The sequence below is a fragment of the Indicator indicator genome, chromosome 12, assembly GCF_027791375.1.
Source record: "Indicator indicator isolate 239-I01 chromosome 12, UM_Iind_1.1, whole genome shotgun sequence".
Classification (NCBI taxonomy): Eukaryota; Metazoa; Chordata; class Aves; order Piciformes; family Indicatoridae; genus Indicator; species Indicator indicator.
The window spans coordinates 26,834,651-26,906,739 of NC_072021.1; positions in this window are offsets into that span (position 1 = coordinate 26,834,651).

A 72,089-nucleotide genomic window follows, 5' to 3' on the forward strand; every position below is an offset into this window, starting at 1 on the left:
TCTTTAGTACTTATGCCTTCAGATGAGGATGTGTAGCAGTTAATCAGTTTTTGACTTGAGCCCTTGGTCTCAATCATCTGTCTCATAAGATCTCACTGAAATACCATAAATGTTCCTTATACTCTAATTTCTGATCTAAAACATCTAAAGCAAAGGAAAGGAAAAAGGCAAAAGAAGTTTGTAAAACAATAAATACAGGCTGCCAGAGAGGTTGTGGAGTCTCCTTCTTTGGAGACATTGAAAATGTGCCTGGGTACATTCCTGTGTGAGCTAGTCTAGGTGATCCTGCTCTGGCAAGGGAGTAGAAGACCTTTCGAGGTCCCTTCCAACCCTTAATGTTCTATGATTCTGTAAATTAATTCCGCTATCTTCTTCTCCTAATAAAGTCTGATTTATTGAAGAAAAAAAAAAGAAAAAAATCACTAATTGATCTCTCAAGCTAATCTTTTACCAACTTGGAATGCTTCTCTCCTATACAGTGCTTACTATCAATTGGCTTTGCTTTAAATCATTCCTACCTCATCTCATAGAATTTGAGTGGTTTGCAAAACTCTTCATAAAGAATTCTACATAGGCACCATGCCACTGAATAGGGCTTGTTTCAGGCTCACTGAAATGGAAGTCAAACAGGGAAGTTTTCAAGGATAAAAACATCAACTTTGATAGAGAAGCATTTTCAAAGTATCATCAGAAAATAAATTTGCCTTCCCTGTACGCTCACATCTGTGCGACTGCATAGAGAGGGACTATTTACTGTTGTTACAGGTGAATGCAAAAGGTTTCAGGAAACATGAAAGAATTGAGTCTGGGACTCTTCAACCATTTCCCAACTCATTAGTAAATCATTATTTCAATAGCTGAAGAAAGCCGTACTTTTTTGGACACTGCAAGAAAGAGGCAGTTTTAATGCCCTTTCTACTCAAGGACTATGTTAATATATTCACTTATATAGCTATTCATAGTATTTTTAAATGGTGAGTGGTTGCCATAAAATGGTATCTCATAATGAGGGTAATCTGCTTGGTTTGCAATTGATCAGATTTATACAATTCTGTCAAAGGTGACTTTTTCTACTCTCTTGGTCACTTTGCAGGAAAGAGTTGTCCTGTCCAGGATCAGTTTGCTAACAAAATGCTCCGTGATGCAGAGTTCTGACTCCTGTGCAGACTAATTAAGGCAGTGTTATCCTATTTGTAGAAACTGAGTTCATAGTAACATATTGGTGTTTGTCCTTCTTTCATAAACCAGATGCCATGCTCATGAGATTTTAGGGGGCATGCAAACTATGTTTCTCAGATCCCCAAGGAACAGTTTAAAAAAAGAACAGGAATAAAACATGAAATCCCAGTTGTGTCTAAACAGCCTCAAAGATCACTTGAAACAGAAAATGCTTTACATGTTTCATGACCTGGAGCCCTCTCTGCAACCATCATTTACATCTCAAATCCAATGTAGAGGGACACTGGAGGACACTGTGGTATTTTTCATGATCAGTTATTTCCTTCATTTTCTGGAAGTTTTTCCTTTTAATGAAAAGAATGATGCCTAAGGTCAGATAAGTTGAAATCATACAATCTAGATCTCCTTCTGTGTCACCACATACAGAAAGCTATCTGCCAGTTTGATGTACAATCTGTAACCTGGAAGCACAAAGATATCTTTGTAAAAGTATCAAAGCATCAGTTCACTTTCTCCAGTGTATGGGTTGCTATATTCAAAAGGAAAGCTTCTTTCAGAAGGGGAAAAGAAGCAATTAGGACGTGAGCTTGTGGGCACTACATATAGACACCCCTCCCACACACATGATCCTTCATCTACCATCCTTTGAAGTCACACAGCAAACCTACATGAGAAGAAAAATGTGGAGGAAAATCTAGGTGCATCATATACAACATAACGAAAACTCACTGGAAACAGGAAAACAATTCTAGAGAAAATAAACTGCTATAGAATAGACAGAAAATGAGATAAACCCTCACCACCACAAGGCATTGTAGCAATATCTTCAATATATTTTGCATACTGGAAACCCAAAATAGTCTTCATTTTCGAATGCAGAAATTAAGTTATTTATCAAAGGCCACATAGCAGTTCAGGGTTGGAATCATGATAAGAGCTTGAGAGTTAATAACCTTTCATTTTCTCTCAGGCAAGCAGTACAGCTTTCTGTAGAGCAGTGTGACAGATTTTAAAGAACATGATGAATGCTGAATATTTTTCATGTTGCATTTTGTCGTGAATGCCACCACACTGACCCTCCTTAAATGTCTATAGTTTGGATTGCTTTGGCAGCAGAGCCTAAGTCTGCTTTAAACATCCAGCCAATGTCTGTTTGCTTCAGCACTTCCTCTGCAAAACACATTTAAGGGGGAGGGGGAAAGAGTTCACTACTTAATATTATTCCAGAAGAGTAAGCATTTAAAAACTGATAGCAGTGTTTCCTACTAGGTTGTTATTTTTACCTCCTTGGTAAATGAAACTCTGACAGACCCAATCTTAATTTCGGGGATGTGGGAGTATAAAAGTCCCTGCTATCTGCAACCCATATGAAAACGGCAAGATTTATGCATTGGGAGTATAAATAGGAGGGAAAACAATGGGAAAACCCTTATAAATAAAGTCTTCTTAAGAATATTATCCCTTAATATAAAAACTTTTCAAGAGAAAAAAAGAAAACAAATTTGTATCTGAAAATATTTTTTAAAATATAAGTCTATATTTGAATTTGTTTTGCTTACAAATGTTGAATTCAGAGGTGACTGCGGTGTTTGCATCTTTGTGGAAAAAAAAAAAGAAAAGAAAACCAAAAAATCTTGCTGGTGTACTAGAGATTTTGATTTTTCCTCAAGGTACTGGATGAGTGGTACGATGACCATGTTCTACAGTGAAAAATGTTTGAGTTCTTGCAGAAAGGTTATAAACCATTTCCACCCTCCACTCTAGTGTTTATGGAAGTTGCTGGTTACCAGGCTTGTCTTGTCTAACTGTTTGCATCTGTGTTTCATAGCCAGGTGATTCAGCCCTGAATTCAATAGGGGGCAAATGGGTGTACTTCAGCATACAGAGAGATTTTGCAAAGGCTTCACTTGCCTTTCATTATTATTTAATAGATAAGTTACTGTTTCATTTTAATGGCTGAAAGTCACACAATTTATATATAGCTCTATATATAAACTTGATAATAGTTTCTATATAGATCAATACACTGCTTGATAACAGCAGTCATGACAAATGATGCAACATCAAGAACAAAACCTGATACATAAGTCAAGTCTGCTCTGGGTAGCATTGATTTGCATATTTATTTGGTCCATGACACTGCAAAAATATGCATGTGAACTTCTCTAAAATAAATTCTGCAATGTGATCTTGCATGTTGTCACATTTATCATAAGAATATTTTGACTGGTTTTGTTTGATATAGGAAACGGGAAGAAATAAAGCAGTTGTTGATCGTCAGAGATTCTGAAAAAAGGAATCCTCTGATAAGGGGAAGAGCTGATAAACCAGCTGGATACACTGGCATGTGGAGTGTGAAGAAGCAAGACCTGACTAGCATCATATCTAATGATGCTAATACACGAGAGATGCGGATTTATAGACTATCATTTCAAATGCTGTTTTTCCTCTGTGAAAACAAATAATAACACTTTGTCTTAAAGAGAAATGCATTAGCATGAGATATGACTAGTCCACACTCCATTCAGGAAAAGGAAGACTTACCCTCAGTTCTGGAGGACCAAGGTGGGGATCCCTTAAACTGGCCATACACATGTCATAAAATCATTTAGGTTGGAAAAGACCTTAATGAACATTGAGTTCAACTGTAAACTTAACACGGCCAAGTCCACCACTAAATCATGTCCACAAGTACCATGACGACATGTAATTTAAATACTTCAGTGGTAGGGGTCTACCTCTATGCTGCATCTGGGGCTAAACTCCAGCAGTTGCTCTATCACCTGGTAATCCTTCCCCAGCAGGGAAGGGGAATCAGAAGAAGGAGAAAAGCCCCACAGGGTGAAATGAAAGCAAACTTAATGTAATAACCAAACTGGTACCAATGTCATTGAAAGATACATAAAGTGATAATTGGTTCAGCAAAGTTGCAGCAATCACAGTATATAGAAAGGCAGTCCTCAAGAGAAGAAAAGACAAGCAGGAGAGGGAGGAACAAGGTGAGGATGTGTTATTGGTTAAACTGAATCTGCTGCTTATATTCAATCCCATGCTGCTGTCATGACAACTCCAAAATGAAAGTGCTGGCTGGAGCAAAATATTATGAGGCTTGAAGTTCAGACTGCAACATGAGGGGCTTCTTGTTCTGGTTGTTGCTTTTGGGTTCTGGGTTTTGGGTGTGGGCTCTTTACCTCAGGGATGGCAGCAATAAGGGTGGGAGTTGGTTTCTGCTTCATATTGGTGTTTTTGTTTTGGTTTGGCTTGGTTTGTTTTTCATTTTTTTTTCTCCTGCATTTCACTGCACTTTTTCTGCAAATAAGCAAAGCTAAGGTAATTGTGTATTGTATTATTAGCTAAGGTAATTATGCATTATGTTAGTTTATATTAAACTCTTTTTATCTAAACTCTTTATCTCAACCCAAAGTTTTTGTGTGTTGCTTTTCCCTTGCTTCTGTGTTGGGGGGAGGTGGGCAGGTTGGCTTGTTTATGGCATTTGAAGTCATTGCTGGAGGAACCAAGTAGAAGTCTCTCCTCAGCAAACTTCCTCTTTTATACTGAGTGTGATGTTCATGGTATGGGAATACACTTGTGAGACAACTTGTCTCACTTGACTCCACTACTTCCCTGGGCAGCCTGTTCCAATGCTTGATAACTGTTTTGGTGAAGAAAGTGCTTGTGATGTCCAAAATAAACTTTCACTGATGCATCTTGAGTCCATTTGCTCTCATTACCTGTTACTTAGGAAAACAGACCAGTATACACCTCAAAACAACTTCTGTGGGAGGTCTGGGGATGGGAACTGGTGGAATGCACCCTGATGAAGCTTGCAGATCTCATTATGAGGCCACTTTTAATTATATTTGAAAGGCCATGGCAACTGGAGGGGATTTATAAGGAATGAAGGAAGGAAAACGTTACCCTTATCTGAAAGGACTAGAAGGAAGAGACAAGGTGCTACACTTCTGGTTAGCCTCACCTCTACTCCTGGAAAGGTAACTAATTCTGGAAACTATGTCTGAATATGTTAAGAACAAGAAGGTGATTGATAGTAGTCAGTATTAATTCATAAAAGTCAAATCATGCCTGTCCACCCTGGTAGCCTTCTACAGTGAAGCGACTAGCTAAGTGGATGACAGAGGCAAGAGTTAAGTTTTGTCTTTTCACACTGCCTCTAATAATATCTTCATAAATAAACTGATCTTCATAAATAATTTGTCTTGGGTTCAGTTAGGATAGGGTTGATAAAGCAATAAATTTCCATTACTACTGCAGGCTGTAAAATATTTCTTGAGGACTGTAAATTATGTTTCCCCATCTCTGGCTGCCAGCAGTGGGCAGCAGGGATGTTCATAGAACCGAATGGCTGAGATTTAAAAATCCTGAGGACCTAACAATTTCTTTCTAATAATTTATGAACATGAAAAGAGCAATAACATAGAAAAAATAACTTTAAAAAAATCTGTGACAATACATCTGCTCTTTGTACTTTGGTTTTTAAGCTTGATCATACTTGTTATATGGCCTTTTAAATTCTTTTCAGTAAGTTGTAAGTTTCTCATTGTTGTTTTTTTGAGTTAAACTTTTATTAGAAATGGCTAAATATCCCAGTAGGCTTTTCTACGCTTTGTGTTGAATGGATGGCAGAAAAAAAGGCTCCTATCTGCTAATCAGTTTAGTTGTGATAGCAATAGAGGCTCTCAATCATCATTTCATGTGTTGATCATGCTTTCTTTTTTCTTACTTTTTCTGATGAGAATTGGAGAGTTAATACTAAATGTTATCATCTGTGGGCATGAAATCCAGCACACAGAGAGCTAAATGGGTAATTTGTGATTTTTTTCAGAGCCACTATTATTGAAGCAATTATGCCAGAAATGTAAGTCAAATCAATATGAGCAACATAACAGGAGATTCAGTTTTAAAACATACAAACAAAAAGCCCATTGCTTTCTGAAGTATTAGAGAGCTGACTGGAGGAAGAAAAAAAAAATTTGTGCTGGTTTGACTAAAACAAATGATTTATAAACTCTGTAGGATGCCATATGAAGATTGATCAAGATTTTTAACTCTTTATGATTTGTGGTATGTCTGTGTGTCTGCTGAGTGATCTGATCCTCAGAAAGTCCTGCAGATAAATCACCTGTATCAGTACAGCTCCATATGCCATTTGCACAAAATTCTGTATGAGAGTGGTTAAATACTGGAACGTGTTGCTCAGATGTTCAAATTTTAGTTGGAGTAGAGTTAAACTTAACAAACCTGATGTGACTGTGGAGAAGGGGCTCCTGGCAGAGATTCTTGCCAACTTGTTTTGTGATTCTAAGTGCATAATAAAATTAATGTGGTTGCTAAAAGTGGCTAGATAGCACAGTGACTGCTTAGAGGAAAACCAGATGATGTAACAAAGAGTTCTTGGAAGCTGCTATATGTATTTCTTTACCTGGTGTGTATATTTGTTTCCTCTGAATGTAGTGGGATCACACATGAAATTATTTCCTTACTACATTTCATGGGTTTGCTGTCTGGTTCGTTGTTTTATTCCTGGAGGAATTTATCCCAAGAAGTTCTATCTTTTCATTTTCTTCTAGGGGTGCAATATTGTTTCCTTGGCAACTTTTGATTTACTGCAGCTTTTTCTCTCTCTCTGTAATACTTTCTGCTAGTCTATTTACATATACATTCTATGAACAACAGCCAGCCCTTGAATTTGAGTCCCCTACCTGAAACACTTCCACTGTCAAAGTTAGATTGTGAGACCTCTGTGGTTTTTGATAATTGTTGCTATTTCTTTTGTTCTATAAAAAAAATGGACCAGTGAAGGGGATTTTTTTGTTTGTTCATTTCCAATTTAAAGGTTGCCTGGTACAAAAACTGGAAGAAAAAATAAAACCAAGAATAAGAGACTAAGGGAGAAACTGCAACAAATGAGCATCAGAAGATGAGATTTACAGAAATCTTTTGCAGGACAAAAAAATGTACCTTCCCACTAACTGTCTGGTTTCAGAGCTCTGATGGAACTTCCCTCATCAAAGCCGATTAATCTAAACAATTTAATTGCAGTCTCCAGGTTTTTGGCTGCTGATTTATGCTTCCATTTACAGGTAAATAGCAAATCCTGTTTCCACAAGGATAGCTTGTCCTCTGGGTTGGTTTACTAGAGATTTCTCTGTTAGGACAACAGGTATTATAGTACCTCTGGATATGCCATTTGTTTGATTAATACTCAAATGCTGTGAACAAGTTCCAACCCCATTTTTGCCTGGAGAACAGTAGTGTACAGAATAGAGTAAGAAGAAAAAAGCCTCAAGAATACTATAAAATATGCATTTATGCAGAAATATTTAATAACTTCTAGCCATTCTCTTTAGGAAACTGAATATTACCAGGTTATTTGCTTTTAGTCTATGCTGATAGAGAATCTTAATTTAAAAATCCAAACCAGAACACAATCCAATCCCCCAAAGTCCTCTTTTCCCCTCATTTTATTTTACATAAACACAAATGCTTAGAATTTGTTCTTCTACAATGTTAGACTAGGAGATATAAGAAGATATATATGCTTATTAACCATTGCCATGACATAGTAAATTTCAATTGATCTCTTCAGCCATGACTATTCGTAAAAATAATTGCTTGGTTTTCTAGAAGATACTGAGCTGAGAGAGTAGTTCCAAAATAAGTTGTTTCAGCATAAATTCATATTAAATGAAATAATAACGATAAACACTGATACACAATGGTTACACATTTCTAATCAGAGAAGTTAATCAGTGCTTAGTTTCATTAATCAGAAAGGTGAATATGAGTACTTCTCAATAATATACCAATCTTGAGTTGTCATATAAAGGCCATATATAAAGGTGTTTAAGGCCAGGCTGGATGAGGCTCTGGCCAGCCTGATCTAGCTTGAGGTGTCCCTGCCCATGGCAGGGGGTTTGGAACTAGATGATCCGTGTGGTCCCTTCCAACCCTGACTGATTCTACAATTCTGATTCTATAAAGAATATCTGTTCACTTCTGGAAGGTTCTAACCCTCTTAAAGAAAAGAAAGAAGAAAGAAAATAGAAGAAACATATTTTAAAATTCTAATCCAGTTCATAATTCTTTGTTACTTATTTTTTCCCCCCATTATAGTAATTATTCCCAGAACCAAATCAGAAATTTAAGTCACGATCCAGGAAGTGGTGCTATAGGATGAACTCTTTTAGCAGAATTTAGCATGATGGTTTAAGACTATTCACACAGGTGTCTGAAAATAAAGCTGGAAAGAAAACCTTTCCTTGGCTTGACTGAGTTCATAGTTAACATGAATTGTTCACACAGCTCAAAACTCTGTTGTTATGAATTCCATATCTATATGGTAATCATTACGCAGCTTCGCTTTTTACAGACAGGAATTAACCCCTACTCATTTCAGACAAATTGAATTTGTGCTGAAAACAGCAACATAATGAATGGGAGAAATATACCAGATGTGTCAATTTAACACCTTAGAATGTGGATTTGTATTCTGTAATCATCCACTCCAGTGTGTAATTAGGAAATATTTTGTTCAAGTATTAGAATTCACGGAGCAATCTAAAGATTACTGACAAACAAGCTTTGAAAGGCTTGGAAACTCCTTTGAGATAAGCACTATACCTTCAGTCTAGTAAGTCAGTAGTAGTAGAAGACATGAAAGTTTGTACAAAATGTAGATAACCTTGAAGATAAAACCAGTGGCCATCCTTGAAGTGATGATTAGTCATGAAGTATGATTTGTATTTTATGTCTTTATTTTTTATGTCTTTTTTTTTTATGTTTAGAAGCCTTGTGATTTAAGATTGTACAGGGAATTTCATATGGTGTCATACTGTAGAAACCTGTCTCAGACATATCAAAACAGCAAAGATTTTTTTTTTTGGGGGGGGGGAGGGGAAGCATATTTTTTAAAAGCACCTTAGAGTAAAAAAAATTGCTAAAATGTATGGAACATCTAAGAGTTTTCAAAATCTGTCCACAAGTTTGCAGATGTCATCATAATGGAGGAGTGTCTGATAAGTCAGGATCATGCTGCTATACAGAGGGGTTTCATCATGCTGGAGGAAGAGTCTGACTGAAGCATCATGATGTTCACCAAAGGGACGTATCAAGTCCTAGACCTAGACAAGAAAAATCCTATGCACCCCATATACATATTGATACATATTGAGGGCCACTCAGCTGGAAAGCAGCCTTACAGAAAAGAACCTGAGGGTCCTGGTGGACACCAAGCTGAACATGAGCCAACATCATGCTCTTGTTGCAAAAGCATCAAATGGTGTCCTGTGCTACATTAGACAAAGTACTGCCAGAAGGTCAAGGGAGATGATCCACATCTCTGTAATTCAGGACTGATAAGGACACACCTGGAGCACTGCAAGAAGCAGGAAAGGCCTTGCCTTTGTGTAAGCGCTGCTTAGCAGCAGCCAAAACATCTCTGTGTTACCAACACCTTTTCCAGCACAAACCCAGAACACAACCTCATACTGAAGAAAATTAACACAATGTGGCAGATCAATTGACTTACATTCCTTTACAATGACATGATCAATAATCGAGATTTTAATCTTTTTACTCAGGTTTTGAGCCTTGTCCTATTTGAACTTTCATTTCTTTATATTTTGCCTATTTTTAAGGGAAAAACTATAGAATTTAATGTTGAAAAAGTTTCATATAGGTGAAAGTTGAGAGTGTTTTGTTTGTTGTTTGTTTGGATTTTTTTTCCCCACATTATAAGATATTTTGAGGTTTTTCTACTGCACAAATGATTATATGTTCTCAGTACAGGTCTGCAAAGTGTCTTTAGGTATGCAGAAAGTTCAAATCATTGAGGCCCAAACTGTCAGACATTTTTAAGTGTCAAACCTCTGCTTGCTTCAGTGACAAGCCAGACAGAAAATGCCTTAGCAACAGTTCAGTAAGGTCTTGTCTAAATTTTGCTCCTAGCTTCTTCAGATACTGAGATAAAGCACCTTGTATGCTCACAGGCAGACATGCTCAGACCTAAAGAGAGAAGACTGGGGGAAATCTTTATCAATGCAGAGTACCATACTTTTCACAAAGATTGAGTCATATGATTTAAAGGAAACACACTGCTGCAGACTTCATCCTTTATGGATAATTAAAAAATTTAGATACACATTTATTTTCAAGGAGTAGAGAAAAATGATAGCTTTTCTTACTACATCTTACTAACTGTACTATGGTCATGTAATGAAGTATGCAGATTCAATTTCTGTTGTCTAAACTGCATTGTATAGAGCTTCTCTTGGGAATATAACAGGGTAAATAGAATTTAGGTGTCATTTGTGTTTATCAAGAATAATGAAAAGGAAACAAGCTATGTCAGCAGTCATTTACCCTTCTTCAGCATTTATACTGTAATTCTTGTAATAATTGAGTTTCAAAGTATATAAACACAAGAAAGAATACATTGTGAATTTTCAGAGTTTTTTGACTTACGTAAAATTCTGTTTTCAGAAGTAATGGGCACAAACTTGAATATAGGAAGTTCCATCTAAACATGTGGAAGAACTTTATTTTGAGGGTGGCAGAGCAATGCAACAGGTAGCCCAGGGAGGTGGTAGAGTCTCCTTCTGTGGAGACACTCAAAGTCCACCTGGACACCATCATGTGCAACTACTCTAGGTGAGCCTGCTCTTGCAGGGAGGCTGGACTAGATATCTCCAGAGGTCCCCTCCAGCCCCTATTATCCTGTGATATGCCTGAATATGTATCTAAATGCATCCATGCAATATTTAACACTTTGCTTCATGGTGACTTAATACCACATTCTAAAGAAAAAAAAAAAAATCTTATTCTGGGTGGATGTTTGCACTGATAAATTGGAAATAAAACTGCTAAGGTACATAAAGCCAAATAAAAATAAGAGTTAAAAAAAAGAATTATGGCTAAGACTTGTAATCCCCTATCATCGCACAGGGGATACTCATAAACAGCTAAAAAACCCAAGGCTTACCTAACTATCAAAATAATGTTGACTCTACGCTGAATGAAGATACCTTCTTTGTTATAACAAAATTGGTTAATAAAATAATGACAAAGCAATATGACTATTATAATAATTTTTAAAGTTTAGTGCTATATATAATCACAATAATTATAGGCATCTTATATAATTATATAAAATTATATAAAGTATTTTCCTATTGTAAGCAAATACATTTATAAGAGATTTCTTTTACAGATAAAGAGTTTTAAAAGATGCTTTTTAAGGATAGAATTCATGTATATAATGTTGTAGACTTAACCATCTTAGATAAGAACCACTCTGATACCAGTCCAGGAAAAGAATTATTCCTACTTCTCTCTAGTTAGACTAAATTAGAAGCCTCCAAGAAAAAATGAGGAAAAAAAGATTTCAAAATCACAAAAAGCTGTACAAAACATTGATTATTTACCTTTGTAATAAGCATGTTTGATTTAATATGCAACTAGTGTACTGCCTAATAAAAACTGCAGATTGTAAGTGGAGGTTTTAGCCAAATCTCCTGACTTTTACCAATCACAGCTGCAAACCTATCATAGATTTTACAATACGAAATAGGATCAAATCCGACAATATCTAATTTATGAAGAAATACTTCTGAAACAGTAAGAAAGGGTGTTCACAAAAGTGATTTCACAGGACTGCAGAATAACTCAAAACACTTAGTATTTAAAACACCTTCCTTTCAGTTGTATGGCATTTGTATGCAGATTTCCTTTTACTTTCAGTTCCTTCTGCCTTGCAGAAACACGAAGCCATCTATATTGAACAATACGGTTCCTATTATCAGCACTCTCTGGTACTTAAAACTGTTTTTGCTGAAGTGAAATTAAGCTTAAATACCGTAAGAAGCATTAAGAACTAGATGCCAATTGGGAACTAGGATAAGAAGTGAATTGATCAGTAAACAGCTATAAAACATACAAGTTTCTCAAGCTAGACTGCATTATTGCTTTAGACCCTTTGAGCCTTATGAGTTGTGGCAGCAAACTTTGCAATTTGTAGCTCTCACTAGAACTATAGAAAGAGGTGTAGTTTCTTCTTGCCCTCATAAGATAAAAAAAAACAAAGTCAAACCAATGTGATGTCTAAGTATTAAACTCTTTCCATTTACTCTTTAAAATCCTGGGTTACAACGGTCAGAAGACTAACTTCATGAAAACATCTTGAAAGAAAACCTGAAGTGTTGGGTCATCCCATAAGATATGGGATGTGTTTCTTCTCCTATAAAACTCAGAAGTACAAAGTAGCAGGACTGACTGAATCGCTTCACTGTGTAGCTGTAGGTGTGGCTCCGTTTTGAAAGAGCATCTTGGAAAAGGTTAAGATGTGAGGACAGGAGAGAGAAAAGATCTTGCAAGGAGAAGATGTAAAAATAATTTTTAAAAGCCTTTCTTAATAATTTTATGTAATTTCTGAGTCCTAGGAGAAAAGATAGCTGAAGGTACACAAGTCCATGGGACCGACTAGAGTTTCTCAGTGTAAGAGATGTATAAACATGCTTGAATAAGAATGAATAATATATAGAATTTTCTACTTTGAGACAGAATTACTAGTAAAAATTTAAATCATCTAAGTGCTTTTCAGGCTATACAGAATACACTAAATTATAAGTCTTGAGGAAGCAAAAAGAGATCTCAAAAATCTTGTGGGAAAGGTGTATATATATATATATATATATACATATATATATATATATACACATATATAGGGTATCATTTTAGAAGCCTAAATATGTGTGACAATCCTTATATAAATATAAAGGCTACCTGTAGAGAGTAAAGAAATCAATGAGTTAAAACACCACACACAGTAACAGTGAATTCAAACACATCCTGACACCCATGGGTAACTCACCTATCGACCAGCTTGTGTTTGCAAGGCCACAGCCTGCATAAGAAATTGAATGTTTTTAAAAGTACTGTTATAAAACAATGGCCACAATATTCCTATATACAAGTCAGTTTAAAAGAAAGCCTCTGAAGTGTTATCCACTTTAATCATGCATTTCTTCAACTCACTAGTCCATGCACATCTTCACCTACCAAAGTATTCATATGGTTGAAAGCTAAGGGATCCCTGTTCTGTGCCTGTCTATATGTACTAGAGGGAAATAATTAGTGAGGTTACAGTAAAGCTCTGTAACAAGGATCTCAGGGAACCTGTGGGCCTCATTCCTTATAAGTCATGGAAAGCAAAGTGCAGGTTAGAAGCCATCCAACATCAAATGGTAGCAACTCCACACTAAGGACTTCATCACAGTAAATCTGTGGCTTTTATTGCTGAGAGGGGATAGAAAAAAAACAAATTTGCAGTAAACTCAAAGAATGTAAAACCTGGTTTCTAAGATCTGGAGCAATATCTTGAGGACTGCACAGTGTTATCTTTCTCTTTTTAATATTTAATCAGATTCCATTCTGAATATTGAAATCTTTGTAGAGGTAAATTTGTTACATTCATTGAGTTTTTTTGCAAGTACTATTTGAATGAATCAAAATTTCTTGGTCTTTGGGTGTTTAACATATCTCTAATTGCCATCAAATTATAAATCATACAAGTTTAATTCTTTCATATATTTTGTTCTCTGTGACCCTAACCTTTTGTTACACAGTACAATCAGTTTCAGCCTGTGATTTATTACCGTTTGTGGAGAGGAAGATCAATGTGTGAATTATTTACAAAACAACAAGCAAACACTCCTAAATATTTTATCCTCAGTAATACATCTCACTGGTTTTAGCATGGGTCTTTCCTTATATTTATTTTGGTAACTCAAAGAGTGTCATGAAATTAAAATAATAAAATAAATAAACTCAGAGACCATCAAGCACATTTTCTGATGATCAGTGAGGATTAACATTATTTATTATCTCAACGTATAAGTGTGTGGGGTTGGAATCTAGAGTCCTTAATGTTCTCCATCCTACTCAGATATTGAAAGACCACACACCTCAGCACATTAAGAGGATTCATTTCATATGACTTCAGTTGTCTACAATGTGAGTTATCTAAGTGACCACTGTAGATGATGGAGATATAATCAATAGAGTAAATGGGACAAAAAGTGCTATTTATCTGAACCAAAGTAAATATATTTGTGGGGCTGAGACGATTCAGTCCAGAAACTCTGGTAACCCAATTGATTAATTCTTCACAAAATGTAACAGCAGCACAGTCTATCTGCTCAGACATATCAGATGCGGGTACCCAAGTTCTAGATGGATACTGTTCCAAATGGGTACATGACCATTTTTAATCTTCAGATGAACAGCTTTCATATTGGAACTTGAGCACTTTCATTTTGGGAGCTGTGAATGTGTTTGTATGTACATATAACATCAAGGCCCAACCCATCAGTGGTTAGACAAGAAGTTGGAAGGGGGCACAGCTGGAGCAGCCAGTCCCAACTGACCAAAGGGTTACTGCATACTATATGACACCATACTGGGCATACAAATCTGGGGGAAGAAGAAGGAAGGAGGAGACATTTGGAGTGGTGACACTGGTCTTCCCAAGTAACTGGCATGTGTCATCGAGCTCTGCTCTCATGAAGATGGCTGAACACCTGCCTGCTGATGGGAGATTTGCTTTGCTTGTGTGTGTGGCTTTTGCTTTACCTATTACACTGTCTTTATCTCAGCCCACAAGTTAAATAGGTTTTGACCTTCTGATTCCTCACTCAAGGAGAGTGAGGGAGCATACATGCATATATATAACAAATATTGTATATATATATGTGTGTGTGTTTTTATATGTGTACATACACATATGTATATTTTTTTATATATTTACTTATGGTTGAAAACCAGAAAATTCATTAAAATATAATAAGGAAAAACAACCTTTTAAGGCTGAATTAGAACAATAAGAAAATTTCTTATGACAAAGGAATTAAACATTTGTAAGTGCATGCTAAACTTCAGTCTGGTTTCAGATAAATATTTTATTTCAGAAAAGACCTAAAGTGAAACCCCATATTTGAATATTTGCTTTGCTGAATAATTACATTTCTGTTCTCTGACATGTCATATAATTATAGTCATATCAGAATAAAAAATAAGTGCTAGAGACTACCTTGATTTCTATTCCCCTCTTTTAGGACGGACTTATTTTAAATATATATTTAAATGTTTAGTTGAGTAGAGAATTATTGATGATCTGAGGTACCTTCTTTTTTCCTCCTTTTGGTACTAGAGAAAACAAGCCAACAGTGATGTGACAAGTGCAGAGACCAGTCTTATTTCCTTATGAACTAAGATCGATGTTTCATCCTCTTTGACAAGACTTGATGATTTTTGAATATAGTCAAGGGTTAGAGGATCTGTTTATGTGGCTGACACCTTTGTATTTCTAAGATGTATGACTATGTGCCTGGCCAGATGACTTTTGCAAGGCAAATATGACAGAGCATGAATCAAAAAAAGAAAAAAAAAGAAGAAAAGCAACCAGATATTAATGGTGCGTCCTATCTGCTGCACAGAAATAATGATTTTTTGTTTTCTTTTGGTTTGCTTTGGTTTTTTAACCAGATGAAAGCTGCCAAAATATGAGAAAGTATCTATCAGACTTAAAAGTCTGCTGATAGAACATTTCTTTTTGTGGTTTGTTGTTTTGCTTGTTTGGGGTTTTTTTGTGTGGTTTTTTTGTTGTGGTTTCTTGTGGTTTGTTTGAATCACAGAATGTTAGGGGTAGGAAGGGATCTTAACAGCTCATTGGATGGTTGGTTTAGTTGGGGTTTTTTGGTTGAGTTTTTGGCTGTTTGTTTGGTGTGGGGTTTTTTGTTTATTTTTAAATTCTTTGTCTCTCAATGGTAAAGAAAATCAGAAAAGGAAGAATGTGAGTCTGAAGATTCTGCTATAGCTCTCTTCAACTACATCCAGCAGCTGAGGCTTAACTATGTTACTGCCTTTTGTGGTTATAGTGTCAGTCTAACTTGATAAATAAGAGAATTTCAAGCTCTGCTGTTGCATGGCCATAGAGAAAAGGTAGGAAGAGTTACTCCATAATGTGATTTTCTTCTCAGTTTTCCCTTATAACGTGGCTGGTCCTGCCTACTCCAGGTGGACCCCACCTGGAGCCCCTATTACAAGAGGGATATGGCCATGCTGGAACGTGTCCAGAGAAGGGCCACCAGGATGATCAGAGGGCTGGAGCACCTCTCCTATGAGGACAGACTGAAAGAGTTGGGGCTGTTCAGTCTGGAGAAAAGGCGGCTCCCAGGTGACCTTATTGTGGCTTTCCAGTATCTGAAGGGGGCTACAAGAAAGCTGGGGAGGGACTTTTTAGGATATCAGGTAGTGATAGGATTAGGGGGAATGGAATAAAGCTGGAAGTGGGGAGATTCAGATTGGACACGAGGAAGTTCTCCACCATGAGAGTGGTGAGAGCCTGGAATGGGTTGTCCAGGGAGGTGGTTGGGGCCCCATCCCTGGAGGTGTTTAAGGCCAGGCTGGATGAGGCTCTGGCCAGCCTGATCTAGTGTGAGGTGTCCCTGCCCATGGCAGGGGGGTTGGAACAAGATGATCCTTGTGGTCCCTTCCAACCCTGACTGATTCTATGATTTGTATTTTTTACCTAAATCCAATTATTAAGTACATACTGACAATACATTAATTGCTTATTAATTTTGACAAGAATTTAAAAAAAAATAAAACAATTGCTGCTTATTTCATGTACTGTAAGAGATGTCATCACAACCTCAACTTTACAAGTCATTCACTTACCATGATATGAAACCATTTATTTGCACTTAATTTACTCCTGATCTGCTCTTAGCTATTAGCCTCTAGACAAGTACACTTAACATACTGGCTTCTTGACAGTACAGAGAGATGTGACACCACAAATGAATATAGTGTTCACATTTCAAAGCTATAAATAACATGCATTAGAAATGTCTTTCTGATATTAAGTAAGAAACATCAATAACAGGAGGGAATAATCCCTCATGTTGTTTTTAAGACAACATCATTGTATTGTATTTATTTTTTGTGCTAATTTCTTTGGACAGCAATTCAAAATTCTCATCTCTGAATTGCATAAGTATTATTCTAAAATTATGGAAGCTTTTATAAGGGAATTGTGTGCTCTGTAGATCATGACAATAATTTTACTCCTATGTCAACCAAGTTACAAAAACCAGTGTCCTTTACAGCAGAAAAATACAAGAATTTTGTATGACTTTGTGGATAGATTTCAACATACATCCAGAACTGGCAAGATCTATGCTTTATTTATTATAACTCAGTAAAATATATTATAACTCAGTAAAATGTATTCTTTGAGGTAAAATGTAAGTAGAAATAATATTGAAACATAGCGCTGAAATGATGCTGTTATGAATCTGCTGTAAGTTTTAAGTACATGTAGTCTTGCCTCAGAGAAGCAAGGGCAAGGACTCAGATGGCATTTCTCTCCACTTCTGACCTCCTGAAGATAGAAATGAATCAGTGGTGACAAGGCCTAACAGGCTCAAATGTGAACATAGGAAGTCCCATCTAAACATCATGTGGAACTTTCCTTACTTTGAGGGGGGTAGAACACTGGACCAGGATGCACAGAGGTGTTGTGGAGTCTCCATCTCTGGAATCACTCCAAACCTACCTGAATGCTGCAACCCGCTGTAGGCAATCCTGCTCTGGCAGGGGAGTTGGACTAGATGATCTCCAGAGGTCCCTTCCAGCCCCTGTCATTCTGTGATTCTGTGACAATGTCCAGAGGCTCCAGAAATGAAAGTTTGGGAATAGCTATGAGCTTGCTAAACTTTTACAGTTTTGAGCTATCTAGGAAGTTCAATAACCAGAAAGATGTTGCAAAAGGAATACGACAAACTGAGAGGGAAGGTGAAATACAGAGCTAATTCTGAGCAGCAGTGCTTGTATGGTTGCAATTCTTGACTCCCACATGAAACCTGTAAGATTCAGCAATTGCTTTGTTGTGAAGAGGGCAATGAAGAGAACATTAATGGAAAGAAACTTGTTATAATTATAGACTTCATTATCATCCAGACATAATAAAATATAGGAAAAGAAACCCGGGAAATTTACCACATCCTCAACATGCAAGTCTTATTAGTGCCTACTGCTTGATTACTTTACATGATTTGGATGAAGTGCCTCAGGCATAGTTCACAATCGTGACAATGAAGTTGTCACAGAGGAACAATTCAAATTGCTGAGTATCAGAGTCAGACTTCATCACAGGCATTAGGATATGACTATTATTATTCCTCAAGCCTTCATGTAGCCAATACAGGCTGGAAAAAGAAACAATGCTGCTCACGAATTGAGATAGTTCAGTATTATACCCAATCTGCTCCTCAGAGCCAGTGAGATGGAAATGAATGCTTTTCCACATGTAGGAGTCATGCTGTATCACTTCAGAAGGAATAATAAAGCAACTAGGAATCATATATATATATATATATATATATATATACACACACACAGACACAGACACACACACACATATATGTATATATACATACATATTCTTACTGTTTCACAATTCCAGGATGTTACTAATCTTACTGGAATCTTAACCAGTAGGTTATTTTGTTTTAAATAACCTAGCATCAAAATATTTTTATTAAACATCTTGATAGTATTTAGAATTTTTGACATGGATGTTTACAGCAAAGCATTAGGATTTATCAGTCAGGAATCCTGCTTTATATTCTGCTTCATCCTTCTAAGGATCAGCTATCTGACAATCCTCCATACTAGCTATTATTACAAATATTTCACTTTCCCTGTTGTACTAACTACTGTCATAAAATTATCTGTCAGTAATTCTGTCTTGTAGATCTGTTCACTACAACAGCTAGTCAAAAGGTGTCAGTTCCTGGTGATTGCATTACATAATTTCCTTGAAGTATTTATTTCTATTTCTATCAATTTAACACCACGTATATACTATGATATAAGCGATGTATTCTTATTTTTGTTGTCATTAAAGCCAAATTATTTGGAAAACTGACAAAATCCTGAGAAATTGTTCTACAAAAAGGAAATCGAACACAGGTTTCCAGAAACCACTAAAAACTTAGAAAACCCTAAGGAGTCTTGATTAATGTCCAGCCACCTCCTGAGAGTCAATCCAGCTAGTCTGCTGGGCAAGTAATTTCTTGCTGGTGCAATATATTAGAAGAAAACAAGCCAGGCTTTCTCCTTCCCCAATTCAAAACAGAACTGCTTTCCATTATGAAAAGAAAGTCTCCTCCTTGCTCTCCCTCTGTAGTACAAGGTCACTCAGAGAATCTTTACTTTCTTCCTTTAAAAAAATTCTTCTTGAGTAGCTTTAGCAATATGATAGAACTCGGTTATATTTTAGAGACTGTACTTTATAGTTTTTACAACAGGGATTAAATAATAGGTGAGAAAGAATAATTTGTTTGTGAAGGAAAAAGAAAAATATAATCAGCTGACTGTTTTCTGGTAGGTAGTATGTCAGTGTATTGGTACTATTATGTTTAAAACATCATTGCCACCAACTTACTAAATACTGCTGGAATACAATAGCAGAGCTGCATCTGCTTGTTGCAACGTAGACATCAAAGCATATCTGACAATTACAGAAGACTTTAGAGATACAGAAGAAGTTGGACAGAATATTATTTGATGATTGCTATCCTCTGTTAGAGTATATACAGTATCTTAGTGGATAGTAATAGCAAAGTTTAAAACATTCAGGAGTATAACTGAGGATTTTCTAAACAGAAAATAGGATGAAGCCCTTAATTTACACATTTTCTGAAGTTACAAGTACTAAATGCCTCTCTCACTGAAGAAGTCCCCTTATATGGAAACTACTGCACACCTTGTTATCGTGCAATACATTCAAAATATTGCTTGAAAAAGTATAAGGTTGCTTTCCAAAGTATGTTTCTAAAGGTTTTAATCAGAAGGAATTTGTTCTCAATCAAAAAGATTGGTTACACTGTACTTGGCAAAGGGATTTAATTATTATAAGCAGAAATATGACAATATTAAAAGTCTGATGATTTTTATAATACATTTTTAAAGTTTCTGTCTGGTGAAATGAAGTAGGAAAGCAAAATACCTTGTTATTTTGACTGGACAGATGGATTGTCGTGACGAGCTTATACAGCATCTCTGTAGATGAATTCTGCACTGAGGTCAACAAGCAAGATGGAGATATGAATATATTTAAGTTAAGACCCAAATTCTCACTAATTTCTACTTTTCATTAACTGAACTCTTCTGATAGTTTGGTAGAAATAGCTTGAAACGACCATGGCCAGTGTTGTCAGGACAGAAGACAGTGGCACACTGGGGATACATGTCAAACATAATTTTCTTATTTATTCCTGGAATTTATTGGTCCCCAGAGGCTTCAGTAAAACTAGAACAGTAACCTAATAATACATTTTCATTCTTTCTAAATCATCTATCTGCTGTCACAAATAATTTGCAATGTGCATATTGTGGCAGGAAATCTGAGATTCATCCATAGTGTTTCTAGTTGACCCAGAGAGATTAGCCTTAACATTCCTACAGGAATTTATGAACCTGTACTGGGAAAGTTTGTTCTGATTATGACTGAGATTTTTATTTCCTTCATATTTTTCCATCTTTTAACCATTTTTTCAGACACAATAACATTTCTGAAATATTATAACTCAGTTTCAGCATGCATTATTCAAAGGTGACCTTGATATCAACCATAATAAATGATGCTCATTCCCCTCAACTGCAAGGTTTGGATTAAGGATTAATCTGTGGAAAAGAATGTGAGTTTTCCTAATATAACTTTAAAAGCTAGAGCCTTTAGACTGCAGTTTCATACCCATTGTGCAGTTAAGTGCAGCAGAAATAAGCAACATGGGCAGCATTAAACAGGGCTGGGAAACAGCAGTCAAAGTTCACAATTTGTTCTCAGGCAACACAGACAACCAATGGCAGAAATTATTTACTGAAACAATTCAACAAAGAGATACAGTAAAGAAAAATATAACTTGAAGAAAAGATACCACAAAGAGTAATTCTTGCAAAACAAAGAGAAAAACCCAACCTATTTGTCATCAGACATAATTATTTCCTATTGGGAAATGGGAATGTACAATCTCAAGTGAACAGATATTAAGTTTTAAATTGTGCCTATTGTATCTGATGTAGCTAGGGATATGAAGAACAATCAGACATCAATTTTTAACCTTCTAAGAACTGCGAGGCATTTAGAAATGTAAAAACAGAGAAAGTCAATGGTTCTCTCTGTATTGAATAGCCAACAGAGCAGCATTGGCTTTTAAATTGATAATGGTGTTATTTCAGAAGTTTCAAAAAAGGAAAAGTGAGAGAAGCTCTGTATGGAAAAATTCACATGGCAAAGACAAGAAGCAAAGCACAAGCAAAACCTTCTAAATACACATAAAAATTTGGTGTGGTTTATTTCTTTAGTATATACCTGTTTAGGCTTAAATATAAACCTGAAAGAATTAATATTACTATAGCAACTAAGATACAGCCCTACATATATACTCTGCAGAGAACAGTAATTTTTATTTCAGTGAGAAAAAAAATCAAGAATACCTGATCTGTATTTAAGGTTGAATACAAGGCACAAGAAATGGCTTTTTTTTTTTTCCTAAATAAATGCAGACATCGGAATTAATTATCACCACAATGTTCATGATCATAAGGGTTAAGAAGCCATTTCTAGAGTCTGATTTGGTATATACTAAACCTACTTCAAATAGATCAGCTGAGCTGTGCTCTTAAAATGTAAAGAGAAGCGATGATGGCCAGATGTGAGGAGATCAACATAGTCAGCACCTCACCCCAAGTGAAAGGAATCCCCAAAGCTATTCATACAGAGTGATTAAGTAATGACTTTACTGCTGTGGGTTTTTGTTTTGTTTTGTTTTGTTTTGTTTTGTTTGTGTTGGTTTTTTTTTAATGCACTTGTAAACTATGCAGGTTCTACCTGAAGCTGGGTTTTCAGCCACACAAAGAAAATAATAGCAGTGATGACTCAGATACCTGCAAACATGCCCTCTGTGTGCTTGAGTGCATCTACTTCAATATAGAATTAGTACTAGGTAGTTAATTACATACATTGATATACATTGTATTCTCACTGAAGATCCTGTAAATAATATTTGCTTTTATGTCATCAGATTTGAACTCCATTCTTTCACATGCCTAAGTGTCAAAATGCAGCTAATTATGGGGAGATGAGTGACTGCTAGGCAGAAGTCTCTGTACATGGTGCACAAAAGCAATGAGGAAGCATGAAAAATGCACTGTAAAGAACTAAAATAGAATTATAGGTTGGAATTTTAGCTTGAGATAATGTAATTACCTAAGGTAGCATTTTGGCCAGGAAACTTGTTACATTATTTTTCATTTCAAAATTAGAAAGCCTTGAGAAAGTCTCTACAAGAGTGAAGTAATCCAGAAATTCTAAATGTAAGAAAGCTCTTCTATTTCATCAAGGAAAATTATTCAGAACAACTCCCCACGGATTTTAACATCTCTCTTCCTTGTTATCTATATATAATATTTGAACATAATTCTCTGTATGATATAAAGTGTCATAAAACCAAAACAGATTAAAAAACAAAACTCCATGTAGGTTGAATCTTACATGTACTGGGATGAGAAATGATCCACAGGTGAATGGACCTTTATTTATAAATATCCCTTCTTAGAAGGAGTTCAATGTAGTCATATTGATCATGCCAGAACACTGCTCCCATCAGTATATTGATCAAAAAAATTAATGAGAGTCTTACCAGTGGATTTGATGTGAAGTTCAGGAGCCAAGGAAAATAATCTCAGTTGTCCACTGGGAAATCTTATGAGAAGCATGCTTTTTACTGGAATTTAAACTACTGCACAACACACCATATAATTCATGGGGCAAACACTTCTATTTCTTTGTATCATTTTGTGTCTTTGGGTAATGACATAGTTCCTTTTCTGAGTACAACCAGAGTCTTTTTTATATCCATATTATTTACTGTACAGAAATATGTGAGCTTCTTGGTTCTCAAAATAAGAGAGATGCCACGTCACATACAGTAATAAAACTGTTTGAAAGCCATTTATGGTATAAAAAGGCTTATATATATACTATCTGGCTATAGACCTCTTCTAGCAGCTGTTTTAAATAATACACTGTCAAATAAAAAAAAATAAATTTAGAAATCATAAATATGCAGAAATATCCAGAAAGACTGCTTAACTTTACCACACAATGGACTTTTCTGAAATATGTTCACAGGACTCTGGCAATCTACCTGCATTACTAGGATACTTATTTATGCAGGGAATTGCATTTATTTAGAAATAAAAGCTCTTTTATAATTTTCTATTTGAAAACATTTTCCTCTCCCCTCTTTTTTTTCCTTGATTTCCAGCAACTGCTTGTCTTAAGGACAATGACTTATGATCATAACTAAATTTTGATGCCGATTGATCAGTCTTTGCTGTTTGTCTTCCTCATGCGATTCAGTGCTAAGGACAAGACACATTGTAAAACCTACATTAAAATACTTCTGCCTCTTCTGTATATTATTTCTCTTTTACCCTGAAAATCCTTAGCCTAACTTTAGGAAGAGTCTCAATGGTCCTAAAAAGAAATGATGATTATTGTAACAAACATACTCAACTTTAATAAAAAGTTAACTATTATATTTAGTGTTTAATAAGATTATATGTAAGTACTGAGGGTCATTTGAAAATATTAGAATTTCTATTCTTTATTTTAAAGAAAGAAGGTTAGCAACATAAAACAATTAAACTTTCCTGTTACAGATAGTAGATGTAAACCTTTAAACAATTAAGCAGCATTTTCAATGAATAAAGATGAAATTAAACAACAAGAAAATTATTTGATCCAATTTTTTATGACCTACCATTAATCATTGTTAGGGAGAGATTGGTGTGTGTTAAATGAGTCTTATGTACTAAACACAATGCTTTGAAGAACTGAATTAGTCTATTAGATCTGGAGTAATTAATTCTTCATTGGAATAGTTTTTTAAATTGCTTTAAGATCTACAAAAGCTAGAAAACTAACAAACATTTCCTTTTTCACAGTACCAATTGTATGTAATACTGAAGATTGTCACAGTTGAAAATATAATTCTTATGTAAGTTCTACATCTGTATTGACATAGAAATCTTTAAAAGCATCTCTCAGAGAACATCAGACAATTCTGATGCATGTACCAAAAAATGTTATTAATTTGAACATGAAGGGAATGACAGCAAGGTAATAATGTATTATTTAAAATCCATGGGCATTTCAAAGGAAGAATATAAACCAGTGAATTAAAAACACAATCTATGCATTCTAAAACTTCTAAAATCTCTTTCATATTCCAGGCAGGAAAATGATCTAAGAAAGTGTTGAGGTAATACGGGACTCATAATGCATAGAAGGTTGGTTCAATTTCAGGGAAACAGAGGAAAGCAGGGATGAGTTTAAATTGTTTAAATCTGGAAAAAATGTCTTGTCTGCAAACAAAAATATTTAATAAATCAGGAAGCGATTGCACCAAACTTTTTGTTTGTTTGCATTCCAAAAGTACAGTGCCATGGTGTAGATTGGTGTTGCATTTTCATCACAGTCTTCCTTCAACAGGATGGACAATGGTAGCAGTAAGCACTTGCATCACACACCTGAGTGTGTATGCCATAGAATGGTTTGGGGTGAAAAAGACCTTAAAGATCATCTACTTCCTACCCACCTGCATGGGCAGAAACACTTCCTGCTAGATGGGATTACTCAAGACCCCATCTAACCTGCCTTTGAACACTTCAGGGCTTGGAGCCTCCATAGTTTCTCTGGAGAACCTGTTCCTGTGCCTCACTACACTTATGGGGTAAATATAAACCAAAGATCTGTGACAACTGAAACAATTCTATGATTCTATGAACATATACACATATCACTGGAGTCAATGATCTTAATAGTCTTCTCCAACATAAGGATTCTATGATTCCATATTCTAATATATACATATATACTAATATATACTTATAAAGATATAAACCAAAGACACATGTATATACATATATGTGCACCAACATATGCATATATTTATGCTTTTTTTTTTTGAGAGAGAGCAGATGATAGCAGGTATGTTTACTGTGTTGTTTCAGGCGCCACTGCAAAATAAGATGATTAAAATGTTTGATAATTATAATAAGATATAATTAGAAAATGGACAGGCTTACAGAATGCCTTGAATCCTATCTTGATTGTTACCTTTAAATTCACATCCCTGAATTTAATTTCTGTCATCTTATCTTGCTTACTAGAGAAAAATTTTAGTGCATTACTGTGTTGAGTCTCCATTATACAACACTATACTATAAATAAAAATTAAAATTATTCCACTCAAAAAAAAATTCAGTGATTTTAATGATTCTGTTTGTTTATTTGTCCATTTAAAGCAATTTAAACAATAGTCCTTTTTAAGCATACTGTGATATGTAGAAGGAAAATTAAAAGGCTGCCAAAAAAAAAAAAAAAAAGGCAAAAATGCAGGTATAGTTATAATTTCCATGTGAAGAAAAAATAAATCTTGAAGAAGAAAAGATATATGTTATAAAATGTGTTCTGCTGATGAGAGGTATCTTCAGGTATATATCTGTCATTCTCTTTTATAATATTAAGATGCATGTCATTTGATTTTGTACACTAATCTCATAACATCACACATAACAGAAAAATACATTATCTTTTATCAGTTTCTGTTATTGTGTATTATAGAACTAGTTATGCTTTTATTTTGCTTGGTTGTGACTTTAGTCTTTAGATATAAAGGACCTCCTTGCCTTTTTAAGAGTGGTCACAGGAGTTTCTTTTAGAAAATTAAGACAAATTGCCATAGTTCCATAATTACATGATTATTGAAAAAAAAGAAAGAAAGAAAAAGGAAGTGGATGTTGTGATTTTATTACCTGAAACAGATTTTAGTTGCACCTTGTGGAACAGTATGACATAACTGATACTAAGTATAACCCATATGCATCTTTAATGTGGAAATATTACTATGGGTAAACACAAATTTAAGAATGCCAAAGCTGTAGTAGTGCAGGAATTGAACTGCAATATACTTTTAATTCACTTGGGAACTTGTAAACATTGCAAAGATCATCAGTGACAAAAATGATTGTACAAAGGGCACTAAATGTGATCCTCTTACCTGAGCTGGCCTGCTGTTGTGATATCTCAATTATGCATTACTTGTATGTGTGCAATATATTGCCACTGAATGTTGACTGACAATGGATCTAGCTCTTTATAATGCTTTTCTCATCCCTTGCTGTTTTCTACTCATATTATGGCGTTTTTAAGGACCTTTTGATAGGTATTGGTTTAATCAAGTCAAAATGGATGTATTTCCTGAAAACACTGGTAAATGTTTAGTGGATAAAATTTCCTATCTGTTCCCACAAAATTCTGGAAGAGGATTCTGTGGTCTTAAGCAGCTGCAGAAATTAAGCAGAGCCTGTAGTCTCTCATTTCCAGGCCTACACATGCACTTAACACGTGCAAGGAAAGACGTTACACTGGTAACCAGCCCTTGTAGGAAAGCTGACATATTGCCTTCTATTAATCCAATAATTTTCAGTTCTTTTGTCTTTTAACATCACACTCTGAAGCACACTTGATTAGATTGTCTAGCGGTACAGAAACTCATGAAAAAAAAAACAATTGGAATTATTACTTGCTAAAGAAAATAACAAAGAGTAAATTAGGTCTGGTCTGCATGCTGTTACAGCACGGTTTGAACTCCATTACTTGATTGTTTAATCAAATGCTTTATGATTTTGTTATATGTGAGGGTATGATTATAAAATAGATGTGCTCACCTGTGGCACTTTTTGGTGCAATCTCCAATAAGGTCTGGCAACCTTATTCTTTCTCCATGGTGTGGTGTTTCTCTCTTGATATCCCAATTCACAGTTGGTTTTTTAGTCTATATCCATTATTCTGCAAATAGAAGTAAATTATGGACATAATTTTACTTTTTATTAATAATACTCAAACATTTATCTCTGATTAGAAATATTGTGACCAATATTCTGATTTTTAAAAAAGCTTCACTTATCATTCAGATGGAATATTTATAACTGTCTATTGTAAACTTCTTGAAGATTTGTAACTAACACACCCAGCAAGGTTTTTCCGTGCCACTAAATTTCCATTATTACAGAAGTTTAAATTAGCTGAAGAAATATTATCCTGAGGCCATTTGTATCCTTCAGCTAGGAAGTATCAATTAATGAATTTACTTATCTCACACATTCAGAAAAAAAAAAAAAAAAAAAAAAAAAGAAGAAGAGAGAGAGAGAGGCATCAATTTCCAAACTATTTCCCTGAAAAAAAAAAAAAAAAAAAAAACAAAAAAGACGAAATTGCATGAAAATATTTTTCTTAGGAGAAATTTGCAAAAGATGTATTTTTGATCAGTGAAGAACCCACACAAGAGTTCTCTATGTGCTAGCTGTCATGTCCATAGAAGTTTCGGTACAAGATGTCCAACAAGACGACCTGTAAATGGCACAGCTTTTGGAGGCTGAGAAACTCTTGTAAAAAGTCATCAGTTTCCTGAAACCATCCAGGAAACTGGAATTTCTCTTAATATATGGCTCAGCAGTTTACTTTTGTCATATTCTCATTTTCTAAGAGAGGTGGCAGAAAATAGCTGTTATATCACCACAAAATCCTCAACATCAGTGTTCTGAAGAGGTGCTCAACATCTACTTCACCTTATTGAAACAGCCTGAAACATCTGTTTGAAACATCTGACCTGTTTTATCCTTTTGACAAAGGATACTCCTTCAAGCTAAGTTGCACCATGATTTAACTCAATTTCTTTGCCAATGATGATTTTTGGCTGGATGCAGAGAAAAATTACATGTTGGTTTTCTTTTTTAATGTTAATTTTTTAGTTTTCCAGCAATTTTACAATAAAATGAATTTTTCTTATAAAACCAGAGACCCAAACCAAAAGTCTAAAGTTTTATGTTTTATATAAGTATGTTAGTCTTGGAAAAAAAAGAAAAAAATAAGAGAAAAAGAAAAAAAAAGAGAAATGTCTCCCCCAAGAAACTTCAAACACATTAATAGGAAATAGTTTTCCTTGATTCAATTCCATAGTTTCCATGTTTCTTTTTGTGACAAAGTGCAGTAAACTTTGAAAGAACTCAATTTCCCCATAGAGAGTGGGAACTGGAAATCTCACATTTTACCAAACAGAAAATATCTTCATATCTGACTTCTAGCAAATTCTCTATACAGTTGAAAAGCAGGGTGATTTACAGAAGCTGAATTGATGAGAAAAAACAGGTTGTACTCCTCTGCATTCCTGAGGTACTGTTGTTGTTCAGATTTTAGCCAATTGTTTTATTTCTGCACAGTGAACTTGCTATGATAAACAAGACTCTTGACTATGATGGTCAAAAATCTATACATAGAGACTACCCAACCTCAACAGGTCAATCACCCTGCAGTTTTCCAAGATTCACCTAAAATGGGTAGAAAAGTAGCAGTCGTTTTGGACTTAGGAGGAAATAAACAATCTGGACAAGAAAAAAGCATAGAGGCAAAGATACAGAAAGGAGAAGAAACAAATGAAGGTGAAGAAAAGGAACTCAAGTGCAATTATTTGCAAATGACTCACACAACATCTACCCTGAAGATGCTGATCTCATCACCTCCAGAAAAGTTGCAAAGGGTAAAAGATAACAAAGAAATGTAGCTTTCAAAACTTCTCTGTCCTCTATTGTGAATGCCAAATCACTTGCCAAGTCCTTTCAATGCCTGTAACTCCCCATTGGCTCCAACTGAAGGCTGGCATTACTTTAGGAGAAGCTCAATAATACACGAAAGTAATGAACAGGATGCATCCTGACAAAACTGCATTAAAGGACAACGTTTTTCTTCTTTGTTGCTATTGTTTTTCAAGGCAACACAGCAAAATATAGCTGAGTTCTCTCATATTTTATTAGATGTAATAAAAGTGCCTCATCAGTTCATCTTTAATGAACAAATATTTATTAACCAAAATCAAGCGCAAACCTCCACATGTAGATAAGAGGAAGAGAGTTAGAAGTAATTTTTGCAATTTTCAAATATCACAGGCTTAATTTTATCTGTCAGATAATCACAAATATCCATTTTGAAGAGCAGGAGGATATAACATGTTAATGTTGTCTGCTAAACAAACATAAAATTGGTTCTATCAAAGAGGGAGAGAGAACCTGAGTTTATGAGACCAAAATGTGTTTAATCACACCGTACTGTGAATGGAATTGTATATTCAAAACTGCAAATGACATTTTGAGATAAATTCACCTGTAATCTGCAATCCATACAGGAAGGAAATTCTGTGTGATCCATCACCTTTTAATTGAGTTTACAATAAAACAACTATCCTTCAGAATAATTAAATAAGGGTGGTCTGCAGAATGATCCAAACGTGTGATTTCCATTATAATGATGATAAATGTCAAATAATTAATTCTACTGTAAACTATTTAAAACATAGTTCCTAACCCATAAGGAGCAAATTAAAGTGGAGATGCTAATCTCTTTTTCATTAGAGGCTATAATAATTTTGAGGAGGTTTCTGTGTTTAAATGCACTGTAGCTTTCCAGGGTTGATTAAGACTGTTCTTTTTGTACTGTGAATTTCTCACTTGGGTATTATTTTTAATAGCTTGAGCCAAGCTCTCCTTCTATGTTTGAGCATAAAATAAATAAACAAAAAGTAAACCCCACAAACAAAAAACAAGAAGGAAAACAAATAATTCTATTACTTTTCTCACTAAGTGGCATCTGTATGATACTTTGACAAAACCCCCAAAATATGTCTTTAGATTTGGGCCTAGAAAATAGAAATGTAAATATAAGAGTGAATATTTTTATAGCTCAATTTTTGAAAGCATGCTTTGAAAAATTTTATAATGAAAACACACTGAATAGCTTTGGAAATATTCCAGGTGTTCCAGGTGTTGTGGGTTCATTTGCTTTGTTTTGTGTTTTGGTTTGGGGATTTAGTGTGGGGTTGTTTCTGGGTTTTTTTTGGTTTTGTTTTTTTAATCACTTGATATTTCAAAGCAGAGATAGTAAAATCTTGCAGGGAGATATATCATAAGCCACTGCAGTATATCTAACAGTATATTTATAATTTCTCTCAAGAGATTCTTTGGGAAAGGTTGTATGGCTAAATAACATGCCAAATACCCTACGCACTGTAATGTCTGTCATGCATGTTAATTACATATTATTAGAATTACAATATTAAGAGACCTGACTGAGATAATTAAAATAAGACTTTTAATTCATCCATTTAATCCTGGTAACAAACAGGCTATGGGAAATGTGCTTGGACTGCTTTGGATTCTCCTGCTGTCTTCTGCTTACACTGCACCTCTTTAGGTTTTTAATTTGAAAGTATTCAGTCTGTTTATGGAATTGGTTTATGTAATTATTCTTGAGCATCCTTCTACACTCATATTACATGACTGTCTATGCGAATAGGATTCAAAGAATGAAGAGGTCTCTTCCAGGCTTCTGTAAGCCATTACCACTGGGACAATATAAAACCACATTGTCAGTGGTGTGGAAACATCATTCCAAAACAAAACATTCCTTCTAAATTCCCTCCAGACTAGCTAACCCACATCTCTCACTGTACACCACACTACTTTCAGAACTCAAAGCTACCCATGTGCAAGAAAATCTCCTTTAGTGTTTCCCAAACACCCATTCCCTGTTCAACTTATGAACTGAACATCTCTCAGGATTTCAGCCTTTGAAAAAATATCCATTTGAGACTGATAGGAGCTGTTGCATCCAAAATCTTGGAGTAGGTAAAAGGGACTACACCATGCAGACAGAGGAAACATTTCCTGTTTCATTTAGTTTCTCAGCAGTATAGTAGTCTAAACCACTTCATTAAGACTATTTCATTTATTAATGAAGATGCTTCATTAATAAAATGCTTTAAATTGTCACTCAAAGGCTTCTAAGTTTCTATGCCTTGGCTGTAGTCTTTGGACCACACTACACATGTTCCCAGGATCCTACAGCTGATATTTTCAGTTTTTCTTCAGCAGAATCGGGGGGGGGGAGGAGAGCCAGTTCCCAGATATCACCAGCACAATGAGACCTTCACTGACAGAAGATCATGTTCCTGGTGGAATTTCTCCTCCTCATACCTGAAATCAGGTTGGGGCTACTTTTATATGTTCTCCTAATAAAGTCTGCTTCCTTCTCAGTGACTCCCAGCCAAAGTTTGGTGGCTGTGCAGTAGCCTTATAAATTCATCATTCCTTACACTGCTTATCAAAGTTGTTTATTTTCTTCACTTGTTAGCAGAGGATGCAATGGTGCCTTTATTGAACACAGTGAATTCTCTGTACTTAAGAGAGTTGGGTGTAAATCAGAGAAGAACATGGCAAGAGTGATGTAAGATTTCCAGCCAAACTGCTCCTAATTCTTAATGTGCCTAAATGTATGTAAATACATTTGCAGCACTACACTGCTTACTGGGGAGAAGATCTTTGTGTCACCTTCATCAAAGGGCATGAAAGTATGCCAGCTTTGGCAGCAGCAATCTTTGGACCCATAATTACTGAATGTCTATTATACATCAGAAGACAAATAATATCTTGGGGGGTGGGGGGGGGGGGGGAAAGATAGGGGGGAAAGGGTTGTTAAAATACCCTCTCCCCTAAGACTAAAAGGTTTTTAAACATTCATTCTTAATATTGAATTAACACTGTTTCTGTGCATGACAAATGATAACAATCTTGGGAAAATCTCTGATTAGAGGAAGATGAAACTAAAAGTTTATTGCAGCCACAATTAGTAATATGGCAGGAGACCTCTTCCCTTTGCAACTGCAGTGCCTTTTAGTTTAATAAAATGAAATAAAATCTGAAGTTTTTATCTGTCACTGGGGCTTTTGGGTTACAGTAGTGCATAAATAAAGCACTAATGTGCTACCTGGGTGAAATGACTACTTTTTCAAACAGCAATCGATAATAGAGCATCATAATATATAGTTAAAGCTAATTAGTTCAGCCAGGTTCCAAAAAGAGCTACAAATGTACGTGGATAGACATGAAGCTAAAGTTATAGAAGTGGTGTTTCAATTAAGTCCACTATATATAGGAAAACTAGAGATGAAGGGGTAATTGAGGTGCTGAATTCTCAGTTACTTTTTTAAAAAGCCAGCGTCAAGGGGATAAGGTTTCATATATTGCACATGGATGATACACAACATTATTGTGTCGTACATCATTAGGTGATCATGCTATCTACTGATTGTGTTTCCTGATGTAATTCACTGGAATTTATTCACTAAACTTGTGATAACTTATGACATAAAGGAGGAGTGGGTATACCTTTTGTTTTATTCACATTCTAGAAAAGCAGTGTGTCTTAGAATGCCACTGTCATTTTAAAAATATTTAATTTGTTGCCTATATCTTGCTAAGTTAGTTATGATATGTTCAGCTGTTGGCTTGGACACATGGAAAGACAGCCAAGATCCAACACACATGATCAGACTGAAGTTAATACAGTAAATAAACCATCATTAATCTACAAACTTCCAATAATCAGTCATGATTCTTAACAATTTCCAGTTGGTGCATGTATCTGTCAATAGGATAGTATCTTCCTCCTGTGGGAGATGTCTATCCCTTCATATTTAGGACTGCAGCAGTACTGCTGTCTTGCAGGAGTTTTGGGAAGACTGAATTCCTGAGAAACTAGTTTCAATTCCTGAACTTATCAACACCTTAATCTGTTTATTTATGACCTAGGAAATCTCAGTACAGTGCTTCTGAACTATCCAAGTATTTATGTATATTAGCCTCTCTGTTAAAAACAAATAAAATAATAATAATAAAAACCCAACAACCAACAAAACCCCCAAAACTAGCCCAACCAAGGGAAAATGTAAACCAAAACCAAATAATTTTGAGAGTTCGTCCCTCTTTAATGCTTGGCTGTCCTCTCACTACTCTTGTGAGGTGAAGGTTGAAAAACCTTGGTGGCAAGTTTCCTAATCCTTGGCTCTACTAGAGCAAAGTATCTTTCAGTCAATACAGTGGAATTGTTTTCTTCCTATTCACACTCTGTGCGTGCCTCAAGCCGCTCCTACATTGCCGAAGAAGTAACAAACCACATTCACCGTTCAAGAGATCTCGAATTACTACAGGTCCTTCATTTCGCCCTTTCTATACAGAGCCTAAGAGTACCTATAACATTGCCACAGAGAGGAGCCTTCCATGCTTCCTTTCCTCTCTGTCTCTATCTTCATGCCTCTGTTGCAACCCTTGGCTTCTATAAAGATGTTCTCACTGGTACTTAATGGTTATATTAACTGTGTCTTCCTTGATTTGACAAAAGGATCTGAATTTATGTTTTAGTTCCTCAAAGCAAGTGGTTCAAGTGAGCCGAGAACTCATCTGACTTTGGCCTGTTTATGATGTATTTCAAACAAGTCATTACTTTCCTTTTGCCAGGAATGAACTCAGAGATGTAAATTCTCCTAAATGATTTTGTATTCCATGTCATTCCCAGGTTCCTATGTAAGGGTAGACAGCCATTCCATGTACGGGCTAGATTGTTATGATTCCTCAAGGAGTTCATCTAAAATGAGAGTGCAGAGAGGGAAGGATGGCATTCCAAGGGCACTATGATTTGGTGAAAAATTTTATGCCCTAGACCTTTATAAAATCTTCAAAGAAATGCCGTTAGTACTCACAGGTTTTCGAGGAGATGGTCCTGAATTTGAACCTCCATTGCGTCTCATGCTTTTAAATTGTACAAGCAGGGAAGCTGACGATATAGCTATGCTGTCACTCAGATTTAACACAGGCTATATTTTTCTAGGTACCCTTAACAGTTCCTCTGCCAACACTGACTCTGATGTTGGGAAAGAGTGGTCTTCTGAGCCTTACTCAGCTTTTGTACTGTGATAGTGGTCCAGTATAGGGCATGAAGACAGGGATATGTGTGAGATATTGTGCCCTAAAAAGTGTGACTGCCATGGATGAGTAATGCAGGTTAAGCCAATTAATTACTGTTTAAGACCATTGTGTTCAACAGAAGTGAAAAATTCTCAGTTACTACTGTCTTCTAAACCCCTACACCTCCCCTAGCCTAAAAGTTAAATGGATTTCCTCAGAACTAAACCAGATTGTGAGCAAACATATAAAGAATACTTATATCAATAGGTTCTGAAAACTTCTGTACCTTTGAGTCTTGATTTCAACGTCAAGTTAATTTAAGAGGGTATATGAAAGCTACAACCATCTTATACTCTCAAAATCCAAAATCTGTATTTGCTAGTCTGTGAAACTATCATAAGCCCAGTTTCAGAGAATAGATATTACCTTCCCACCTCCTCAAACAGTGTTTACTTCCAAGTTTGGCCAAGAGGTATTCAATTATGTTGAAAAGAAGATGAACCATCCAGTCAAAGTCTGAGCCTGACAGTTATTACTATATTTTTGATGCTATATGGAAGTTTAATGAAACAATTTCAGGGATGTTTTTTCCTACTGCTGCCAAAACTAAGTTAAAACAAATGTAAACAAGATTAATACAATTTTATACTGTATGAATTACCATACACAAACGATATTTATGTTCATTTGAGTAGAAACACAGATTGGAATTTGGATTTATACAGAATCATATTGAAGAACACTTTACAGTTTGAGTTATACACTGGCAAGACACTGACTGTGAAGCTAAATATATGTTCAGCAATAGCTCAAATATCTCTAGAGCTATTTTTATTGAAGAAAAGATATTGGATCTCTATTCATTTTCAAACATGCCACAAAGTGACTAATACAAATGAAGACTCACTAGACATATAGAAAACTCACTGATCAAATTACCTGCATAGATGTTGCCGGGTTTTAAACTTCCAGGCATTTCACAAACTAAGACCTCACAGAAGTACTTGATTCTTGGAGTAGTTGCTGACCTGCAGAGGCTTCACTGGGTTAACATAATCTTGTACAGACAGTCCTTTAGGGAATGACCTTTCTCCTAACAGTAGTCTGACTGAGTTCATGGAATGATCCCTATTCTATCGGGACTTCTTTAAGCTTTGAAAGTTCATCCTTTGCTTCGAATTCATATATTGCATTTTCTAAGAAACAGCTGCTCCTTAGAAAGTAGTAAATTTTGACAAGTTTTGCACAGCTCTGAGGATTTTCATTCCTTCCTGTATTGGCTTTTACACTATTTGTACAGTTTTCTTGCATGAATTCATATTTTGTCTGTTTTCAGAGCTACTTTTTTCTCCTTGATATTCTTAACACAGGCAGCAATTAATAGTATCACTAGACTAGGCGTCAGAAATCTTAGAAGAATATTCATAAAAATTCCTACCCATAACCCAGTATCAGCATGCTTCTGAGAAGCATTCAGGACTTCAGATATTCATGATCTGCCTTGAAGACATTATTTTTCTATGGCCCTTGTACCTTTTTCAGATCTTAGAACAACTAAAGATACAAACCAATAAAATTCAAAGTATTCCTCAAGACCTGTTGTGTAATGTCACCTTATTTATTTCTAACACTTCAGCAGAAATTCCAACATTTCTTTCCCAGTAAATCTAAGGATGGACTTTAGGGTGGCCAAACAGAAGCCAAGGTATTGGTCTGTGCTTTCTATAATTTTGTTGATAGACCTCAGGACAACCCATATGCCAGATTTTTATTTCATGCATATCTGGCATTCAGTCATTATTCAACAAAAAACAGGAAAAAAAGTGGCCTTTTCTTCCCTTTTCATTTATTTCTATTGCCTCCTGATAAGATGTTCTTTGTGAAAAATATCCCAGCTGTACAATGGCACCAGTTCTCACTAGACCTATATCCTACCAGATGTGTCCCTGGGGTGGAACCAGCAACTTTTTCTTGATAGTGAGCAATTTCAAGACAGCAAGGGCAAGTATACAGTCTCAGCCTCAGATGGCTTTTTTATACTGCGTAAGTCCAAATCCATAAGGCTCAAAGTATACATTTCATATTCATTTCTACTTCCCTCTAGCTGTAGTTTATTTACAGGTTCCAGTACAGCAATACATTTCTGAGGTATGATAAAGCCTTTGTTCTCCATTCTCCAGAAAATGGAGATATCTCTGCTCCAGAAATAATATCTTATGATATATCTTGGTTATTTGCTTACAAACTAAAGCAGTTTGGGGTCTTTGGTATACAATTAAATGCTATATAATTATATTTGGGTGATACACTTATTAGAATTCTAGAATACTCCCTCAGAAAGTATTTCTTGAATACTCACTATAGTGTGCATCCACTTATTTTAAAACAACAGCTTTTAAATTACTGACTTAGTAGCTGAAATTTACTATTCATAAAAAAATATAACCTCTTCCAACCTAGCATGATATCAGATTGTACTTTCATGAATTAATTTGACACATACTTACATTGGTCACAAAAAGTAATTATTTTGATCATGGACAATTCAGTTGACAAAGACAGATTATTTTACATGCAGATTCATGGCAGTCTGTTTTAGAACATGTTCAAAATTTGCAGCTACATCCCATCTCAGGAAAACATTAAAAAGACATTAGAACCTTCTTCTTGACACCCCCACCCTACAGGTATTTATAAACTTTAATTAGATCTCCTCTTAGTCTGCTCTTCCCCAGACTGAACAGCACCAGGTCTCTCTGCCTTTCTTCACAAAACAGGTGTTCCAATCCTGTAATCATCCTCTGTTGGACACTCTCTAGTATATCCCTGTCCTCTTGAACTGGGAGGCACAGAACTGGATGCAGTGGCCTCCAGATGTGGCCTCACCAAGGCAGAGTAGAGAGGCAGGAGAAACTCCCTAGACCTTCTGGTCACACTTAGTGCATCCCAGGATACCATTAGCCTTCCTGGCCATAAGGACACATTGCTATCCCATGGATAACTTATTGTCCATTATTTATTCTATCTAGAAGCTAGAGGAATATTACTGCTCATAGGATCAAGGTAATATTAGTAATGCAAATCTCATGTTTAAGTATATTTATAAATAATAATGAAAAAAAAAATCTAATTTTTGTGATAGTTATCGCACTTCAAAATTAGAGTACCAGCAGTGATCTCCTGTTCTGGATACTTACTATGTTTCATCAGGTAAAAGCAAATATATATGTATATTTGCACTTACAGACTTCAATATTGGGCCTGAGTAAATCCAATAAAGATTTCACATTCTTGATAGAAGACTCTTTAGTCCACTAGAGCATCATTATTCAACATAGTAATATACTTAGCCTTTAAATGGGAAAAGCTTTAGTTCCAGTATCTTAATTGCTGAAATCATGCTATGTGTGAATACTACTAAATACTGAAAAAAAACTCTCAAGTTTCCATGGCAATTGTTCAGTGCCACAAGTGACTAAACTGGTCAGAAAAGATTTTTAGGCAAACTGAATTTATTATTCAGTTTTTAGCAGGTTTTTCATATATTATAGAGAAGTTTGAGATAGACAATTTTTTTTTATAATGCAGCTCTTCCAAGAAACACTGAATTATTTAAGTCCAGTACTTCAGTCCACAGCAATTCAAAATTCACTTTGTTTGCATTTTCTCTTATAGGCAGAGTTATTATTCTGAATATGGTGATTTTCTTATTTTAGATTTTTTTCTTTGACATTTAGTATCTCCCTTCAAAGGAAATAAACATATATAAAAGTCAGAATGCATGTCTATAAATATGCTGTAAAAATGTGTAATTATGAATTGTAAATACGAAACCATTTAATTATAAGCATGTTTTGCTAGGGTGCTAATTCTACAATACTGAATTTATTTTAAAACACTTGCTTTTACCTAATGAAACATCCTTTGGAATGAAGTGTGACTATTTAAAGTGTTTGTTCCTTGAAATTTGGAATTTCTATTAAAAGAAAATACAGGTAATTAGTTAAAAAATTGTCATTCAAAAGCAAAGTGTGGATGAATTGATAAAGAATTCTTTCAAAACAGATTTCATCATTCTTGCCTCTTTCAGAAAACTCTCATTATCTAGGTTCTATATAGAAAGAACAATAGAACAACATTATAATGGAAAGTGAATAGCTACTTGCATTGGATTAACTACAGACAACTACAAAGCATCACATAACTCTAATATCAGAATTTAGAAGATCTTAACATACCCAAGACAAGTTGGTGAAATACTTTGAACTCCACATTTTCACTAGAACTAAGGCTCCAGACCAGATCATTTTATGTAAGAACTGAAATTGAGTATTAAATTATTGAACACAATATTTGTGGCAGAAAGCTTTTCTTCAACAGAGAAGTAAGAACAATATTATTTGTTGTATATAATGTTATTTTTCTCCAGAAAATAACATTCAGAAAATTCCATCATGAAGAAAACATAAATGTTAAAACTCATTCTTATTAGCTGTCAGATTTATTTATCTAAATGAAGTACAGTGGAAGGTGGTTGCCATAGCTACAGAAGAGCTCCAGAATAATTTTGCTTCTTCTTAATTGTTGCTTATTTGTGTACAAACAGCTTAAAAATATCTTACATTTTTAGTCTGAGACCTTAAACCCACAAAAGTCCCTTTGAATCTGAATCTCCTGCTGGCAGAGGGGGACTCTATAAAAAAAAATTTGATAAGTGAAAATCGTCTGTAGTTGTTTGCATAAAACCAGTCTCTTTTTTCTTTGTAATTTGCTGGTTAAGAATCTTGCACTAAATTTACCTCTGCAGTCTTACAGTCATATCAGTCTTTGGAAAGTTGAAGTACCTATAGAGAATCGCAATCTATCCAGTCTTGCATTCTCAGAATTTCAGTGGACCAGGTGGGTAGAAAGAGTAATTCTTCTTCAAAGCTTCCTGTGACATATGGCATTGTCCAGGTAATACAACTGTCCATTTCTTTAATGCTACTAGAGAGGTATTTCCAGCTTGTTCACTGACATATTTATTCTTACTATTAAAGGTAGACATGAAAAAAGGCTCATCACATTTTGCTCTAATTTCATTCTTATATATATCAAGCAGCCCAGGAGATCAGTACAGCTCTGCTCATCCACAGAACAGTAAATTCACACACTGGTGTTAAGGTCAGGTATTCCCACATCTGAGGATCAAAAGTCAATAACCCAACTTCATAACCAGTCATGGCATTGAAACAATTTCTGGAGTTTTAGATGTTTTCAAGTGATTCCACAGTCTCCAGTCTAGTCAAGTTAGGTATGAGCAAAATGCAAAAATACAATCTCTCTTATGACACGTTGTGGGTAATTATGTGTAATATAAATGTGGTGAGGTCTTCTACTCTTCTGCTTCTTTTTAATCAAAAGAATCAGGGAAACGACATTTTTAACTTCTTTGCTTCAGTCTTCACTGAAAAGGGTGGTGAGACTCTCAAATAAGTTGCCCAGGGAGGTTGTGGATGCCTCCTCTCTGAAGGTGTTCATGGTCAGGTTGGATGAGGCCTTGAGCAGGTGCATCTAATTGAGAGGCATCCCTGCCCATGGTGGGGAGGTTGGAGTAGGTGATCTCTGAGGTCCCTTCCAACTTAAGACATTCTATGATTCTATGACACCAAGCTGTGTGGTTTGGATGACACTCTGCAGGGAAGGGATACCATCCAGAGGGACTTGCACAGGCTTGAGAGGTGGGTCCCAGCCAACCTCACGAACTTCAGCAAGGCCATGTGCAAGATCCTACACCTGGGTCAGGCTAATCCCAAGCAGAGATATAGACTTGGTGAGGATCGGCTAGAGAGCTATTTCAAGGAGAAGGACTTGGGAATGTCAGTTGACAAAAAGGAGCGTGAGCTAGCAATGTGTGCTTGCAGCCCAGAAAGAAACCATGTCCTGGGTTGCATCAAAAGAAGTGTTACCAGCAGGACAAGCTCTTGTGAGACCTCACCTGGCGTACTGCATCCAGTTCTGGTCCCCTCAACACAAGAAGGACATCAACCTGTTGTAGCAGCTCCAGAGGAGGCCCACGAAGATGATCAAAGAGCAAACTGGGAGAGTTGGGGATGTTCAGCCTGAAGAAGTCTCCAGGGAGACCTTAGAGCAGCCTTCCAGTACCAGAAAAGGGCCTACAAGACTTTTTCCAAGGGCTCGTTGTGATAGGATGAGAAGGAATGGATTGAAGCTTGAGGAAGGTAGAGTTAGACTGGATATTAAAAAGAAATTCTTCACAGGGTGGGTGGTGAGACACTGTAACAGGTTGCCCAGGGAGGCAACAGGATGCCCTCTCCCTGGAGATCTTAAAGGCCAGGTTGGATGAGGAAGCTGGTCTAGTGGAAGGCAACCCTGCCCATGGCAAGGGGCCTGGAACTAGATGATCTTCAAGGTCTCTCCCAGCCCAAACCATTCTACTATCACTATCCTATGATATAAACTGCATTTAAGTTTAATAGAGGGTCATTAATCTTTCTTTTTTTTTCCTGAACATCTATAGAACACCACTTCTAATCATGTAGGTTACATAACTGAGTACAACAGGCAGCATCTATCATGGATTAGCAGAAGATTTTGGTATTTTTACCTGACCTATGTATAACATATCTTTAGTTTGAATACTGTCATTTTGACTTCTTCACATTTGCAGCTGACTAAAGTCTATTTAAGACTCAGTTTGCATATCCAGATTTAATCCTATCTCTACCCTGGGAGTTCAAGGAGTTCGTTGTTTCTACTGCCTTCCATTTATCTGCAGTATCTCCCCACCAATGCTCTGTTTCTGCCATAATCCACCACAGAATTTTCCCACTTCATGACTTTACTGAACAATTTTGCAGGATTCGGTCCACGACCATCTATGTGAACTGAAAAACTGCTGGTGATGCACAATCACATTTCAATATTTCTATCTCCTCTGTGACCCAGCAAAACTAAAGTCTGGCTCTGGCATTATGCAGTCACACAAACACAGGCTTAAATGAGATCCTGTTTTTCTGAGCTAAAAATATCCAATTATAGCAATTATAATCAATTTGGAAATTGGCAGACTTCCAAATTTTTGTTTGCTGTTACATTGAACAGAACAAAACATTTTTTTTTTTTTTTATTCAAGAAGAGACTTACTTAACAGTGAGAGCAAACTACTGACTCTTTTTTCTGGCTCACAGAACATCTGAATTCTACCAAAAATAACATATGACTTTCTAGAATTTTATGGCCTAATATTGTACAGATATTTGATATACACAACACTACATTAAAATATAAGTATTGTTGTAATTGGAATTTTATTTATACAGACTACCAGGGTACAAAATCTGTGTTTAAAGGAGTAACAGTCTTTATTGCATACCTTCTGATTTTGATTTTACCATGAAAAATTCACTCATTATTTTTTTTGTTCATGGATTTAGTCATTCATTTACTGGCAGTACGGTTTAAACAAATTGAAATGAGATATTCAAACACATCTGTCTCAGATGATAATTTATATTATTTTAGAGTCTGTATTATTTGCTCTTTAGTAGCTCTTTTCATGAATTCCATATTTATGACAAAAGCACTAAAGAATAACGAGTTTAGTTAGAAATAATTTTTAAATATCATAGACTTCCTAGTTTTTAGCAATAGTTACTCCTATGAGTTTCATATGGTTCTGAAAGTAAACACAAAACTGGCTATGTAAACTCAGAGAGAGCGGCACTAACAGGCCTCTGTAGACTTGTTTTGGGGCACACATTGCTCTTGAAATAGACCTGATTGTTCAGCACCTTGCAAAACTACATTTAGTATAAATAATGTTTTTCTTCTTCTTAGAAGCCAAATTGATGAGTCCTGTGTGCTTGTATTCCCAGTCAAGGTATCTCTACATTACATATTTTCTGCTATATTTCTAGCCCTATTGTGTCATTTTGATTAAGGCTTTTTCTGACTTGTGTTACAGCAATCACAGAAGCTGCAGTCAAGAAAAAATTTCCAGTATTATGGCTTCTGTAGAAAAGGAACCAAAACATCTTGCTTCCAGTGAAATATATTTCACCATTTCTACTGCAATTATTTATCCTTAGAACTCTATGGTTGTATTCTCCTCATTCATGGCTTTATCTCTTTTGTGATTCATTATATTTTTCATGGAAATTCATTAATTAATTGTATTCTCCTCTTTTTTTTTTGCTTATGTGGGAACACATCACAGCTTCATTCTGAATTTTCATTATTCATCTCAAATATACAACCTTGAGCTTTAGAATTCACCTCATCCCTGTTACTGCAGTTTCCAAGATACCTTTTCTCATCTTGCTGTGTATAGATGATTCAAATTTGTGTCATCAATACCCTTCATTATACTTTCATCCTTTGATAATCACTTAAGGATTTTTCAAAACATTTCCAGAATTGATTCTTTAAACTACCACATGTAAACATCCAGCCCATAAATCCTCCTTTTCAGGATCAGGAATGACTTCCAGTGTGCTGTAGGTATTTTAATTATCTTACAGTTGCAGTACTAGATTACATTTTCAGTATCTGCATGCACACACATACACACAAAAGTCATGTGGTGTAATTATTTTATTAACGTTGTCACAGATGCTTTCTGATACATTTCTTGTCAAGAAAGGCATATAATTATTTCAGAAAAAGAAAAGAAAGGAAAGTAATACTGTGGTCTGACAAATATACTCTGGATATGACCAGGATTAATATCTCAATGTCTTTTGCATATTTTTAAAAATATAATTTCCTATCATCAATAATATATCTTATTTGTTAAATATATATATACACATATATATATATATAGTTTTTTTGCCTAAAATCATTATCCTTTTTTTTCCCACCTTCTATTCCTATTAAGGCTCAGTTTCCATATCATCAATAATATATCTTATTTGTTAAATATATATATACACATATATATATATATAGTTTTTTTGCCTAAAATCATTATCCTTTTTTTTCCCACCTTCTATTCCTATTAAGGCTCAGTTTCCATATCAAATGTTATTAGCATATTAACATATTACCATGAATCAATAACACTATTAAAACTGGATATCTGCATAGGAGGAACTCTTTTTTTTGTTAAGAAAATGTAGAAAACCAAAGTCAGTTCTATTTATTTTTTCCACAGCCTTAAGGGCATTTTATCTGATGCAACAGGTAAATTCCACAGGGTTTTTTTGTTTTGGTTTGGTTTGTGGTTTTTTTTTTTTTTTTATTTATTTTTTTTTTGTTTTGGTTTGGTTTGGTTTGGTTTGGTTTTGGTTTTGGTTTTAATATAAGGCCTTCCTATGAACTGAATAAGTGAATTATTTATAAACCATTCCTGGAGTATTTTAGCAGCACCTTCCCACACACCATAATGTATGAATTTCAAATAGTCAGGATTTATGTAGCTTCTTTAAGCTTTACACACCCAGCATCTGCATTTCTGGTAATGACATGCTAGTACTCTATTGAAACTTTGACTGAAGAGTTCTTTGTGATAGAGTCTGTCTTTTCATCCCAAATACCAACATAGAAATATTATGAGTTGTCTGTACTTCATTGCATTGCTTCCTTACAGACTACACATTGGAGACCAAATAATTGGTTAATTCACACTTTCATATGTTTGAAACTAACTTCTCAAAGCATTCAACATTTACAATTGCATGCATAGCTTGTCATGCTTTATTATTGTTTGCTGCTTCTCTTTCAGGAAAAAGACTACTGTAATAATTTCATGAAAGGATTAAACACCTTAATTTAAGTAACATTTCAGGAAAACATACATTTAGTGACTAAACAGAACAACATAATTTCGAAGCAAATGGATGACTAATAAACTATTCAATTTAAGTCTCAACAAATTTTAATTATATTTCCAAGCTAACCTTCATAAAAGTTGTCACAGACTTTACTTGCACATTAGAAACAGAGAGAACATGTTACTATTAAAAAGTATATTCACAAAAGATTATTTAAAATGCTAGTGCTTGAACTGTTAAAGAGATTCACAGTATGTTAGGAAAAAAAAGAAAATATTAATTATTAAACTTCATAAAGTTTAGTATTAGTCGTAATTTTAATAAATTATATTAAGGCCACTAATATATACAGAGAGATTAGATGTGACAGTTATATGGGTCTTTTGATGGAGAGGATGCTCACAGATGGCTGACGCCGCAGTTTAGAGCCAAAAGAGGGCAAAACATAATGTGGGACTAGGGGTGACACACATGATTAACTGTGGGACTATTGATGACACTGGCTAAACATGCTATAACCATAGCAATTAAATGAGGAATTGTGACCACATATGAGACTGGACAAGGTATAAAACCTCAAAGGTAATAAGGAAGTTTGAAGCTTCCCCACCAACCAAGGCCTTCAGGACCAAAGAGACATCTGGATCCATGGTGTTAACTATCTCTGATTTTGCTATCTCTTGCTTTTGTTCCTTCTTTTCTATATTTCTAACTTTTCCCCCTGTACATGAAGCAAAATAAATTTCCCAAGTAACTACTTAGTTCATTCTTGGTTTAATTTGGGGGAGCCATAAAAGAACGATCTGTTCAGCAGATCGAGACATATACACATGCAGAAAAAAAGATCTCCTGCTTGATTAGTAGCATTGGTATCAAGCAGAACAAAGAGAAAAACAACCAACTGATAGTTCAATTGAGATGAAATGTATGTAATTATATTTCAGTATTCATTAACAAACAGCGTTTGCCTCTTATCCAAGGATTTTCTGACAAAATGCTAATAAAGCTGCTAAAAAAGATCTCTTCTAGTCCCACTGAAGTCAGTAGGGGTATGACTATCCCCCTTCTGAAATCAGTGCAGACCCCTACTGACTTCAGTGGGACTAGAAGAGATCTTTTTTAGCAGCTTTTTTAGCAGGGGTATGACTATCCTCCCTCTGAAATCAGTGCAGACCCCTGCTGACTTCACTGGGACTAGAAGAGATCTTTTTTAGCAGCTTTATTAGCATTTGTCAGAAAATCCTTGGATAAGAGGCAAACGCTGTTTGGTAATGAATACTGAAATATAATTACATACAAATATTTAGTCACAGTCTTGTGCCTGAAGAACAAAGTTTAAAAATTGTTCTGTTTGCCTGTGAGGACCAGCAGCATTCTTCCTTCACTACCTACATTATAATAGATTTTTGAATATCAAACACATTTTTAAGCATCTACACCATCTATCAATCACACAAGTTTAATAAAAGAAAGCTAAGTTAACTTTGAGCTAAGTTCCAAACACAATCTCTTTTACCAGGAGAAATGATAAAATGGGTAGGTACAGAGAAGAGATTAAATTAATTTCTTAAAATATTCAGAAGGATAAACATAAACAATCACCTCACTGTGCATTTGGTACCAGATGAGTCTGTCATGTTAATGTTTACTTGGATGTGGGAGATATAATGAATTTGCTATTGCAAGTGCATGTACTAAGGTCATGTTTATTATCGTTACTAGTAAAAAAAAAAAATCCCTATAAGTATTCTAGGATCTCTTGTTTAAAAATGACAACAACAAAACAGTCTTAACATAAAAATTAAGATTATCCATACTAAACAAAGTCCATCCATTCCAGTATTTTAACTCTTATGGTAGTCACCAGTAGACTCCTAAAGAATATAATGACAGGGTAAATACATTGGGATATTTTCCTATTTCATTCTGCCAGCTTCCAGCTGTCATTAGTGAACATTAGTGTTGTTTAAGCATATTTCCTTCTCTTGGAATCAAGGCTGAAGTCAGCCATCAGCATGATAAATTCTGTCATGTCACAAAGTACCTCCCTTGTAGTTTAGCTTCTACAACATGTCTAGAATTCAGTTAGCAACTAGAAAAATTGGAATTAATCTCATTTAATATATAGAATAAGCATCAAATATAAATTATCAAGCAGAAAATATAGAAGTTACTTGCTGTAACAGAATAAAGATTAATAAGAAAACTCACTTAAAATAAATCCATTAAAAAACCCCAAACATGACATTATACTTTCATTGTCCAGATAAAAATATCCATGGATACACTGTCACAGAAGAGTAGCTTGCAAATCAGCTCTATCTTAATTTCATTCTTCTGTAAAACGATTGCCTTTGTTAATGCAGAAATGGGTTATGTTAGTCTCATTGACACCCTAGGCGATATTAATAGAACTATTTTCTCCAGCAAACTACTCTTTTTTCTAATTGACCTCACTATTGCAACTTTCTTCATTAATATGTAAATTAATATTTCTTGTTTGAGTTTCAGATTATTGCTCTTGCTTTTATCACCTTTCATCATTTTAAATAATTCCTCCCATCTTCTTTGTTCCCACCTATCCAATTTTTTAGGCACTTATAAATGACTAACTAATCCATCCCTCCTCCTCCTCACCTTTTTTCTCCCATCCCTCTTCCCTAATGCCTCTCTGTAATTCATACTAATGTTTTTGTCTTATGAATATCTTAACGTTCTAATATCAAATTTGCTAGTTTCTTAAAAGCAAATACAAGAGGAAAGAGCAACACTTCAAAGACATTACAATCATGCTGCACAGAATAACTGTAGAGAGGAATTACTACTTTGAACAGAGAAGTTTTTTTAAAGAACATTAATAATGATTGAAACCAAACCTCACTCTTGCAGCCTCCCAGGTTGTGTGCAGCAGTTTACTGTCAGGGAAGGGCATTTTGCCTGATCCAGCAGGGAGCGAAGTCACCCCAGGACCCAGAAAGGTCATGTCCCCTCCTGCAAGGCCCCACAGGCCCAAGCCGGGTGATCAGGACCAGTGACAGAGGAATAACTCCTGTCAACAACCCCGTGATCATTGTAGACATGGCTCTTTGGGACGTGCTTTAAAGACCATGGTGGTGTCAGGTCAACAATGGGACCAATGATCTTAGAGGTCTTTTCCCATCAAAATGATGATTCTATGGTCATACAAAAGTAAGGTGAATATAAGACCTCAGATCAACCTGGGAAGTGCAGTAAACAAGGCAGAAATGCCAGGGGACAAGCTGGGCAGAAGTCTACCTGTAGCATGGCTCAAAGGTGTACTGGAAAGCCTATGCTGAAATGGAGCCCACAGACCCATGATCAGGGATCTGGGCGCAGGTCCAGGTGAAGCTGTTCAGGGCCATTAAGCCCTGTCACTGCACTACACAGTTTTTGTACTTTACAGTACTTGGTAGTTTAAAAAATGTTTAATTTTACCATTTACATGAAATCATAGAACCATAGAATCATAGGAATATTTTGGTGAGAAAAGACCTTTAAGATTATCATGTCCAAGCTTGAATCCAGCACTGCCAGGTCACCACTAAACCATGTCCCTCAGCATCACACCTCCAAGGATTTTAAATCCCTCCCAGGACGAGGACTCCATGACTTCCCTGGGCAGCCTGTTCTAGGCCCTGGGCCCTGCCGCACAGCCTGAGGCCCTGCTCATGGCTGCTGTCACTGTGCTCATATGCATGTGGAAGGTCATTGGCTCCTCATGCCTTTCCTAGAAGCCTTTGCTCCCTGGCACATCATCAACCAGGTTGGTGGTGTCACAAAGACCTGGGCTGGCAGTTGCCAGGACACCTGGAGTGACCGCAGAGGCTGGAGGAGGTGAGCGGAGGCTCTCAAGTTCACCCACCCTGGGAGGTAAGGAAGCATTTTTATGGCTTCAGCATTTCTTGTGGTTTTCAATGCTAGTTACAGCTACTTATGGTTTTGCAATTTTGTATAATAAATAAGACTTCCCTTTTCTAACATTGTTCCTTGACCTTTAGTCTGAAGCTGCAGATTCTTTTGGTAACTTCACTTAAATAATGATAGTGGAGGATAGGCATTATAGCTAACATTCCACTAAAATGAACAGATGTAGTTCACATCACTACTACTATTGTTTCATTATATAGAAACTCACAATATACAAGATTTTTAGTTTTCCATTTTGGGTTTAGAATTTAATTTAATCATTTTAGTCTGTGACTTCATGGAAGATAGAGGAGAAGCTTCCCCTGAGAAAGTGTCTGTGCTCTGGGGAGATGGGCGAGAACAGATGAAAGAGAGGAGAGGGTGGGCTCAAAGAAGGGACAAGGAGGGACCTCCTACTTCACAAGAACCAGCAGCAGGCTGTTTAGCCATCCTGGTCCTTCGGCCTTGTCTTGTGTTTGAGACCAAGGCTGGTAAATTGATCATCTCACCTTTTGTGCAACACATACTGCAGCACGTTTCAACTCCACCATTTTGTACTACAGCATGTTTCTACTCCACCATTTGCTAAGTTTACCAAAGGGACTGTCTTTTCTCAGGAAGACAGACTGTTGTCAGTTAGCATTTTCATAATTGATAAATAACTTTTTGACTCCCTATTCCTGCTTACCTTCCATACACATATTGTGCAATCTAAATTCATTGCCCATGTCATTTTCATTTGTGCTTTGAAACTGGTATTAGGAACACCTGCCTAAATAGAAAGTGCTATGCTCTAGTTCCCAGTCAAAAATTTCTAGGAGCAAATTGATTTTTGTTTCATTTACTTGAACACTCAATAAGTTATGTATATTCATCTAGCTATGATAAACAAGGTATATGAGATGTAATTTAAAAAGTGAGGAAAAAGAAACCGTGAGCACCCACAGCTGTAGCCTGATGTATTTATCAGTCTCTCCCTCTCATTCCACGATAGGCATTACACCACACTGAGCAAGGGCTCAGTTACAGGTGACAAAGCCAAGAATTGAATGTTTCTCCTATGAAGACAGATTGAGAGACCTGGGGCTGTTTAGTCTGGAGAAGACAAGGTTGAGAGAGGAGCTTATCAACATCTATAAATATCTGAGTGGTGGGTGTCAGGATGAAGGTGGTGATCTCATTTTGGTGGTGCCCAGTAACAGGACAAGGAACAATGGGTATAAGCTAGAACACAGCACATTCCACCTCAACACAAGGAGAAAGTTCTTTACTGTATGGGTGATGGAGCCCTGGAATAGGCTACCCAAAGAGACTGTGGAGTCTCCTTCTCTGGAGACTTTCAAAACCTGCCTGGATGTGTTCCTGTGTGGCCTGGCCTAGGTGATCCTGCTCTGGCAAGGGGGTTGGACTCAATGATCTTTGGAGGTCCCTTCCAACCCCTAATGATTTTGCAAGAGGTAGTGAGCCTCCCTGAAGTAATGCCTCATCCAGGGAGGAACACTAAACATGGGAACACAATTGACCTCAGTGACCAGTACAAAGGTTAGGCTTTTGTACTTGAAAAATATTTGGGGAGAATTTGCAAAAAGATGGGTGGCAGCATTTAGAAGAGTCTCTCTCAATGTACAATAATATTTTTATAATTTATGATAAGACAAGGCAATATATAATCTAGGGGATCTTATTACCTGGGAATTTTTCTTCTGAGAATATTTTAATGTCTTTTTGGTACAAGGTTTTTCTGTCTGGAAGTTTAGAAAACCCTCTGCAATGCCAGAATGCAAACCTCATTTGTAAGAAAGTTGCAAGAATGCCTTCTATGAGGAATGTACATCCTGGTTTTGTGTTAATTACTTGCACAAGGACAAAAGAAACAGATGTTTATTTGTGCTTACACCTTGCAATAAGAATTCCTTAATTCCAATAGAGAGCAATGCCTAATGTAAAAAAGATTTTTCATTTGCTTAGGGAGTAGATCTATCCTGGAAAACTAATACATGAAAAGCTAAAAGCCCAGTATTGAAAGCAGTGATCATGTGATTTGGGATGTTGTAATGCTTACAGAGTAGTCTGTCCTAGTACACATGGCATGATTACATTTTGGAATATAGAAGTTCTTGTTAAAATATATTCAGTACAGGCTTTATATGGAGTCATAGACTTGTTCCAGTTCAAAGAGACCTCTAAGATCATCATGTCCCACCACCAACCTAGCATCACCATGTCCATTAAACCCTGTCCCAAAGTGCCATGCCCACTCATTTGCAATCTATTCCAAACATGCTCCTTTCAGGAGCTCACCTTTCCTAGATGGCCCTTCTTTTTCATTAACTGTAATATTTGAAGTAATGAATCTGTTCTTGATCTAGATGTACAATAATAACAGCAGATGAATGAACTGATCATGCACTAATTCTGAGGATAATAAAAGGTCAAACTGTCTTCTGCAAAATAATAGATTTAAGGGCATACAAGTTTTAATAAATGTTTATAAATAAAATTTAAACACTATTTTTTAATATCTCTTAAAATTCAGTTGGTATAGGGACTTTGATATGATATAAATATTCCTTGATTGTGAATTTTAGTGTTTAAAAATGAAATTACTAAGCAAATTCTGTTCAGGCTGGGAAAAAAAAAGGAAAAAAAAGTACAGGAAAAGTTTAGATTAAGATGACTGTGACCAAACCGTTGCTGGTTTCACTAACTAACTAACATTTTATTTTTAGAGCCTTTACTACATCACCATGTCTTCCATATTGTGTTTTGCCTAAAGCAGATGACTTTCTTGTTTACCTGAGCTAAGAGAATGTTTTTCTTTATTTTCTGAATATTCAACACCATTTAAACTGTACATTTTTCTCCATACATAGTTTCTGCTACAAACTCTTATTCATGTAAGGTGGTTTTCACAATTACTCCATAATCAGACTAAGAATACAGCCTCTTTATGAAAATGAATTAGCAAGTCAGATATGAATGCTAAATTATATCATGAGAACCTAATTTTTCTTGATTGACTTCCTTGCTAGAAAACCTTTCTTAGGAATCTAGGCTGTTCAATTCTCTTCAGTTCTTTTCTCTGTGATGGTGAGAGTGATGAGAGTCCAAAAGTCACACTGAATCCCAGAGTTCTGAGGGAATCGGCTGATGTAATTGCCAAACCACTCTCCATGATATTTAGAAAGCAAAGGCATTCAGATAAAACTCTTGGTGACTGGAGAAAGGGAAACATTGCACCTGATTTTAAAAAAGGGTAGAAATGAAGACTCTGGGAAGTACCAACCTGCCGGCTTCACCTGTGTGCCTGGGAAGATCATGTATAACAGAACTTCCTAGAAGCTCTGATAAGACACATGCAGGACAGGAAGGAGACTCAAGACAGCCAGAACAGCTTCAACAGGGGCAAGTCCTGCCTGACCTAGTGGCCTTCTGTGGTGGAATGAGTATATCATTTGTCAAGGGAAGAGACATGGGTGTCATTTACCTAGCCCTCCCACCCTAGCATCCTTTTATTTGAGAATCTTAAAGAGATGAGATACTGAAATAAATTGTGGTTTGACCCACCTCACAATGCGCGCAATTGCTGACAGGCTGCGTGCTGGTGTTTGGCTTAGCAGTTTAGAAAATAGGTCTGAATGTAACAGATATAACCATTGCCAAACATTCTTGAAAATGTAGGTGCTCTGTAACCATGTAAATTATTTCCACTGGAATGAGAACTGTTTCTTCAATACAATTCCATTTTCTTACATACTCTTTGAAAACTCTTTGAAATAAAATGTGAATTCGACTAGCAAAAATTGAAACCATTCTGTGGGTTATGAAATAGAAATTAACTCTCAAACAAAGCACTGCTCCTGGAAACCTCTGAGCATATACCCAAAAATACTGATGCTCCTTAAATCAAATTCGTTTCAATAGAAATTCTAGACTCCTGGGAGGGGCTCAGCACCTTGAAGGGTCAGGCATTTGAGAGATGCTTTAGAGGTAAATGATGCTCTTCAACCTATATTTTCCCTGCCCACACTTCTTTATACCTCATCAGTAAGTGACCTTATGTGGCAATGACTGTTGAACTGAGCAGAGATCTGCAATTTTAGAAAGCAATCACAGATTCTGCTTTAGTGCCTCCCTGCTGCTTTCAACAATTTATGAACAATAACTGATGATGGCTAAATAATTAATTCATCTGAAAGAAAAATAAATCTTTTAACAGATTCCATTTTGTCACAAAAAGAAAAATTTCAGAAGAGGTAAAATGGAAGAAGGAAGGGAACTCTTCCTGTTCTATTTAAATTCCTTAATTTCCCACTCCTGTGTAAAAAATTACAGAAAGACACTGGAAAATCAGAATGTCCTACCTTCTTGCCAGAGATAAAGTGAGGGTTTTTTTCTGCTTCCTGTTCCTGTCTCCTGGAGTCAAGATTACATTGAGGCCTCTTATGAGCCAAGTATGAGTCTTAATATATATTAGGTTTTGGGGTTTATGTCAAAGTTTTATTGTTAATTCCTTTTTTTTTAATGTTTTTTCTTGAGGAAAGAACAGTATTTAAGAAACTATTTTGGCTGTGAGAGTTTATGTACTATAAATCATCTAAATGATCTTCAGTTTAAAAAAATGAGCCAGAATAGACATGACCTCACTGTAATTTCAGGCACTTACAAAATTCCTATTTATTTCAATTAAAATATTGCATACTTTGATTGAATTGTGAGTTAGATGGGCCAGCAGTATGACTTATTCTGGGCTGCAATGAAGTTAGATCCATATTCTTCAGCATATTGCTCAAAGGGCATTATGAGTGAACATAATATATTTGCTGTCTGAGAGATGGTAAATAAAAGTCAGAATAGAGAAATGCATTGTTTTAATTCACATTGTAAGAAAAATATTAGAAGAAAGTCAATGTTAAAAGTGAGAAAATTTGTCTATAATATCTTTTTCTAAATCCTGAAAGGGACCAGATAACAGAGTGAGAATTTCTTAATGTTGGTTCATGTAATACACATATCTAATATCTAATCTGAAGTACAAACTCAGATATGATGAAGTAAAATAAACTGGAAATTAGTAATATGTAAATGTATTTCTTTTGCAATAATCAAATATCTGAAGGAAAAAAAGCTTACAGGAGAAGTTACTCATCCATGCTTTAAATATAATTAAAATGATTCTTTTAATGTTTTCAAAAAATATGAATGAGAATGAGTGGCCTGGAAAAGATTTCCATTTAAGAATCAAGAATCAAGAAGGTTGCAAGAGACCTCAAAGATCATCGAGTCCAACCTGTCACCCTACACCTCATGCCTATCTAAACTATGGCACCAAGTGCCATGTCCAATCCCCTCTTGAACACCTCCAGGGATGGTGACTCCACCACCTCCCTGGGCAGCCCATTCCAATGGCCAACCACTCTCTCTGTGAAGAACTTTCTCCTCACCTCCAGCCTAAACCTCCCCTGGCGCAGCTTGAGACTGTGTCCTCTTGTTCTGCTGCTGGTTGCTCAAAGCTTTCCTGAAAATGCTGTTGCCCTTTTCCTTAGCAGATTTCACTGCTATTATATAAAAGGCATTATTTCTAGAACAAATGTGAAGTAAAGTTATATACCAATATTCAGTGCCTCAAGGGCTTGCACTTTCTCTCTTGCTATAAATGTCTTACTCAAGTCTTCCTACCCTTCGATGTTTAATCTGCCTTTCAAGTAATAGCCGCTTGGTACTCCCACTCTTCCCCAGTTAAGAGCCTTTTCTTGCTTATCCAATCTTGCATAACTGCCTATCACATAAAAAGCCACAAATGAGAAAGCAGGAGCATAAGCAGAAAAGAAAAAAAATCCTGGAATCAGGAGTTTAAAAGTTGTGCTGTCATCTACTGGTGAAAATAAAGTACCTTTATCATCCAAATATAGCCCTTAGTAGATTTCCTAAAAAAGATTCTACATATTTCATAGACATTCTCTTCCTTGTAGTAACTGTTACTTGCCGAGGGCTGGCAAACAGGATTGAAACTGTCTTTTCGTCTAGTTTAATCATAACAATGAAAAACGCTTCATTACATAGAAACCTGTCTGACAAGAATGGTGTGTCTTCTGTGTGTTCATGAGAGGGAAAAAAAGTTCAAACCCACTTTGTTGTAGAAATATAAAAACACACCCAAATTTTTTTTTTTTTTGTTTACACTAAAGAGAAATGTCTTTTCTCCGACATCTGGAACTAATGCCCAGATTTCCCAGAATTCAAAACCTCCACAGTAACAGGAGGTACCAACTATTCACAACAAAGATGTCTACTTAATATGTGCTGAATTTTGTTTAAGAGTAGCAGCAAAACTACAATTTTCATCAGTGTTGATAATTGGTTCTTCTAGTTATACATGTAAACATCCACTCAGTACCAGAACACCTATTTGAGGTACATGTTTGCAGTGACATATTGCCCAGAGGTTTACTTATGAGGTAAAAGTCCCAAAATTTGTTTCCATCAAAACCAAGAGTAGATATCCTCTGAAATATCTTGAATTCCAGAAAAGTTATTTCAAAAGCTAATTTAGCCCTAAAACCTGTATTTGCTCACTAAATCTCAAAGTCTCCAGGGATACCCTAGAGTGACACTATGCCTAATTTGCTTTGAGAATTAAATTCTCCTCCACCACTTACCCCAAGCTATGCAGTAGATTCAGCTTCTCTTTATTTATACTTGCTTCCTCCGTGGTTGTGTAGCATACTTTGTTATCTTTTCCAATACATTTGTTATCAGTGGTAGGTTTTCTCAGACACATAATGTTCTCTTCACCTGTGTAAATTCAGGGTCAGCTTGAGGTCAAGTTGATACATACACACAAATATGCATCAGAAGTATAACTGAACTCTGCATCTGCATTTAAAATTTCTCCTGACTTCTGTGACAGGACCTGACAAATCATATTTAAAAGAAGATAGCTCCAAGCTCAGCAGTTTGTTCATCAATTTAGATTTAGTTTTCAAGGTAGACAGGACCCTACTCTTGAAATACCTATGAGGAAACTAGACCTAGATAGCTATTTTGGATTAATGTGATTCAACGATTGCCTCTTCAAAATGGACTTAGATAAATATTTTGAATCAGCCTAAAATCAGGCCTATACTTAGATCCTTAGCCATTTGGGATAAGTTTTCAGAAAAACTGATCAGTTTCTCAAGGAAATCAGTGTGATTCAAAGATAATCAGCTGTGTAAAATGTTTAGACTAATTTTTAGGTATCTTCAGTACTTCACCTTTATCAGCTTTATATGTGGTATTCCCAGTAAAGAGAAGATTTTACCAATGAAAATCCTTTTTTCTTCTTTTTTTTCCCCACATTGACTCTTTGCAAAAGAGTAGTCTTTTGTCATCATTAATTTGGGAATTTCTTTTGTATCTGTAAATTTCTCTTTTTATTTTCTGTGAATATGTATTAAGTGATAAAAGAAAATGAGTAAAACATTTTCTCATGCTCTGTCTTTTATCTAGCCACTGACTTCCCCAAAGCAGGATTTCATCACAGAAGCCCAGTGTTTTAGTTTGAAAATGCAACCTGCTGCCAACTGCAATTTCGTCTGGGCTAAAGCATCTCATTTCCCTTGGCAGAGGTCTGAGAAAACGTTTCAAAAGAGTATTTGCTGATCTCTATTTTCTTTATACTCAAAGGTCTTAACAGCATACAAACCCTTATATCTCATCAACTGATTGATCCTTAGCTCTGTTTTCACTATCATGCCTTTATCTATCTGTTTATTTTAAGATGTCTGTTTTAAAATTCAGAATACATCTTCTATACTCAAGGACTTAATTCACTGTTCTCTTGCAGATTCGTCTTAAACTCTTTATTTGCAGAGCCCCATTAAGAAAACAATATAATCATAAGAATGTTATGGTTATTTTAACTTCACATTATTGTCTTATTGTTTCCTTGTATCCCCCCATCAGTTCATCCAGATCCATCTTTTACTTCTCTTTTGTGTATAAGGGAGATTTTTTTTTTAGCTAATGGCAGCTCACATAAGAAAACAGAGTCCTAAAATGCACTAGCTCTTCTAAATGTTATGATAATCTGAAAAATAAATATTACTGAAAGTCATGATGGATACAGAAGACTCGTTTTCCGTACAAAATAAAAAGTTGGTTTGTTTTGTCATTTTTTTTTTCACTTAGATTCACTAACTTACATTTAGAAACAAAAAAAACCCTGACAGTTTTAATCTCAATTTACAGACCAATGTGCTAAAATGAAGAGTCACCTCTAAACTATCTTGTTATACAGAAGAAATTTGAAAATTATCTCTCTTTTTTTTTTTCTTTCAGTTTCTTGTTCTTCTTAGAGAGGACTTGACCAATAATTTTTATGATCCCCTTTGATGGCCTTTCAATATACTTTATGGAAAGATACAGTAGCATTTCTTCCACATAAGAAAAGACTGAAATGAGAACTAGCATTGCCTAGTATATTTTCCAGGAAAATTTCCATTCCTTGTGATTCTAATTTTCTGATAAGCAGCACATGACATTTATCCTTTTTTTTAAAAATATTATTTTATTTCAAAAGAAAAACAACACAATCTTTTGATTTCATGAAAAAAATATTCAGAAATTGGTTTTTTTTTTCACATTTCTTCAAATCCAAGGTTGATGTTAAGCTCAACAGATAAATGATCAAATGGGGGATGGACTTGAACTTTAATATTTTGACATTAAAACTGAAATGTTTCCTCTGAAGAATATGATTTTCATCTTCATGAATATAAGCATTGCTATAAGGTGTTCCTAGAATAATACATTCTTTTAGGCTTTTATTTTTGTCTTCTTTTTTTTTTTTTTCCTGAGGAATAACCTTCATACTAAAGCTTTTCATGAAAGTTTAAAAACAGTTTAAATAACTTGCTCTGTGAGTGAGAAAGCACACGAAGAATTAGCATGCAGGATTTTAATCAATGAACTGGTGACATTACTTATGAATGAACTACAAAAATTCCCTAGTTGCTTTTTATCAAGATATATTCATTTTACAAAGTGTTGATATCTCTGCTTTATAGAGGAAAGCAGCAATCAACAGTAAATCAGAGAGGCAAACAGTGATTTAGAAATTAGTTCATTCCATGGTAAAAATGAAAATATTATCCTAGTGAGAGATTTCAGTTTTGAGCAGAATATCTTACCAACTCTCAGTTTAACATTTGGGAACATATACAGGAAGATCTCAGGTTTACAAAAACTAATTTAAGCTTATCATTATGCTCATTTGTTCTTAGAATTAAATTAGGAAACATTAAATATGATACCTTGTGTCTCACTTGCCTAGTCTCATGAGAATCAAAAAGTTCCCAGTTATGTAATTAGGGCTGCACTAGTGAAAATTTTGCTTAGCAGGAGCACATCTGGCCAATTCTGTGGCAATGTGAAGAGTTAAATACATGGCAGCAAATTGCATTAAGAACAGAATCTTTTGTATTTACATCTTATTACATCAGTGTTTGATATTTGAACAAAGGGCTTTAGGGGTCGTGACCTATTTCTGATACTCATCAAGAGGTAATGCTTCCATAAGATCAAATTATACTTAGTCTTTAAATTTTAATTTCTTTATCAAAATTGAAAATAAGGAAAAATCAATAGACTTCTTTAAACTTCAGTAGTGGATAAATTTTAGTGAACCATCAAATATTTAATCTGGGTTTAAAAGATTTCCTCTATTAACAGCTAATTGTATAACAAAATTTGAAGATTAAAAATTGGCTAAAATACTGTAGCATGAAGATACTGAGGAAGAGCAGCTTTGTTCTCCCAACAATTGTTGAATTTAGGTGATAGAAGCTAATTTTAGATTACTGCTTTCCTCAGTCAAACATAACATACCAGGTTGCTACAAAATGGCTTGGCCTACTTTTGCCAAGTAATACCAAAAATAAATCAAAAGAAACACTTTTTTTTAATAGTATTTGCAAGATGCTTGCACATCTTCCTTAGTTTTTATTTATTGCATTTTAAAATAGAGACCAAGATGAACTAATGTAAGGACAATATCATATAAGGACACGTTCTAGAAAATGCAAGAGACGTAAAGGACTTTACAAACTGGGTATTACAAACAAAGAAAGAAGTGAACAAAAAGTGGAACATAGGAGCAGATGGCCAGCATGAAATTTTGGAGATGATTTTTCAGGCTTTGTTTTGGGGGGGGCAGGTTGTTGGGGTTTTTTGTTGTTTTGTTTCTTTTTTTTTCTATTCACAAACCAATCTGTCTGAGAACATGTCTAATCCACAGGCTGCTGCAGAAGAAGGAATAATTTTTCAAAAATGTCTATTTTTGTAACTTCTGCAATGGAGGGAACATCTGTGTGCGATACAAAAGATTATTTTAAAACCATGGTGTGATCTAGCCATTTGAATTAGCTGACACTTTCTATATAATTAAGATTAACTTGCAATTATGGGTCATGTCAAACTAATACAAATTAAAGTACGAGCAGAAAAAAGAGACCAAGAGAGACTGAACACGTGCCTGACTGACCAAAAAAAGACAAATATTCACTAATATAGCCAATATTAGACAAATGAGTAAGTCATTGCCATATTAAAGTGATAAAATTCATCCTTGATAACTGTCATCTGAACAGTTGTTTGTAGTTATAAATGGAATCATATGTTTATATAAATAATAGTATTATCAAATCACTTCTGTGATGCGTGACAAGCAAAAGTATAGGCAAAGTATGTTGACAGTTCCTTTAACTGTAGGAAATGGGAGGAAAAAAGGCCTCCCAAAAGCAAAAATATTTGTCTGTCTGAGAAATTCCTACTGCTAAAATTGAGAAAGCACCTTAGTGTCCTGCTGCCCTCTGAAACTCATCAGAGCTTAGGCTTCTAGTGTAACTCACAGAGAATTAATCTTCTAAAAACTCCCTGGATAAAGATAGGAGCAAATTAGTTATAACTTTGAGCAAAATTTAATGTCAATGGGAGCAATTAAGGGTTAGGTGATAGTTGAGCACTGTTTACCAGAGTCATCCATTCCTAAATATTGGATACAAATATTTTAGTCATACTAGGAATATATTTACGTTAATTAATGAGACCAGGTATCATTTGAGTGAGAAATTCTGTAGTTTTCAGAAGTGGCTTTTATCTTGGGGATGCTTTCTTTGGAAAGAATGTATTCTCATTTAATTTTTTACCTTATTAAAGAGTACATTGCAAAGAAAGCTGACATGGCATTGATACAAGACACCATGATGCACTGAGCAGTATGCTGAACTGGGAATACTAAAATATATAGTTGTATTAGAGCATTATGACATCAAAAAGGCATGAGTTTTACACCTCCACAAAGCTAATAGTTTAAGCAGAGACCAAGCATCATATGGCTGTATATGGCTCATATGGCTCGAGTCACAGCACACATGATTAAATCTTGTGCCTCTCTTTTCTTCTAAGCACTGTAAAAATACAACAAAATGGCCTGGAAGAATCTCACCTCACAATACAGGCATTTTAAAAACAAAAGAAGAAAGATCTGAATATGTCTATCCTTCACACTCTTAACCTGACAAAGCTTCTCAGAAATTTGTACAATGTTTCATAGCATGTCATTATATAAGCAACCATTAATTAGACAAAAATCCTTAGATTTAAGTCCTTGAAATTAGCTATATAATTATTTTAAAGGCTCAGAAGTTGAAACTTGTTAGTACAATTAGTATAAGTAGTAGCAATTATAATTACTGTGCAATTTGTCAAATTTGAAGTCTTTGTGTTGTAACTTAGAAGACAGAATGGATTTGCTTTCATTGCATGGCTTTGCATAGATGGAAAACTGAGAACAGATAAATACAGTTCACAAGAAAATTTGTATACTTAAGGTCCAAGAAAGAGGGCAGTGACTGTAATCTAGTAGTGGATGCTGCAAAATGCCCTCAGATATTGCAAAAAAAAAAAAAAAAGATATGGTGCACTATTATTTCGTTTTTTGAAATGAGATCTGGAATCATAAAAGCTTTTAACCTTTGACTGAAAATTGAAGGTTTTAACCTTAGAACTGAAAACTGAATCTTTTTATATATATATAAGTCTGGGCAACTTTTATGTAGCAGGTATTTCTCAGAGATAAAATTGTTCTTCATAGATGCATCTTGAGTGCACTTAGAGGCAGAAACTTCAATCAATGCTTTCTCAAGAGGAACAAAAGTTCTTTGGGAAGAAGAAGGTAGATTAGGAAATTGGGAAAAGAAAAAGAGTGAGAGAAAGGGAGAGGGATGTATCTTTCAGACTGTTAGTGCCAGTAGTCTGTGTAGCTTTGCTTTCACTTGATTTATCATTTGCAAACAGTGTTTACCTTTTTGAGGATTGTTACTGTTTTTAACTTCCATTTTATTTTAACCAGATGTGAATTGCCTGATCTTAACTTATAGAATAATCAGATATTTCTTCGCCATGACTGTAGCGTATCAATAAATCAGGGCAGTAAGAAACCAAATGCACATCTGGCTGAACCCTCACACCTTTCAAGGTCATCAAAATGTAACTACACTGGGCCTTTGTTTCCATGCTCCCAGAGCATATGTGGCTGGTGCCACTTGAATCAGAGTGGTGACAGGGATGGCACAGAAGGGAATTTGGCACAGGTGAGGAACCAGGGAATGAACAAGAATAAAACAACCAACTCTAACGTTGCCAAAGGACAGCAACTGGAATGATGTTAGAGACCCAAGGCCAGGCTGAGGTGGTCCCTGCCTTTATTGACAGGATTGGTGCTGCAATGATATAAGGAATAGCTTCATGACACATCTTTGTAGACTGTACAACGACTCATGATGGTAGGACTCTTTCCAATGCATTGTTTTTATATACATAAATATACATAAAGCACAAATGTACAATCAATTCTCCTCAAAAAGTACAGTTGAAATTCCTCAATAATACTCCTATCAACTACTTCTGTAGATCCAATTCTATCAACTGCACCATTTGCAAGTCTAAGTAGAAATACCTTTAGACCTCCAGCAGTTAAATAATTTACAACTAATAGGTCAGTTCTATCCAGTCATGAAAAGAACTAAAAATCATATAATGGATGTGGGTACAAAGAAAAGGATCAATTCAACATCAAGACTCGGAGACTGTGTGGGCAAACAACTACAGTCCCATTAAGCAGCAGGAATAAGCTCCAGCCCAGCTGGGGTTGCTGAATCAAACCAATTAAAGCTTGAAATAAGCAGGGGGAAAAGGGGGGGAAAAACCCCAAAGCATGCAAAACTACAGATAGAAAGCTAGTCCCTTGAAAATCAGGACACCCAGCACAAGACTGAGAATAAAAGACTGGATAAGCAACAACAGGAGGGCAACTAAGTAAGATCTAAATTAAAGCAGATACAGATGAAGAACTAATGAGTGGACTAGGATCCAGAATGCCAATTCTGTGTGAAATAGGGAAGAATTAATACTGTAGTTACCTTTGGACCTGTTTGTTTCATTTGTGTTTGCAACTGCAGAACTGTGGAAAGGCTGTTAGATGTCAAGAAAGCTACAGAAGGAATGAAGACCTGAGAGAACAGCCAGAAGCCTCTCTCTGTGAACTGAATTTTGGGGATTTTCAGGAATAAATGGAGACAGTCTTTAAAGTGCAATGTCTTAAACACAATGAATCAGACAGGAGACTGCTTTGTACCAGGAAAGAGAAAAAACAGAGAGAAGGGAATATATGAATCACTCATCCAAAATTCATCAATATCTGTGCTGATGGGTCATCCATATATATCAATCCTGGGTTACTGTGATGATGTCTCACTTATACTCAGTATTTTATTGCATAACAGAGACCACTTTCATTATTTTCGGCCTCCTAATGCACACAGTTAGTGATCTGTTGATGAATCTGTACTTAATCCTTTTAAATACAGCTTCCAAATTACTTTTTCTCATAATTTAAGCATGCTTTCCATTTTCTCTTTGGATTTAACCAATTGTATTTCAATTTGAATACGCCTCATTTCTCAAAGAATGCAGTTCTTAATGTGAAAGAGTCATGGTTTTCTTTATCTCTTAGAAACCCCATAAAATCTACTGATAATTTTCTGTTTGTACTCAGTGGGTTTTATGTCGGGAAAGTCTGTCTCCTCTGTATGTGTAGGTGCATGGACTAGAAATGTACATGTGCAGTTCTAAGATTAAAATCAAGGGAAAATCAAAATATAAAACAAGACAAAATTTCTGCCTTTGCTTTCCTGCCTCTCTCAAAAAGGCCAGTTTTTTTTCAGCTTCATTGTAAAATCTTTGACTTGACAGGAAAGAAAACCTGAAACCCATGTTTTGGTGTTATTATCAGCTTGTATAAATGATCACTGTTATGTACATTTTAATGGAGTGACTCTGTCATATGCCAGTTGAAGATGTGTCCTGCTTACAGTAATTTCAAGCATTTGTCAGGCTGTCGAAACCAGAAGTGATTACAGCCCTGATGTCTTGTCATCTCGTGCCATGTCACTGAGAACCACAGAAGGGAAAGCGCCTGTTACTCAGCTTGCTCCACCACTATTTCTTCTCTTTGGCTTCCGGTACATGATCGCAGAGTTAAAAAAACAGAAGAAAACAATGCTTCTCTGACAGCTTTATGTTTAGAAATAGGAATCAAAAAGTGCTCTTCTCCCTCCTAAATCCAGAGCTGATTATAACACCACCTGCTGTGACCATGTTACTTAGGTGCCAAACTTGCTCAAGAGAATAATCAGCATTAGAAATTTAATATTGTTTAACATTGCAAAGGTCTGAACACAAAGCACACATCTCCCAGGCATTTACAGACAATGTTTTTTCTCACTGAAGTACTCCATACCTGAAATTAAAAAAATGTATGGAAATCAAGAGCGGAAGAATTAAGTCTCTGATTTTGGTGTTCCAGTTCCAATTCCCTGTGTAGAATGAAGGGCACTTGTGATATTCAGAAATATATAAATGTGGCAGAGTCAGAAAAAACTGCAGAGAGTCAATTCCTGCTCCCAAAATTGTGTGGTGTTTCCATTAAAGAAGCATTTAATATATATATAGTAAAAAAATAATTACATTATTTTTACATACTTATATATATGAATATGAGGACAAAAATCTGTCTGCCTGTTAAGGTCTGACCATCCAAAATGACAGGTTACAGTCACCAAATTATTTCTTGATTTTTCTGTATTCCAGCTATATTACAGTCACACAGTTCTGTGGTACTAGCCTATCACCCTTTTCAGCAGAGGGGAGCCACATCACTTCTGCTTTGTAGCATCCACATTGAACTATGGAAGATATGGTCCTGGAAAATGAGAGATGAAACATGGAACTTTAGAAGAGGAAATTAATGACAAAAAATACCGAGATATAATATTGTTGCATGGTTTTTCCTTTAAAGGTTCTGTTTGGGGTTTTTTCAACTATATTAATTTTGTTTAAATATATTTTATATTTCTTGGTGAATAAGAAGCAAGACAAGTAGAGAGAGAACTTTCATCTCCAAAGCAAAAGTCTGTTTGTAGAATCAACTTGAAACTTTGGACTGAAGCAGTCCAAAGCTGTGCTGTGAACATACACATATGTAGTTGAACACTAGGTTCAACTGCATGACTGAAGCATTCAGTGCATCATAGGACTGAGTAAGGTTTTATTAACTCTATAATCGTTAGGACAAGTCCACAGAGCAACTTCTCTGCCAAGAAAGTTCACACCGGTTCCTAGTTCTGGATGTTCATTGGGCATTCATGGAAAGCTAAATCCTAGAAGACTTTGCAAGCACTGTGCATATAAATATATGTATATTCAAGCATTAAGGGAATGATGTTAATTTCCTTTTGCACCCTAAATATTGACTGAGCAATGGAATTGGATACAGAATGGGTAATTTGTCAGGCATATGATCAAAATACACAAAAGAAGAATTATTACATTACTAGTTTTGTGGTCTGTGAGGTTAATGGAAGCCCAAAGTAACCCCAGTTAAGAGATGAAAGACATCAAAAGCCTAGAATATGACAATACCATTTTTTTTTTCCTGATTGTCCTTCACTTCCTCCAATCAACCTTTCAGTTAAAGAGTGGAGGTACAGGAAATGCCTTTGCTGATCTTACCCACTATGGAATAGATTTCTGAATTAAATTTTAAAAGCCTTGCTTTCACGTGAACCTTCTTTTACAATGACTTCTTTTGGGTATCTTCAGAATAAACAATTGTTATTACTCTCTATAAAAGACAATTGATTTGATATGGTTCTTTTGGTATTGAGATTCTCTCTCTTCCCATAAAATAGACATACAACATTTGCTTTTGTAAGGCATTTGAGTACCCAGACTATATTTATTTGAACTCTGTTGCAAGGCAAACTACACAACCTAAAATAAAAAAGATCAAAGTTACAAGAAAGGACAGAGAAATATTTCCATCTCAGAGAAAAATTATTATAGCTTGAATGATCTCTTAGTAGATTTTGATTTCTTTAACAAACTTCAAAACATAGTGCTGCATAGTCTGAGCCTCTGAACTTTATTTTATTTTTTTTTTAGAAACTACATCAAAACATCAAAAGGGACTGTTGTGTTCAGGACTGGGAGTATAGGGAGCACAAAAACAGGTTACCAGCAAAACAGAAAAATAATCAGAAGTCCCTGCTCTTTAAAGACTAGGATTGAGGTTCAGCCAGTTTATTAAGTGCACATTGGATTTAGAGAACCTGGTAATCTTTGTGTAAAAGAAAATAACCTGAATCTGCAACATATTGGGAAAAATGTTCAGAAAAATCAAACCTGCTAAATGCCAAGTCTTTATTAAACCAATCATACTGACATTTGGTTAATTAAAAAAAAAGGGGGGGGGGGGAAATAACTTTCAGATAATGCTTTTTCATTTTCACCTAGGGAAGATTTTCTGGCCCAGAGGAAGGAAAATTCATTGCAATTCTTTCATGTGTAGGAGCACTGTGAAGCAGAACTACAGACTGGCTATCAGAGACTATTCACAAACTGTCATAAAATATAGGAGGTTTAATTATTATTTATTTGGTTTTAAGAATTCTTACACATGGAAGTAACTTCCTTTCAGGGTAGCCTCCCCATATGCAATTTGTCACACTTTAGATGAGGAACATTAGAAATAGCTAAATCTCTCCCTTCTATTGAGAAGCATACCTTGTGCTTCCAATACATACATGCAAGTGGCTAAAACACCCAATTTGCAGGACAGTCCTAGTCTTCACAGGAAAGTTAGAGCCTGAACAGGACATTGAGGAGCAGAATTATACACTGCAGTGCACTTCACTCCATTTCAAAAATCATCAATGTTATTCCTGGCCCGACTCCTTGAGCAAAGTGTAGTAGGCAAAGCTTGGCAGTAGCATTCATTAGTAATGACACTTCCTCAGGTCTGTTGGCAAGTGGATAAGAAATCAAGAATCAAGAATCAACAAGGTTGCGAGAGACCTCAAGGGTCATCGAGTCCAACCTGTCACCCTACACCTCATGCCTATCTAAGCCATGGCACCAAGTGCCACATCCAATCCCCTCTTGAACACCTCCAGGGATGGTGACTCCACCACCTCCCTGGGCAGCCCATGCCAATGGCCAACCACTCTCTCTGGGAAGAACTTTCTCCTCACCTCCAGCCTAAACCTCCCCTGGCGCAGCTTGAGACTGTGTCCTCTTGTTCTGCTGCTGGTTGCCTGGGAGAAGAGACCAACCCCCTCCTGGCTACAACCTCCCTTCAGGTAGTTGTAGACAGCAATGAGGTCTCCCCTGAGCCTTCTCTTCTCCAGGCTAAACAGTCCCAGCTCCCTCAGCCTCTCCTCACAGGGCTTGTGCTCAAGGCCTCTCCCCAGCCTCGTTGCCCTTCTCTGGACATGCTCCAGCAATTCAACATCTTTCCTAAACTGAGGGACCCAGAACTGGATCCAACAATTCCATGAAATCAACAAAAAATCTCCATTTTTATGTTGACATTTCCCAAGCTGACACAAATTCCTTACAGTATTGCCACAATATTTTTGAAAAAACATAGAGAGGGAGATGAGTAATAAGGTATTCCTACCAGAGCCTGGACTAGATGTAGAAAGGATTACTGTATTTATATTAAATAGTTACTTGCCCAAGGGAGATCAAGTCATTGAAGTTTACTAAATGAAAAATGTGAAAAGAAATTATCAGTGCAAATCACTAAGGGTTGTCATCACAACCAATTTATAACCTTTTGTCTTTTTCATAAAACTGCGAACCCCATTATTTTCTGGAGCAGCTTACTTTGTAAGCTTTTGTTCTCTGATACTGCAAATAATATTTTTTTTTTAATGTAAATAGAAAAAACATCATTAATAATCATGATGTTACTCTGCTTGGGTTTATTTTAGCAAAATTCTTTTATAATGTATTAAAATGCCCTAGTTTATAGAGTATGTACCATAGGGGAATGGGGTGAGTAATTGTGTTTACATACAGTTACAGAACTTCAAAGCCCATATTAAAACTAAACTGAAATGCAGTGATTAACAATTTAGGTTGCACTACTTCTCAACATGTCTGTCCCTGCTAAGAGGATACTCATCTGAAGGCTAGCACAATGGATTGCCTGAACTCCTGCATCACTAAATCCAAATTGGGGTATCCCCCTCCAACTGCCTGAACTGTGATCTGGTAAAATCAGCAGTTAGACATCACCAAGGATTGCTACATTGCTTTATGTTCATTCACTCAGTATGCTCAGATTCATTATCTAACCTTTTTATGATAGTCTGCACCTCTAAATGCATTTCACTAAGGAGGTTTCAATGATCATCCACGTTTTGGGAAAATAGAATTAGTTGTCTGTATTGCTGTTACCAGGATGTAAGTAGTTCTTTGTCCTACACATCTAACTCAAACAGATTACAGGCTGTGCTGTTAAGACAGACAGCACACATTGTCTTTAAATTATAGAGTCAAGGGCCAATTAAAGATGAAATAGTTCAGATGCTGTTTAATCTGTTTCCCAGGTTTTCAGTTTTCTGATTGAAAGTGCAATGTGTCAAAGGGCAGACTAGAAATGCACAGAAAGCAACGTGAATTAAACTGTTAAAAACTGAAAAAAATCGTTAAACTTTATCAATGCTTCAGCAATTCTTGAATTTTTCACAATGTTAGACTGAGTTATAATGGTAAATATAACACAAAAAAACCCTCTGAGATATGAGAATTCTGACCTTCATGACTTTACATTAGGATTTGGGGTTTGTGTTTGGGTTTTGAGCATTGTTTTATATATAAAAAATCTAACACATAATGGCAGACAGAATTCGTGCCATATAAACAGTGGAGGAAGCATGGAAAGAGAAGCTGTTAGATAATTTAGGGTATTGGGAAGTGTTCTATTCCACTTTGAAAGGTTTCCAGGTATGTAGGATCATCACAGATTTCTAGTCTGAATCTCTCTGGCTCTAACTCCCTTTGTTGTTTTTGCATCCAGAGTACATCTCAGCTTGCCTAAATTCTCATAATTTGTTGCTTTTGAACTTGGGACGTTTATGTAGGCTAAAGGAATACACCTTATATAGAAATAAAAGAATTTATTGCTAGTCTAACTGACAGTCTAACAAAATTATTCTTCTCAGCCCAGGTTTAACAGTTACAGAAAAAGGAAGGAAATATTTTTACTAAATAAAAAGTCCAAATAATGTCATCATTCAAATTATTACACATGTTTTCTGCAACTTTCCACTGCTCCACTGGGACCCAGAATGGATGGCCTCAGTGTTGGGGAAGGTTGTACACAGTCACAGAATGATAAAACTCTTATGGTTGAAAAAAACCTTTAAGATCATTGATTAGTCATCATCATCCTAAGTGCTTTTTAGAAGGAATATGATGTTAATGGTGAATATTTCTTCCTCTTCACTCTGGCATATACTTGGGATTATTTACCTACATTTTCTGCCATATCTGATGCTTTACTCTTTACTCATTGCTCACTAATTCCATGATCTACATTGAACTTTGACATATATGATATTTTGCAAAAATAGCTACCTGTTAATTGTTATTAATTAAACTCTTACCCTGTTCCCAAAGATGGATTTATTTAATAAGGGATATTTAACCACTGGTAAATTGCTTATTGCTTTTAGAAGTCTGGTAACAATTTTTGCATGCATTTTAAAGGTCTTTGCTATAATCCCCTGGACTCCTCTGCACTGAATTTTTATTCTAGAATCATAAATAGTGCATTGCACACAGCATAGCTGCTTGTTATTGCCATCTATTATTTACAGAAAGTACATATAACAATAGTTGTTACACCATGCAGTTGATAAAAGCTAAGCAAAGGCTGGAGCAAATGTGAGAACAGTCACCTTGTTAGGCAGCTGTTACAACTAACCAAGCTTAAAGAAACTTCCAGTCAAGGTCTAGGTAAAGACTGACAAGCCCTGAGGTCTATGTTGTTAGCTTAGCACAGAGCCTGTAGGCTGTTGCTGTAAAGGTTACACCACATTCATTGAGCTACATGACTACAGCCTCTTTTTCTGTTAGATTTTCTGTTAGTTTTTATCACAGATATGGTACCAGAAAATGGCTGTACTCTAGGTAGCACTTAGGCCCTTAACATAGAATTCCAATCATTTAGATTGGAAAAAACCTTCAAGGTGCCCAACCACTGACTCAACACCACCATGTTAAACCATGTCCTGAAGTGCCATGTCTAAACAGCCTGTTCCAATGCTTCCACTCTTTCTGTATTTTTTATTTTTTTTCCTAATATCCAGTCTACACCTGCCCTGGTGCAACTTCAGGTCATTTACTTTGATTCTGTCACTTGTTAGTAGGGAAGAGACACCAACACCCATCTCAGTACAACCTCCTTTCATGGAGGAGGCAAGAAAGTCTTCCCTCACCCTTCTCTTCTGCAGGATAAACTACCCCAGTTCCCTTAGTCCCTCCTCACCAGACCTGTTCTCCAGACCCTTCATCAGCTTTGTTGCCCTTCTCTGGACACAGTCCAGCAACCCACAGTCCTTTTGTTCTGAAGGGCCCACACCTGAATATAGCATTGGAGGTGGTGTTTCTTAAATCTCACAATCACAATCTCAAACATAGCATAAGAAAAAAGTATCATAAAGATGCAGAGGGGTTCAGGGCTGAAATGACAAAATCGTGTAGTTTAACTTTATACACAGCTCAATCATTGTGTTTTCTTCTTGTACTGATTTGAGTTTGTGCCATAAATCAAACACAGATAAGCTTCATGGAAGTTCTGCTAACTTTCCTGTGTCACTCTAGGGTCTCATATGGAAATTGCAAAGGTCCCTTTTCCTCTTCTAATCAATGATTAACAGAAATATTGACATAAGAATATTTTTCAGCTTACTATTTACTCATCTGAACATAAGTTCTTATGACAGATCAGAATCTTTTGCTCACAGGTTTCATACACAATGTGCAAGTGTTTCCACAAGCAGAAATTCCCCTCAGAGAACCCCACTGTGCTTTGTAAATGTTTGTCTTTATAAGCAATGGGAACATGACCTACAGGTGGCTAAGATCAAAGATTTAGCAATAAAATACCATTCCAGCATTAATCTTTTTTACCTAAAGACCTCCTTTTTATAACAGAAATCCGTCAGTAGCCTTCATATTCAGTCCAATACACATTGAATGGCTGTCCACCCTACATGGACAATTATTTGCACTCTTTTCTTTCATATTGTTCATTTAAGAGGAATTGTTTAAAAACTCAGACTATATTTAGAACAAGCATTTCCTCTAAAAACTGTTGGAGCAAAACAGAAATTCTCAAAATCACTAATCATTAATTACTAGTTCTGGGGAAAAAAAAATTAAGATTTGCTTCAAAGTCTTTCCATAAACATCGGTACATAGATTTTTATTTTTCTCCTTTTTTCAGGCGTTTACTATATGATATCCACCCTCAGTATGTTTTCTAAAAGGAATAAGATATTGGATACTGTATGTATGTTCACATTCAGTAAGTGCATAATCTAGCTCATAAGTCTTCAATTTCAGCAGGAACAAATGGCTTCATAGTCATTTATAATTACTCTATGAAGTATTTCCTGACTGCATTTGTCATTTCTTTATTTGAGCAAATAACAGTTTCTAGCAAAGATCAGTCCTTTTATTGTATGAAATAGCACACTCTGCACATTTTCCTAGGCAGGAGTGTTTCACCTCAATAATGAGTACACACAGTATGTGAACCAATGGCTCCTGTAAAAGAGACAAATGAAAAATATGCTAAAATTCAATTCTTAGTAAATCATTGCAGGTAAAACTTCAGCCATTGAGGTCCTTCAAATGAAAAAACGTGAAACATATAAACTTCCCTTACTACTTTAAGTAAATTTCATTCTTAGACAGATTTAGTAAATCTGCAGTTATTGGCTTTGCCATACAAAAAAATCTAAAAATTAACAAAGTAATTTTTAACATTGTATTATCAGTGGAAAATCTTCAAAAGTTCCAGTCTCAAGGAGCCTGTTGAGAAGCTATGAATACCTACCTTAGTTTGAAGCTCTTCACAATGTCTGCAGGGTATATCTATGAATCACGGTCTCAGCAAGAACCACGCTCTGAAAAATTTAACATTAAGCTATATGTGTCTTTTCTGAAGTGGTATCAACCTATGGACACAGTACAAAGGCAGGCTAAGAGGTGAAAATGCTTAATAGTTGCACTGAGGTATAAAGGTTGCATGGAGTATTGGTACCCAGGTGTTGGCAACAGGGGTTCCAGGGTGATCTCTGTGAAAGGCTGGGGCTGCTCCCTGCTGGACTTAGCCAGCTCCAGAAGATTCCAGCTCGTTCCAATGGACAGACTTCAGGAAACATCTAAGACCGTCAGCCAAGCTGGTGGTACCTCTGTGATACTGTGCTTTAGAAAGACTAGCTGGCAGGCAGAGTGCAGTGAGAAAAAAGGAGAGAAATAGCCCTGCAGACACCAGAGAAGGACGGGGCGGAGTTCCTCCAGGCTCTGGAGCAGAGACTTCCCTGTAGCCCATCACAAGTCTTGTGCCCTTTGTATTGATACTGAGCCCTGTGCTGTTCAGTGTCTTTGTAAATGGCCTGAATGATGGGATTGAAAACACTCTCACCATGTTTGCTGATGACATGAAACTCACTAGCAGGTGAGGCAAACATCAGAAAGGAAAGCCATCTCACAAGGAGACCTAGACAAGCTGGAAGAGTGGGACAGCAGCAACAGTATTAAGTTTAACATGGATGAATGTTAATTGCTGCACCTGGGACAGAATAACCAACACAGCACAGTCTAGGATACATGTGACTGAGAAGCAGCCTTTCGGAAAAGGACCTGGAGGGCCTGATGGACCACAAGCTGAGAATGAGTCAGCAGCATGCAGATAAAATTGGATCCTGGCTGCACTTACAGGGGAATTATGAGAAAAAAAAAAAAAAAAGTGATCATCCTCTTCTACTCAGCAGTGGTTAAGCTGCACCTGAAGTAGTGTCTAGTTCAAGAAAGTTGTGGACAGACCGGAGAGAGTCCAAAGGCTACAAAGATGATCAAAGGGTTGGAGATCTTGCCCTTTAAAGAAAAGTACCAATACTTAAAGGGCAGCTACACAGAGAACATAGGCTCTTTCACAAGGAGACATATGGAGAGACAGGTACAAGTTGCACTGGGAGAGGTTTTATATAGAGATCAGAATTTTTTTTTTTTTTTAATCATAAGAATAACCTCCACATAGATGTGGTAAAGTCCACTGGAGATTTTCCATGAAACAGCTGGACAAGGTGCTAGATAATCTCACCTAGACTCTCTTTCCCAGTAAAAACTGGCCTGATCTTTTAAGATTTCCCTATCTGGGTTATTCGGTTATATGTATTTTGTTTCTAATGTTACCTTTCTTTTGTAGTGTTTTAAAACATGTCCATGTCTTATGAGTAGGTATTTACTGAATGTCTTAAATGTATAACCAAAATAACCTTTAAACTTATTCATTCTGGTAGGTATGCTCAGTTAACATTTTTATGCTGTCAGTTCAATAAGGGAAGCGTTTCCTGAGTGCTCTGCCCCTATTTGCTAATATAATTAAGGATAGGATTATGAGTGGTTGTTCTAATACAAATATATTTGAGGTGGAAAAACAGACTTATGTCATCATTGCAAATAAAGCAGTAATTACAAAATTTAGTTTAGCATACTGTATTATAGACTGGAAAAATGTGC